Raw genomic sequence first — 52,147 nt, 5'->3', positions numbered from 1 at the left:
GGGCACTTCCCTTCTCTGAGCCCAGTTTGACGCTTTGTTAAACAGAGGTAATAGTGGAACCTTCCACAGAGAGTGGTGGTGAGGGTTAGAGGTTACATGTGAGGCAAAGGGATGGCAGACCAGGGCTAGGACCCTTCGCTGGATCTGATCCCTGGTGACCCAGGGAGGGGTCCCGGCACTGCCCCCACCTTCCAACCTTGGAGCGCACCAAGTCAGTAACTCTGAGCCTCTTGCCTTGCGTGCCAGATGCTGCACGTGGCTGGGAGGAGGAGATGGAGGGGAAGAGGCCGGGAAGCCTGGGGCCCAGGGGAGCACCCCGCACGCCAGACTCCCTCACGCAAGGGGTTTGGGTTTGACACGCGAAAGGAAGACATCCACCAGGCCTCCCCCCTTTCCCTTCCCCCTAAGTACATCCAGGGAGGGTTAGCAACCAGCCTCTGCCACAAACCCAGCCTCTGCTTGCCACGGCCCTTCAGTCCGTCTGTCCATCTGCCTTCTCAATGGGCCAGCTGGCCACCCGCCTCTCCCTTATCTGCGTCTCGGCTGTCACTGTGCCCGTCTGCCTGCCTGTCGGTCATCAGGCTCCTCGTGGGTCAGGCTGGCTGTCCGTCTGTCTGTCGGTCTTCCTCTCTGTTTCGCCACCAAGTCTGTCTGTCCGTCGTCCCAGTGGTCAGACCGGCCTCCCATCTCTCTCCTCCCCCTGTGGGTTTGTCTGTTCCTTAACGGTCTTTGTGGTCGGGCCCGCAGCCCATCTGTCTTTCAGCGCCTGTGCTTGCCCCCTGTCCACCTGCCAAGGGGTCACTCCTGCCTTCCTCTCTGCCTGCCCTTCCGTCAGCCTTGTTCTTCCCACCCCTCCCTTCTCTCCACGTGCGGAGACGGCGTCACTCATCACCAAAACCCACCTCCGTCTGCCGTGGACCAGGGCTGGCTGGCCCCCGGTGAAGCAGAGCAGACAGGCCAGCCAGCCCAGGGCCCCTCCACCCCAGCCCTCCAGCTCCAGGGGCCCCACCCCCAGCCTCCGCAGCACAGCCGCTCCCTACTTTTGGTTCCCACACCCTCTCCCAGCCCTGGAACGTTATAGAAAGATTTAGCCGAAGGTATTTAGGGAAGACTAGGTTCAAATTAATGGTGAAAATAAGGTTTTATGATTCCATTTCAGTTTTATTCCTCGACCGATTTTCTCCATTAGCATTGAGCATCAATTGTGGAGGGCTGTTCTCTGCAGTGTGTATGGTAATGCAGGTTAATGTCTGAGTTCGAAGAGCTCAATTAGCAAATTCATGGACAAGGGGGTCTGTTCGCACTTCTCTTGTGAAGCCCGATGATTCATTAGCCACAGGGAGAAACTCTGGGTTTCAGGTCCGCATACAAAACGCTGGCGGCCGTTCTCCCGTCCGTGCGGCATACCTGGCTCTGTGCTGGTGCTCAGGGAGCCCCTGGGTCTCTGTTCCCTGCACCTGCCGTAGTGCTTGGCACAGAATAGGGCCTCGATATTTGACACTCAGCATAGGGAATATGGCAGGCGTTCTAAACCGTGAAAAAATCAATGAATCGCCTTGTCCCCAGGGCCAGGCACAGAGCCTAGAACAGAGGATGTTTAATGTTTGGTAAAGAAATCGACACACCCCTGAGCTCCTGGACCTAACATGGGCTTGCCACACAGTCAATGCCGGATGAGCATTTGTTGCCTGGCTGATTGCTTACAAACAGAAAATGGATGAGTGGATGAAGGTGGTCTTCAACAACAAGGCTGCCTAGATCCCCAGATCCCACTCTGAGGGTGACTGGAAGAAACAGGATCCCAGGGTCCTAGTTTGGAGGGTCTAGGGCTGGAGAAGACATGCAGAGCTGTTGCCCCCGCCTTAGGGCCTGACTTGAATAGGTGGGGCAGGCATTTCCAGGTTTGTAGCTTTGGGATATGCTGGGCTGGGCACCGTGATTGAGTAGAAGTGCTGTAGGTGGGACCCCCACCCCCATCCTCTGCTAGCTTCCCAGCCCTGAGTCTCAGGAAGAAAGCTGAACAGCGAGGGGGAGCCCCTTCCCCTAGTGCCTCATTGGAGACTCATCTCTTGATGATGCCGGGCTGGGCAGTTACTCCTGTTTTACAAATGTGGAAACTGAAGCCCAGGGAGGTGAAGCACTCTGTCCAAAGTCACACAGCAAGTTAGTGGCTGAGCCAGGGTTTGAGCACAGGCTTTCTGTGTCCTTTTCTTTACTTCTTACTGCTGCCCAGCCCCATTCTTTGTCCCCTCTGGGCCTCTCCCACTAGAATATCAATTCCAGGGGGGCAGAGATCTTTTCTATGTTCAGTAATGCTTCCCCAGTGCCTGGAACCGGGCTGGCAAATTATATCAAATGCACAAGGAGGCCTAACTGAATAGGGAGTGAATGAACGGATGGATGAGAGAACCCCATGCTCAGCCGTGAGGGTAAGAGCTTGACGATATTCATAGCATCTTCCTCCTATGAGGTTCCTACTGTACGTGTCAGGCACTGGCTCTGGAAGATTGTCGCAGTGTCCCCATCAGCCCTGTGGGGAGGGCATTAACCCTGTTCCTACTCTCAGTTCAGGAACCTGAGTTTAGAGACCTGACCCAGGTCATACTGGCTTCCCTGGTGGCTCAGGCGGTAAAGCATCCACCTACAAGGTAGAAGTCCCAGGTCCGATCCCTGGTTGGTAAGATCCCTTGGAGAAGGGAATGGCTACCCATTCTAGTATTCTTGCCTGGAGAACGCTATGGCCAGAGGAGCCTGGCGGTCTACAGTCCACGGGGTTGCAAAAAGTCGGACACGACTGAGCAGCCCACTAAGCAGGCACACACCAGCGCACACAGTTCGTGAGCGGTGGAGTCAGCGTCGGGATTCCAGCCCAGTTCATCCTGTTTCCGAGTCCCGAGCCCAAACCTCTTGGGCACCTGCCCTGTGCACCTCTTGCTTGAGGTTGAGCCCACCCAACTACCCACCACTTAAGGCTCCATTTAAGGCCCCTTGACCGAGGGTGCCCCAACCCCAGGGAAGCTTCAAGGCTGTCTCCTAGCGGTGGAAGCCAGGTTCTGACGGGGAGACCAAGAAAGTCTGGGCAGCCCCGCAGAGCGAGGCTGGGCCCTGGGCTGCTCCCTGCCCACTCTGCCCCCCGGGGGTCTCAGCAGTGTCAGCAGAGTCCCCTCAGTGAGAGGAGGTTGACATTTCCCGCACAGCCCACCATGGGCCGCCTGTCCCTCCCAGGAAGGGGCTCTGGAGGGAGGGGTGTGGCATGCAAAGCAGACATGACAGCTGGACCTGGGAGATGGGCCCTGGGTGCCCTCCTTTTCCATGTGCTTGACGGAGAAAACAGACGTGGCTCCAGCCCCAGGCTAAGGACCTGCAGGAGCAGCTGCTGGATTTAGGGAAGGCCCATGCATGCCAGGAACCACACATTATCCTTAATCCTTATAGCTGTGCTCAAAGAAACCCGTGGAATAGGCCCATTTTACAGTTAGGGAAACTGAGTCTCAGAGATGGGAAACCGTTTGCCTGAGATCCACATAAATGGGGCGGTGAATGCAAGACCCCAAATTCTGTTCTACCCCAGAGTCCTCACACTTAAACTCCACTCTCAAGGGCCTCAGTTGAAAAATGTAGATCACGTGAACATGGCCACTGCTCTCTGGGAACTTCCTTCTATTGTTAAACGAGGCAGGAGAAAAAGCCAGTCCCACCAGCTGGGAAGCTAGAACACACAGATTCAACCCTGCTGCCACAGACTCCCTCGCTGTGTGACCTCAGGCAAGTCACTTACCCTCTCTGATCCCTAGCTGTGACATCCTCAAAGTGGAGATTTTTGTAAATTTTTTTTTTTTAATCTATTTGGCCATGCCCAGTCTTAGTTGCCGCACATGGGATCTAGTTCCCTGATCAGGGATTGATCCCAGGCCTCCTGTGTTGGGAGTGAGGAGTGTTAGCCATTGAACCACCAGGGAAGTCCCCCAGATGGAGATTTTTCTGCACCCTTGTCTGAGAGGGATCGTGCTGCCTGTCTGATCCCTGGAGGGCCCTTCCACTTGGCTCTCTGATTTCCTGGGCTAAAGAAGACTTTTCATACTGAGAAGAAAGAGGTGGCCTGGGGGAGTGAGTGTCGGGGAAAACAAACAGCATAGCTTGTAAGAAGACCCCAAAGTGGGGAAGGCGGCAGAATCGGTCCAACCTTCACCAGCGATCTGACTAGCAGGGAGAAGTGGCTCGCCCAAGGTCACACGGCACATTAGCATCCATGAAAGGATTCCCAGCCCGGCACCTTCCCCAGTGCGGCTGCCACCACGGTAAAAATGTTCAAAGACATTTAAAAGCTTTACCTTTGGCCCTTAATATTTTTTTGTTTTGTTTTGTTTTTAAAAAATCTTTATTCCTTTTTCTTTGAAGAGAATGCACATTAGGGTTCTTGGAAACTTTTTTTTTTTTTTGTCCTTTTAAACAAAAAATAAGCAAACCTCAGTCTAGAAAAGACCCTGAAGACAGAGATGGCATCTCAGCTTCCTCCTGTTCCCCCCTCCCCCCATCCCAGAGACCCGGTGGCTGTCTCCCCGAGTCCCTGGTGGCTGGCACCGTCATGGAAAAAGGCCCGGCGGGGGGACTTGCCGGACCAGCTGCTGCATAAACAGCCAGCGACTTCAGACAGACTGGAAAATCAGGCGCCACTTCAAAGGCTCAATGACAGGCGGCCCGGCAGTGGGAGCACGGAGGTGGCCTCCCCTGACGCCCAGCCAGGCAGGGGAGGCTGGACCCGCTGCTGTGTTCTCACCGAGAAGCAGCCGACAGAAGGACAGGCACCTCCTCGCCCCACTGGCAACGAAGTTCTTACAATATTTGTCAACCCGGCGGCGGGCTCCAGGTCGGGGAGGATCATCCTGCTTGGGGAGGGGGGATGGGGTGGGCGACAGCATGGAGCTCTGGCCCTGGGGTCCAGGACGGGGGTGGGGGCTGAGCCCTCCCAGGGCCAAGGGTCACCTGCCAGCTGGGGAGGGTAGGGGTGGGGCTGGGAGCCCAGCTGAGATGGAGGAGGAAGAGCCCAGCCCCCTCACCCAGCCCCCTCTGGGTGCCGAGCAGGTGAGACCACTCAGCTCCTCTCCTGCTCTACAGGGGAGGGCAGGGTGGCCTCCCTGTCCCAGAGAAGCAGCAGGGAGCCCTCCTAGAAAGGGTGGGATGGAACAGAAGCGGTGGACGTGTGTGCATGTGTGTGGGTGCGGCCAGAAGCCTGTCCTCAGCACCACCTCTTTCACACTCACACCTTGCTGGGCGTACTCCCCTGTGGGTCATCCCCTCTCAGGCCCCTAACCACCTCCCCCCTCACTTGTCCTTGTCACCCCCTCCTCCACATCTGCCCTTCAGGGAGATGTTGAAAATGAGACAACCCTGGTTCCAGACCCAATTCAGCAGCCCCAGGGTGCGTGACCTCAGATAAGGGACCCTGCTTGCCTGAGCCTCAGTTTTGCTGTCTGTAAAATGGGACACATTGCTCCACCTTCATGGAGCGGTGGAGGTGTGTGAGGCGCTGAGCTTGTTCAGGGTGCACATAAGCCCCTCAACACACACAGGCCCTTCCCCTCCAACCCACAGTCTCTTCACGCCTCTGCTTCTCCAAATGTAAAATGGGGATCACGCTGTCTTTCTCCAAGGCTGATGGTATGTTTAAGCAGGGCCTGTGGTTTCATCATCCCGGGGCCATGTTCCTCACCATCCTGTTTCAACGCCTGGCACATAAAGTTGTTCGTAGTGAATAGGGGAGAGGCATTAGAATTCCATGTTTAACAGTTGGCACTAAACTGAAGTGTGTAGCAAATAGCGACTGCAGCGACTTAGCAGCAGCAGCAGCATATAGATATACACCAATGAAAGTGTTAGTCATGCCCAACTCTTTGCAACCCCATGGACTGTACCCCTCCAGGTTCCTCTGTCCATGGAATTCTCCAGGCAAGAATACTGGAGTGGGGAACCATTCCTTTCTCCAGGGAATCTTCCCATCCCAATCCAGGGATCAAACCTGGGTCTCCTGAGTTGCAGGCAATTCTTTACCATCTGAGCCACCAGGGAAGCCCACAGCCCATGAAACTACCACTCAAATAAAAACGTAGGTCATTCCCAGCATCCCTGAATGTCCTCTCTTCTAGTCAATACCTACCCCCACCACCAGAAACAATCAACCACTATTCTAAACACAGCTGAAGTTTTAACCTAGAAAAGCTACAGATTTTTTTTTCTCTGATGTTTCATTTACTTTGTTTTTCTTTTCTCTTTCAATTGGAGTATAATTGCTTTACAATGCTGTGTTAGTTTCTGCTGAACAACAAAGTGAATCAGCCTTATGTATACATGTATCCCCTCTCTCTTGAACCTCTCTCCCATCTATCCCTGATCCCACCCCTCTAGCTCATCACAGAGCTCCAGAAGCTGAGGATTTAGACCGCAGGGAGGAGAATGAATTGGAGCGTGAGGGAGGGGACCAGGGGACACGTACCTGGGCAAAGATCTAGTGGAGCCTGCGTTTGGGATGGGGTACCAAGAAAATGCTGGCTGTCGGAGAAAGCCCTTGAGCCAGAGGTCTCAGGGGACCCCTCGTCCAGGAGCCTCACTGCCCAGGGGAGAGGCAGGAAGCGTGCCCAGTGGCGTGTAGTCACGCGCATCTGGGGCTCTGGGCTGGGCTGGCCCAGCAGGGCCAGAAATATGGGCAGCTGCCGCCCCTGAGCCTTTGATGTGACAGAGATGGAGACACACACACGCCCGACAATTAATTAATTGTGACTTTCACCATGCAGCGGCCGCTTCCTATTGATCTACGCCCGTCTGGAGTGAGGGAGACAATTAGGAGGGAGCACAGCGGCGGCAGCTAATTACCCACAGAATGAAAACCGTGCCTTTCAATTTATTAAACTTTTATCACAAAAATAACCTGGCCACCCTTGCCTGCTGAGAAGCCAAGAGGGGTGCTCTGGAGTGGCACCCCCAGTTAGCCCTCCGCAGAGGCTGAAAGCCCTAGGAAGTCACAACCACCTCTTTGCTACAGAAGACCCAGCACCCACCTGGGCTCTGAGAAACCCAGCCTGGAGATAGGGGAACCAGAACCAACCCCCTTGAGGTTTAGGTTCTGAGTAAAGCCAGGCAGCAGAGCGAATGAAACCAGGCAGAGGGCTTTCAGGAATCCAGAAGCTTAGTGGAAGGCAGGAGCATTCCAGACGAGCAGCGAAAGCTCTCCGAAGTCACACGGCCCCAACCCCTCGGGAGACAGAGGGTCCTGGCGGGTGAGCAGGCCACTACTTTTCTAGATTGAAAAGTCAGAGTGAGACGAGACAGAAGAGGCCACGTTACCTTTAACGCATCCAGCTCATCCCGCTGGTGCGTGCAGCCGGAGTGTTTGGGCACTCTATCCGGACACATTCTCGGGGGGTGGGGGAGGCTGGGGGGGGGGAGACTCTCCTTTTTGCCATTTTTGCTTCCCTTCAAGGGGAGATTATCTCAACAACATGCTAAAAGAAACTCCCTATTCTGGAAGGAAGGCGGTTGGTGAGATCAGGCAGGCACAGACAGTAGTAATGTAAGATGTAAAGTAATCAGAGACGGACTTCCCTGGTGGTCCAATGGGTAAGAATTTGACTGCAACATAGGTTCGACCCCTGGTCCAGGAAGATCCCACATGCCGTGAGGCAACTAGGCCCGTGGGTCACAGCTGCTGAAGTCCGCTTGTCCTGGAGCAGGGGTCCCCACCCGGCCCATGGTCTGTTAGGAGCTGGGCTGCCCAGCAGAAGATGAGCAGTTTTCTCCCATGAAACCGGTCCTGAAAAGGCTGAGGACGACTGCCATAGAGTCCATGCTCTGCAACAAGAGAAGCCAATGCAACGAGAAGCCCGAGCACCGCAGCTACGGAGCAGCCCCACTCGCTGCAGCAGAGACAGCCTGCGCGCAGCAGCGCTCAATGCAGCCGCAAAGAAACACTGAACAGGCGATGCCCGGATGTGAGAGTTGCACCATAAAGAAGGCTGAGCATCGAAGAATCAGTGCTTTCAAATCGTAGTGCTTAGAGAAGACTCTTGAGAGTCCGTTGGACGACAAGGAGATCAAACCAGTCAATCCTAAAGGAAATCAACCCTGAACATTCACTGGAAGGACTGATGCTGAAGCTGAAGCTCCAATACTTTGGCCACCTGATGCGAACAGCCAACTTACTGGACAAGACCCTGATCCTGGGAAAGATTGAGAGCAGGAGGAAAAGGGTGTGACAGAGGATGAGATGCTTAGATAGTGTCACCAACTCAATGGGCATGAATTTGAGCAAAGTCCAGGAGTTAGTGGAGGACAGAGGAACCTGATATGCTGCAGTGCATGGGGTTGCAAAGAGTCGGACACAACTTTGTGACTAAACAACAACAATAAATAAATATATAAATACAATTCTGAAAAATCAGTTCAGTTGCTCAGTCATGTCCAACTCTGCAACCCCATGGACTGCAGCACGCCAGGCTTCCCTGTCCATTACCAACTCCCGGAGCTTGCTCAAACTCAAGTCCATATTTTAAAAAATAATCAGAGACTTAAGCAAGGGAAAGATGGAGGGTTGGGCAGAAGAGAACACTGGAGGGCAGAGATGGTTTTTCTGGAGTGGGAGGCATTCAAGGTGAGCCTTGGGGAGCGCATGGATCTGTGCTAAGGAGACGGTGCAGAAGGGCTGCCGGGCAGAGGAGCCGCAACAGCAAAGGCACGGAGCCGAGTGGGCAGCAGAATGGCCCGAGGGTTGCGAGCTGGCTGGGGGCCTGGCTCCTGGATCACTGGGAACTGGGGGCCCTGGCAAAGATCTCGGAGAGGCTCCCAAGGTGGTGGCAGTGGTAGGGTCTCATGAAAGCAGGGACCCTGAAGTGTATTTGTACACCTATGCTCATGACAACATTTATCACACTAAATAGCCAGAAGATGGAAGTTCCATCAACAGACGAGCGGATAAATAAAATGTGCATTATACACACAATGAAATAGCATTCAGATTTATCAAGAAAGGAAATCCTGACACATGTGAAAACACGGAGGAATTTGGAGGATGTTTCGTGCTAAGTGAAATCAGCCAGTCACGAAAGAATAAATACTGTATGATGCCGTTTACATGAGGCACTTAACATAGTCAGATTCACAGAGACAGGACATAGAGTATGGTTGCCAAGGGCTGGAGGGAGGGGGGGAGAGAGTAACTGTTTAATGGGCACAGGCTTTCAGAGTTCTGGACACAGACGGCGGCAATGGCTGCACAACAATGTAACTGTATTTAATGTCACTGAATCGCGCAGTTTAAAAGGGTCACAATGGTTAAAGAATTTTTGTTATGTATATGTTGCCATAATTTAAAAAAGAAGAGTGGAGAACACGTTTGAGTCAGTTCTAATGAGGTTGATGAACCCAGAACCTATTATCCAGAGTGAAGTAACTCAGAAAGAGAAAGATAAATATCGTATTCTAACCCATATATCCAGAATCTAGAAAAATGGTACTAAAGAATTTATTTACAGGGCAGCAGTGGAGAAACAGACATAGAGAATAGCCTTATGGACATGGGGAGGGGGGAGGAGAGGGTGGGATGTATGGGAAGAGTAACAGGAAACTTAATACCGCATATAAAATAGACAGCCAATGAGAATTTGCTGCGTGGCTCAGGAAACTCAAACAGGGGCTCTGTATCAACCTAGAGGGGTGGGGTGGAGAGGGAGATGGGAGGGAGGGTCAAAAGGGAGGGGATACATGCATACCTATGGCTGATTCATGTTGAGGTTTGACAGAAAACAGCAAAACTCTGTAAAGCAAGTATCCGTCAATTTAAAAAATAAAATAAATATTGAAAAAGAAGAGTGGAGTCTCAAAAGTGGAAAGAGTTGGGAAAAGTGGTCAAGACAGAGGAAGCAGTGAGACCCGAAACGGGCTGTGGTGAAAGGCAGGCACAGCTGCCAGGCCACCCTCAGCCGCTTCTTAGCTGTGTGTTCTGAGCCTCCTTTTTCTTATTTGCGAGACACAGACAACGCTAGTTATTTCTGTCCTCTGGCAGGGTTGTTGCAAGGGCCAAACGCGGTCATAATAACAGCTCTTCACTGAGCAATTACTGCATTCCAGGCACTGAGTAAGCACTTTACATGTATTAACTTGTTGAGTTCTCATAACAACCCTGTAAAAGTATGTTTTTATTGTCCCCATTTTACAGATGAGAAAACCAGAATGCCTGATTCACCTTACACAGCAGATGGAAGTAGAACTGGGACTCAGACTGGAGTTGTGATGAGAGCCCAGAGTATCCAGAGGGAGCTACAGAGGCCTGCCCCCTTTCCCACCCCTACCCCCCACCCCGTGCATTTCCTCCCCCTCCCCCTCCCATTCCTCCTTTCCTCTCCTCCTCCAAGGAAGTGTCCCAAGATTCCTGCACTGGTATGACTCGTTTTACCCTTTGGGAACTCCCACCTCCGGTTTCTATACTTCTTGGCACCTGATAAACCTACTTTGGGAGTTATTTCCACGCCTGCCTCCCCACAACAGAATTCAAGCTCTCCAAAGGTGAATCTGGTTAATTCTCATTTTAGAAACCCTGCAGCCCAGCCTAGACTACACAGAGCTGATGAAAGTCTGAGCAGTGCTGGAGCGTTCAGACGGAGGACAGGACCCTGGACAGCTCAGTGGGGATAAGCGGACAGCGGTGTGGCCTGAAGGGTTCTTTGAGGGTGCTGTCACTAATGACAGCCTGAAAATGAAGAGGAGGAAGGTGATTCAGACCACGAGGCCAGCCACAATATTAACATCATATCACTCTGTGGCAGACCCACCCCTGTGCGGTATGGGCCAGGACAAGGCAGGTATGCTAGAGGAACAACCCACACTGCAGCATCTCGACAGCACCGAGGTTTACCCATTGCTCCTGCAAAGCTTGTCCTGGTCCAGTTGACTCTCCAGGACAGGTGTCCTCCGTGCAGACCCTCAGTGAGCCAGGCCACTTGGACTCGGTGGCTCCAAGCATCGCAGCACAAGGACTCCACAACAGCGGCAGTGGGACGAGAGCGTGTTAGAGGACTTGCACCAGCAACGTCCCTTCTGCTCACGTGTCATTGCACCAAACTTGTCCCAGATCCCACCAACTGCTTGTATGAGGTCCGTTCAGCTCAGTCGTTCAGTCGTGTCCGAGACTTTGCAACCCCATGGATGCAGCACGCCAGGGCTCCCTGTCCATCACTGACTCCCGGAGGTTACCCAAACTCATGCCCATTGAGTTGGTGATGCCATCCAGCCATCTCATCCTCTGTTGTCCCCTTCTCCTCCCACCTTCAATCATTCGCAGCATCAGGGTCTTTTCCAGTGAGTCAGTTCTTCGCATCAGATGGCCAAAGTATTGGAGTTTCAGCTTCAACATCAGTCCTTCCAATGAATATTCAGGACTGATCTCCTTTAGGATGGACTGGTTGGATCTCTTTGCAGTCCAAGGGCCTCTCAAGAGTCTTCTCCAACACCACAGTGCAAAAGCATCAATTCTTCGGTGCTCAGCTTTCTTCATAGTCCAACTCTCACATCCATATGACTACTGGAAACACCACAGCCTTGACTAGATGGACCTTTGTTGGCAAAGTAATGTCTCTGTATTTTAATATGCTGTCTAGGTTGGTCATAGCTTTTCTTCCAAGGAGTAAGCGTCTTTTAATTTCTGGCTGCAGTCACCATCTGCAGTGATTTTGGAGCCCAAAAAAATAAAGTCTAACACTGTTTCCACTGTTTCCCCATCTATTTGCCTTGAAATGATGGGACCAGATGCCATGATCTTCGTTTTCTGGATGTTGAGCTTTAAGCCAACTTTTTCACTCTCCTCTTTCACTTTCATCAAGAGGCTCTTTAGTTCTTCACTTTTTGCCATAAGGGTGGTGTCATCCGCATATCTGAGGTTACTGATATTTCTCCCGGCAATCTTGGGGAAGTGCAATTCCACATGTACAGAAGCTCTTAAGTATCTCAGCGATATGTGACAAGCATTTCACATGTCACACCTCATATAACCCTCACGATGATTCCTGAGCACACACAACCCTGGGACAGTCAGTAGAGCCGAACCCAAGGCCTTGGACTCTGGAGTAAGATCTGAGTTCAGATCCTAGTTCTACTGCCAAACAAGTGATGTCCTGGCTCTACAGGTGGTGAGCTCCCTATCACACGAGGTATACAAGCAGAAGCTGAATAACCACCTTGATCATCACCATAATTGCACATTAATGTGAGATGTCTCCCAGAAGATACCAACATTTTATTTAATTTAAAATTATGTTTTATGGAAATAAAATGTATATACAGTGAAATACACATAATTTAAATGTGCTATTTGGTGAGTTTTGACAAACATGTACACCTGTGCCCCGACACCCCAGTGTAGACATAAAACATTTCCATCACTCAGAAAATTTCCTCTTGGTCCCTCCCTGCTCCCCTGCAGAATCTCTTTGAAGGACGAGGCTTAATTCTGAGAGAGGGCTTAACAAAGGTGGGGTCTCACCAGAGCCTGGATGAGGATGAGTTGGGTCGAGTGCCTGGGGCGTGTTTAAGGTGATGCTCACCCTCAGGAGCAGTTCTGCTCACACGGGTCTTGAGTGAATGCCTCCTTAAATTTAATCCCACGGGGCCCTCACTGTCCTTACCCTAGTCCAGGTCCAGATTTTCAAGCAAGGCAGGGGCAATATTATGCTGGCCAAAAAGTTATCAAGATAGTTTTGAAAAACCCAAACGAACTTTTTGGCCAACCAAATAAGATAGCTGGAAACAGAAGGGAAGGGCCATTCTTGAAGCCTTTCAAGCTACATGTCACAAGGCTGACTGCACCCCCTGAAAGGTAGACCAGGCACCCAGGAGCTCCCCGAGGGGTTGTGGCCTTGACTCGGGAGCACGTGGCCCACATGGATCGTGATGCTTTCTAATAAGAGTTCCCACTTGCTGAACAGCCAAGTGCCAGGCCCAGGTAGAGGCTTTATGTCTATCCAGCTCTCCGTAAGAGACTGAAAAGTGTGTCTTTGTATCCCCATCTTTCAGTGAGAAAACTGGGGTTCAGAAAGGTGGAAGTGACTTGCCCAGGGTCACATGAGCAAGGACCAGTGGGTTAGGGTTAGGGTTAGGCCAGAGCCTGTTTCTCCCTCTGCCTCCTCACAGAGCTCCAGACGCAAGGACTCAGGCGTGCAGGGGAGCCCCAAAGGCAAGGCCCCCACTCCTATGTTGACCCCTCCGATCTCCATAAACTTGAGAGGCCAGGCCCCCCAGCAGCTGGGGGCAGCATCACCTGGTGTCTGTCCCTGCTTAGCAGCTGGGCGCCCCCAGCTCTGACAGCCTTTCCCTGGAGCCCAAGGGGTGGTTTGCAAACTACCGATGTATTTGCATACTCCTTAGGAAAAGCCTGCTCTTTTCCCACCTGCAGCAAACTCCAGGCTGATTACTTTCTCCCCATGTTGGAGAGTTAATTACTCTCCCCCGTAGCCCGGGTGTTTATTTGTAATCAGCAGAGGGCTGGAGAGAGAGGGAGGGAACCGGCTGAAGCAGCTGTCATTTGCCCAGATTCTGAAGCTGCCCCGCGGGGGCAAAAATGAGGAGGCGCTCCTCACAGCAGACCCGCGCCCAGATCCTGGCTCAGCCCACAGGCTTGATCCCCCTGTTCAGGGAAAGGAGACGGGAGCTTGGACCTGAGGTGCGGGAGTGGACAGCTGTGAGCTCCTGTGAGCGGCTGGTAGGGCAGAGGCAAAAGCTCAGAACATCGCCATGAAGAAAGCAGCGCCTGGACCACAGGAGCAGGGCATTGTCTACCCCAGACACCTTCCAGGACTGCCTTAGGGTGAGGCTGGGGCACAGAATCCCACCCCCAGAGACTGGAGACTGAAGCAGCTCTGCTGGGAAAGTGAAAGTTGCTCATTCGTGTGTCTGACTCTTTGCAACCCCATGGACTATACAGTCCATGGGATTCTCCAGTCCAGAATACTGGAGTGGGTAGCCATTCCCTTCTCAGGGGATTTTCCCAACCCAGGGATCAAACTCAGATCTCCCGCATTGCAGGCAGATTCTTTACCAGCTGAGCCACCAGGGAAGCTCTGCTGGGTGACACCGGAAACTGACTGCCCCCTCCGAACCGCCGTCCGCCCATTGGTTCACTGGCGCTGACAACAGTAGCCTCGCTGGTGCCCTGGTGGGCAGTCACATGAGCCAGGCAGGGGCTGTGAAAAACACCCATCTCTACTCAGAGGTAAGAGATACTCCTGAAATTCCCAGGTTGGAAATAATCTCAGCTCAGGGGAGATTTAGTGATCTTCCCTCCCTCTCACCCTGGCCCAACCCAACAAACCTGGACTTTCCTCCTTTGTCCTACTCTGATCAAGGTGTCTAGAGACCCTTCAGCACCTGATCCCCACGTGTTGGAAGCAGAAGACAGGCGCAGCCCACGTGTCAAGACTGGACAGATGCCCAGTTGCTGTCAGAGCTCCAGAAAGGTGCTGGACTGCTTGCCTCAGCTCATCCGAGGCACCTATGAAAACCGCTGAATCTCCGGGCCCCACCCCAGAAATTCTGTTCAGGACGTAGGAGTGCAACTTGAGTAATGGTCTCCTTAACCAGCTCCTCAATGGGACTCTGACCCAGGGAACTACTATTTTGGTTCAACTCCACCCTCTTTTTTTTTTTTTTTTTAACAAATAGGGAAACTGAGGCCCAGAGGGGTCATCTGTCCATGGACACCCACAGAGCTGGGAGTCCCCTGCCTCCAGCCCATAGTGACCTCTCCTGATGAAAATCTAAGGCAGGAAGAGATGTGGTAATGAAGTGGGGGGGGGGGGGTCAGAGTGAGGGAACCTGACTGGGGTTCTTGGCTCGCCCACAGGAGCAGGGGTCTTGGAGACCCTAGATGGAGATGAAGGCTCCTCTTCCCCTTTGCCCTGGGAGGCAGAGAGGTGCACACCTTCAGCCCACCCCTTCCTACCAAGACAGGCTTCCTCGTGAGCCAGGGAGTGGAGGGAGAACAGCCACTCAGAGGCTTTGTGGCCCCTGGAGGCTGCCAGATGAAGTACAGGATGAATATATATATATTTAATATAAGTATACCCTATGCATAGTGTTGCTTATCTGAAATTCCAATTGAACAGGCCATCCTGTATTTTTATTTGTTAAATCTGGCAATACTTTGGCCACCTGATGCGAAGAGCTGACTGCTTGGAAAAGACCCTGATGCGGGGAAAAATTGAGGGCAAGAGGAGAAGGGGGTGACAGAGGATGAGATGGTTGGATGGCATCATTGACTCAATGGACATGAGTTTGAGCAAACTGCAGGAGATAGTGAAGGATAGGGAAGCCTGGCCAGCTGCAGTCCCTGGGGTCGCAAAGAGTCAGACACAACTGAGCGATTGAACAACAAACAAAATCTGGCAACCCTAGACCTACGAGTCACTGCCTCTCTGAGCCTTAGTTTCTTCATCTTGAAAAATGAGCCAATACACTACCCTGTAAGGATACTGTGTAAGTTAAGCAAGATGATATATGAAAAATACTTGGCACAGGGAAGGCAAATTTGTGAAGCTGGCAAATCTTGCCTTCAGAGTCCCCATACCCAACATTTTCATCTCCACCATTCCTCTCTCCCTTCCAGAGTTCCTGTTTTGGATCTGCAGGATTCCAGTGAACATCTTCAGAAAGCTACCTGATGCGGTGGAAATTACCACCTTCTGGCTGTGTGACCTTGGGGGAGTTGCTTACCCTCTCTGAGCTTCATCTGTTAAAGGGTCTTATCATAGTATTACCTCCTTAGGGTTGCAATGATGAAATTAGTATATAAAACACTAGTATTAAGTCTAGCAGCAGGGCTCACTAATTAGAGCCCATTAACACCTTGCAAATGCCCTAAGACACACCTTTAATTTTATCGTTTAACAGAACATCCTTTATCCCCAGGGGAAGAATGAGTAAAGGTGGAACTGCAGGCCCAGTGATAGGAAAGCGAGGGAGATCGTTTCCGCATGGTGACTAGGGGTGAGGATCTAAAGGTGGGGTGGGGAGGAGGCTTTACCCGGGCCCCTCTGCTTGCATCTGTGTGAACTTCTTGGAAGGTCGCATTAACCAGGCCTTCTGGGTACCACATTCCCTGGATGTGGGATCGAGACATCCCTCAGGACCCAGACGCGGCCTCCACCAGGCAGAGGTGTGTCCTCCTGGCTGGCACTATCTGTTTTCCAAACTCACCCCTAATCCTCCTAATCTTTTTACGTCTCACCTGCCTGCATGCCTGGTGGCTTCCATTAGCGCCTTTCCAGCCGGATCTGCAATCTCCGCGTTGGGAACATCTCCAAGAGCAGCTCCACCTGGCTCCCAGCAGGCTTGGCTTCTCCCTCCTGGGCAGCCAGGATGCTGGTCTCCAGCTGCAGCCAGCAGTTAGGGGAGCTTGTCTGCTTTTTCCCTTTTTTTCCCGTATTTTTCTTACTCTTCCCCACAAAATTATTTTTGCTGTGTTTGGTCTTCTTTTTACTTCCCCCCACCAAACTTCTCAGCTGGTCTCCCTGCATGGGCAGCCCTAAGTAGCAGGTGGGAATTTTGCTAAGTGCCTGCCATGCACCAGATTCAAACAACACTGACCAGAAGCCTCATCCCAGTCCGAGGGGTCAATGTCATCCCCAAACACGGGCATTCTTTCCTGCAAGAGCACACGCAGCAGAAAGGGGGGAGATGCTGAATTTGAATCTGCGCTGCCTCCATCTCCACAACAAATTATTTGTCGTTTTGCGATCCCCTCCGTTTTTCATAAAACAGTCCCCCGAAGCTCTTTTATCTGCAGAGAAAGGCAAAGAATAAAGTCCAGGCGGTTTCTGACAGTTCCCTCCCCAATTCCCAAACACTCCCCGCACTGAAGAAAGAAACCCTGATCTTACGGGTGGAGGGAAGGAGAATGGAAGGAGAGATTCTGAAGGCCCCCAGAGGAGGGGAAGGATTCGCAAGAAAGACAAGATTAAGACAATCTCCATAATAAAGAGCCGGCCAGGAGAAGGAGAAAAAGTGGATCGGGTAGCGAGTCTGGAGGTTTGTGTTTTTGATGGAGGGAGGTGCGGGGTAGCAGATGAGAGTGAAGGGGTGTCCGTGTCAACGCATGTCCCCGTCTTGGGGTTCAGACAGTAACGTGGGGATTTGAACATATCCGTTCACAGGATAGCACAGGGAGGAGGATTGTACGAGAATGTTCTTGGTTTTTTTCATCATAACCAAAAATTTCCATGAAAAGGAGCGGGGCTACACGAAATGGGCTGCACGCATACCACGGAGTACTACTCAGCGATAAAACCGAGCTGGCATGCAGCAAAAGCGAGGCTGAATCTCACAAGCACGTGAAATGAGAGAAGCCAGACACAAAAGACACCGAGCGATTCTATTTACGTGAAGTTCAAGAACAGGTAGAAGCAACCCGCGGTGAGAGAGGTCAAATCCCTGGGCTCTTTGCAGGTAGAAGGGAATACAGTCGTCCCTTGGTATCTGCAGGGGATTGGTTCCAGGACACCCCTGTATCCCCTTGGAGACCCAAATCCAAGGATGCTCAAGTCTCTTCTATAAAATGGCGTAGCATTTGCATATAACCTACACACATCCTCCTGTATACTTTTAATCCTTTCTAGATTACTTATAATACCTAATACAATGTAAATGCTATGTAAATAATTGTAAATACAATGCAAATGGTAGTGAATAGCTGCCTGCGTGTGGCAAACTCAGGTTTTGCTTTTGGGGGAACTTGCTGGAATTCTTTTTCAAATATTTTTGATCCATGGTTGGTGGGCTCTGTGGATGCAGACATTGAGGGCCAATGGTACAAAAAGAGGCACGAGGCAAGTTGCTGGGGTGATGGAAATGTTCTGTGTTTTGACCTGGGTGTGGTAAAGGGTGTCTTCATTTACATAAAAAGCCATTGAACAGGGGCATTTAAGGTTTGTGCATTTTACTGTGTGTAAATAACACCTCTGTGTTTTTTAAATGCAATACAAGAACTTTAGAGTTAAATTATATACACATTTGGCTATCTGCATTTTGCCTAATAAAATTCAGAGAGAAAGAACTAAAGTGAAAGTGAACTCGCCCAGTCGTGTCCGACTCTTTGCAACCCCGTGGACTGTAGCCCACCAGGCTCCTCCGCCCATGGGATTCTCCAGGCAAGAGTACTGGAGTGAGTTGCCATTTCCTTCTCCAAGAAAAAACTAAAGATACCCATTAAAATACAGCAGGGGTTGCTGTCCATCCTTGCTGCTTCAGACCCTCAAGGAGCCTATTCTGTAGCGTGTACCTGCGGGCCCCGACCCCCCACCTCCAACGCCCCCACCCCTAATCCCCCACCCCTCCCCCAACCTCCCACCACCATCTGCCTCAGATCCAGAGCCTCTTGTGGTCTAAACACCTCACCACTAAGTACAGCTCCAATCTTTAAAGATTTAATTTTTTTAAAAGGGGGTATACATTAGCCAACTTATACTCCACTGAAGGACTAGAAACCTGTTCTAATGTCAATGCTAAAAGTGACCACATAGAACTATCCTGAAACAGTAATAATGGTCTTCAACATGGTGCTTTCCTAAGAATTTTTTCCCAAGGTGATATTGGCCACTGACGATTATTGCTTCATATGCTGATTTTGGAATGCAGCCCTTGAGTGGGAGGTGACGACTCCACCAGGAAGAATCTGAGTAATTTAAAAATTATTTCTCTGATTACCCCCAGACCCTCGACCGCTCTCTGGGATGGGGCTCCTGGATCCCGACCTCACAAGCATGACAAGGGATTTCCTCTCATCCCTCCACTCCCGCTTCCCCTCCAGGACCCTGAGCTCTGGAGAAAATGAAAAAGACACCCTCCTCTTCTGATTGAAGGTGTCCCGGCTGTGACATTCATAGGGCTACTGCTGACCCATTACTTTTCACACTAATGATATGTGCATTACTATCGATGTCTTTCATTTCTTGGGAAGTGTTTATACTCTTGCAACAGTCTGATAAGTGAAATCCTCCAACGCTAGGAAATAAGGCGAACAGATAACTGGTGTCCTTTCAAAGTCAAATTAGAGTCATGTCTAACAAGCCCTCCTAAGGGTCACCTGACACTCCAGGGGAATGTCACTTTGCTTGACTTATTATTTACTATTGATTAGGGCCCAGGCTCTGTAAAGATAGCTGGTAGCTGGTAGAAAACTGATAAGTTGCCAATTATTTTTGTCTGGTAGAGATGCAAATGATTTCTTTCCAGTAGAGTAGGTAACACCAACATGATGATTTTATTGCCCTAAAGAGCATTAACCAGTTTTGTAACTACCTTAGCAACCTATGAATATTCCAGAATTCTTGGGGGTTTTTTTTGTTGTTGTTGTTATTTTCACTGAATCTCTCTCACCCTAATGAGGTATATATAATTTTTTTTTCTCACATCTTTCATTGAACAAGCTTTGTTCCTTCGTTTATAAACTGCGAAAGAAAACACATGCTCCCTATGTATTTCTTTTTAAAAAATATTTATGTATTTATTTGGCTGCATTGGGCCTTAGTTGCAGCCCTTGGGATCTTTGATCTCAGTTGCAGCAGGTGGGATCTAGTTCCCTGACCGCCATGGAACCCAGGCCCCCTGCATGGGGAGCGCAGGGTCTCGGCCACTGCACTGCCAGGGGAGCCCCTCACTGTATATTTCTACGTGAATTGTGCATTTAATATTTTGAAAGTTGTACTCTGAGAAGCCTTTCATAGTATTTGTTTTTTCCTCATGCCAACTCTGTCATTTGCTATATGATCTTGGGAAAGTCTTTCTAGTTCTGATCTTCAGTTTCTTCATCTGTAAAATGGGAGCAATCCGGCCGACCGTTCTGGCTCTGACGCAGTATTTCTAACGCCTCTTGCAGGGAAGCAAGATTGACACAATGCAATCAAAGAAGACGATGCTGGAAGGGATGTTACAGACCAACCTCCCTGCTTTCTCCCTCATCTTCTCCCTCTTCTTGAGAAAGGGAGGTTCAGAGAGGTTAGGCAACTTGCCCAAGGTCACACAGATATTATTTATAATGATGACTTATTTTAATGTAGTATTTGACAGCATAAACTTCCTTGTGTGTGTGCATGCATGCTAAGTCACTTCGGTCATGTCCAACTCATTGCGACCCTATGGACTGCAGCCTGCCAGTCTCCACTGTCCTTGGGATTCTTCAGGCAAGAATACTGGAGTGGGTTGCCATGCCCAACTCAAGGGGATCTTCCTGATCCAGGGATCAAACCCTCACCTCTTGTGTCTCCTACGTTGGTTGGTGGGTTCTTTACCACTAGCACCACCTGGGAAACCCAAACTTCCTTATGTATTCATATAATCCCTTGGCAACCCCCCAAAGGGACTGTATCATCCCTATTTTACAGGTAAAGAAACTTGAAGTCCAGAGAAGTGATGCGGCTTACGCAAGCTCAGAGAGAGGCACTAGCTCCCCTGAACCCCTGAATCCTGAGGAGCCCGAAAGGGGCTGGCGGTAGGAGCTCTGGGCCCCCACCCTTAAGCCAGAGCATCCCCACCTGTACTTGTTGAGTGACATCATCTCTCACACAAGATTGCAAGGAAAAGGGAGTCCCAAAGGCTTGGAAACCCTGGTCCTAGACTGTCTTCACCTGCCCAGGTGCAACAACCCTCCCCCTCCTCCTCCTCCTCGCCCTCTCCCCCTCCCTCTGGAAAAGGAAAGAAAGCAACGGACAATGACAAAGCACGGCCGTGGGAAGAAGCAGAAAGATGCGGCAGCCAGCCCAGGCCTGAACACGCTGGCCTCCGCTCTGGGGGAGACAGAAGCACGATCTAAAGAAAGGCGCTCTTGGGCCGGCAGCGACAAAGGGAGCTAGGCTGACAGGCAGCGAGCCCCCCGTCGGTGACCGCGAGCAAGCCTGGGCGATTCCTCCAGATGGTGACAGCAGTTCTCTGGATGGGCGTTTATTACTGATTTTTATTTTTTGATTTTTAAATGTTGATGGAAGCTGATTATTAAGTGTCCCGCGTTTTGTATGTGTATTACATCACTAAACCTTTATACTGTTCAGCAAAGTAGAATCTGTTGCTTCCGGCTTATGAACGACAACCAAAAAAATGACTGAGACCCCAGGAAGCTAAGTACAGTTCCAGGGACATGCAGCGAGGAAGTGGGAGTCTAGAAAGCTGATGACCCAGCCTCTCACCATTGCGTCACTCTCCTTGTTTCCCTGTGCTTTTCTGTATTTCCAAGCTTTTGGCAACAAACACGGGCTGCTTCCGTGATCGTGAAAAAGTCTTACAAGTCACTGATTTGAGAGAAGGTTCCTTCTACCCTGCTGCTCTGTGCCTCCAGGAGTCCACTGCCCCGCCCAGGAACCCCTCCTCCGCCCCCATCCCGGCAGCCTCCCGCCTCGCTGTCCCTGCGCTTGCGCCAGCTGTGGCTGGGGTAGGATGTCCCATGTTCCAGTTTTGCTGAGGTCTGCTCAAAATGTCCCTTGCTGGCCTCTGGCCCCCAGGGTGGTTCCGGGGAAGGAGAAGAAGTGGGAAGGGATGTGAAACTTGGCCCCAGGCCAGCACCGCCCTGCTGGGTGTCCCACGGGGTCCCTGCGTGAAGGACCAGAGTATCCAGTGCGTTGAAGATTGGACGCAGGTGAGGCCACCACTGGGTGGGGAAGGCGTCTGTGACATTTAATGAGCCAGGGGAGGTGGCCCAGGAGACTGGACCGGGCAGGGAGGGAGGGAGAGTGCTGCTAGCTGGTTCTGTGCCAGGACAGGGCTGGAGGGCAGTGATCTAGGACCCAGAACAAGTAAATGGGGGGACCTTAACTCCAGAGGCTTGGAGGGAGTGGGGGAGGTAGCCACAGAGCCACCAGCTCTAACCAGAATTCCTGGATCCTGGCCCCCCACCAAAACACAAGAGGCTGGGAAAAGGCTGGGGTGTCAGAGCCCAACAGAGGGGTCCCTCAGAGGGGGCCAGCAGGGGACAGTCAGCTGTCTGTCCTCCAGTGGGTGCTAAGAGGACCACGTGTGTGGGGGAGGGAGCAGAGGGGTGCCTCAGGTGTTGGTGAATTCCGGTGTGGATGTACACCTCTGCCATCTGGGCAAGAGAGTGTTCATTAAACAGGGAGCGGGCGCTAAACAGATATTTATTCAAAGGAACCGATCCCCTGTAGGGAGTATACAACTGTGTCCAGGTAAGTGAGGGAGGGAGTGTGTCCGTCGGCCTGTCCAGGGGTGTGTGGTGGGCTTTTACGTTTGCTTATTGTGTTGTATAGGTGTGTGAAGGCTGAAAGCTGTGCTCGTGTGTCTGTGTAACCCTATGGGTATGTTTGGTTGTGTGTGTTTCAATCTGTGTGAGTCTGTGGTTCTGTGTGTATGCTGGGGGGTCCTTGGAGCTGGGTGGAGGGTGGACTTCAAAGGCCCTGGGTGGGGTATGAGTGCAACGGTCAGGGACATATACAGATGTCACGGTGGGGGGGCGGGGCGCGGTTCAAGGTGTGAGTTGGGTGTGCACGAGTGTGTGACGTCCAGCCCGCCCAGGCCCTGCCCTTGTCTCCACAGTGGGACCATGGAAGCCCCCTGGGGCTGGCTGGTGATCAGCGTGCTGGCCATCTCCCTGGCCTCCTCTGTGACCCAGGACGTGTGCCGAGCCCCGGACGGGATTAACGGGAGCGCAGGAATACCTGGCCGACCCGGACGGCCGGGCCTCAAGGGGGAGCAAGGGGAGCCGGGTAAGCCCTCCCACAGGACCCCAGTCCCGCATTCCTGGGCCGGGGCTGGCCTTCTGGAGGTGGTGGCTCAGGGTGGCGGTGAGAAACAGAGGAGTCCCCCTGGGCCCCCACATGAAGCCCCTCCAGTCTGTGCTTGGTCCCAGGGCCTAGCCTTCTCCCAAGGTCATGTACACAGGCCTCCAGGGCCTCTCTGAATCCCCCTTAACTGCCACATCCTCTTTCTTTGGCCTTGCTGTCCCCCTCTGGAGAGTAGGCCACTTCAAGCAAGGCCTACGAAAGGTCCTAAAGCTGTGCCCAGCCTCGGTCTTTGTTCAATCACCAGAAAGACGAATGCCCTAGTCTCTAGATTTGAGAGCCCTTGTCTTGCTGTGTGACCTCGAGTGAGTTACTCACCCTCTCTGAGCCTCAGTTGCCTCATCTGTAAAAGGGAGAAAGACCCCACCTAGCATGTGGAGAGGAATCAATCCATAACAACTGTCCTTTTTGCCTCCAGCTTCCCTGCACGTCTCTCCCTGCTTCCCCCTTCCCAGCCCCCTCAAGCTTCAGAAACTCTCATATTCTAGAAAAAAGGCCAAGGGTGAAGGAAAAGGGAGGAGGGCAAGACCAGAGCTGGAAAAGATGGTCTCATGTAATCACCCCGAGGCTCCCAGTCCATAGACCACCGGAAAGATCTGCCCAGGCATTTGCAGATCTGCACCCGGGCATCCTACAGGCAGTCCCTGAATCGGAAGAAGTCGGGGTCAATGGCCTGGCGGGGGACTGGGAGTGCCCAGCTGTGGGCAGGAGTGCAGTGAAGCCAGGGGACTGCCTTTTCCCAGAACCTGATCCTTCCCCAAGTGTCTGTTCAATTTCTCTTCATTTTGTAGACAAACAAGCTGGGGCTCAGAGAGGTCGAGACACTTGTCCAAGGTCACACAGAACCAGTCGGAATCAATCAGGCCCAGACACTCCCCTACCCTCTTATCCCACAGCTATTCGGGCCCCCAGCCACCTCCCTGAGGTCTGGAGGCTACCAGACTCTCGCTCCCAACCTGACCTTTCTCCCTACAGGGGCCCCTACCATCCAGACGGGCATCCGCGGCCTTAAAGGAGACCAGGGCGACCCTGGACCCCCTGGAAGTCCAGGCAGAATGGGCTACCCAGGACCCTCTGGTCCCATGGGGCCCCCTGGCCTCCCGGGGCTGAAGGGCACCAAAGGCACCCCCGGAAACATCAAGGACCAGCCGCGGCCAGCCTTCTCGGCCGTGAGACCGAACCCTCTGACGAGAGACAACGTGGTCGTCTTCGGAGAGGTCATCACCAACCAGGAGAATGTGTACCAGAGCAACACGGGCAGGTTCCGCTGCTCTGTCCCAGGCTACTACTATTTCACCTTCCAGGTGGTGTCCCAGTGGGACATCTGCCTGTCCATTAGGTCCTCTCGGAGGGACCAGATCCAGCCCTTGGGCTTCTGTGACTTCAACAGCAAGGGACTCTTGCAGGTGGTGTCTGGGAGCACGGTACTGCATCTCCAGCGGGGAGACCAGGTCTGGATTGAAAAAGATGTCAGTAAGGGCCGCATTTACCACGGCCAAGAGGCCGATAGCATCTTCAGCGGCTTCCTCATCTTCCCATCTGCTTGAGCAGGGAAGACTCCCCCGCCCCCCAGTCCCCACCGTGGCGTCTGCATCCTGGCCCACTCACTCCACCTCTCTGGCCATCTCTGCTCTGCCCCATCAAGCGGGGGTTCTGCTGCTTTAGCTGCCTGAACGGAGATCATGTCTTGGAACTCTTCCTGGAATAAATATCTGAATCCACATCTGCTGAGCCTGAAGTTCACTGGTTACCTCGGGCATTGGGAGGGAGGCTGAAGAATGACAACAGTTATTTAAGTGCTTACAAGGCAGGCCCATATTTAGCATTTTACAGCATGTATTTAGGAGGTCCTGGGAGCCTCATCAGCCTGGGCTCAAATCCTGGGCCACCATTTGCTTAAATCCAGTTATGTTCATTTTACGTTACTTTGGTGAATCTATTTCCTGATCTGCAAAGTGGGAATACTGATGGCACACACCTCAATGCATTGTTGAAGTGAAGTGAAGTGAAGTCGCTCAGTCATGTCCGACTCTGCGACCCCACGGACTGCAGCCTACCAGACTCCTCCATCCGTGGGATTTTCCAGGCAAGAGTACTGGAGTGGGGTGCCATCTCCTTCTCCAGGGGATCTTTCCAACCCTGAGATCGAACCCAGGTCTCCAGCATTGCGGGCAGATGCTTTACCGTCTAAGCCACCAGGGAAGTGTTGTTGGGAAGATTAAATGACTTGATACATGAAAACTGCAGAGGAGTTCTTGGTGCATTAATAAGGGGCTTCCCAGGTGGCTCAGACTGTAAAGAATGTGCCTGCAATGTGGGAGACCTGGGTTCAATCCCTGGGTTGGGAAGATCCCCTGGAGGAGGGCATGGCAGCCCACTCCAGTATTCTTGCCTGGAGCATCTCATGGACAGAGGAGCCTGGCGGGCTACAGTCCATGGGGTCGCAAAGAGTCAGACATGACTGAGCGACTGAGCCCACACACATACATTTTAGCCTTAATTGTATTTTGTTTAGTCTTTACAGTTGAACTCTGAGTGGGTATTATGATTGACCCCATTTTACAGATAATGAAACTGAGTAAGTGTTAATGAAAATTTAAAGCCCAAGGTTAGCATGTAAGGCGGGGAAGGACATGGCAACCTGCTCCAGTATTCTTGCCTGGAGAATCCTGTGGACAGAGGAGCCTGGTGGGCTGCTGTCCATGGGGTCACACAGCGTCAGACACAACTGAAGTGACTTAGCTTGCATGCATGAATTGGAGAAGGAAATGGCAACCCACTCCAGTGTTCTTGCCTGGAGAATCCCAGGGATGGAGAAGCCTGGTGGGCTGCCATCTGTGAGGTCGCACAGTCAGACACAACTGAAGCAGCTTAGCAGCAGCAGCAGCATGTAAGGGGAGAGGGCGGGTTGACCCCAGGTCCTGCTGATGCCCAAACATGCGCGTTTACCTGCTCCCCTCGCCAGCCTCCACAGGCACACGCCTGACACATGGCTTCCAAGGCTGAACCAGAAAGGCAGGGGCTCAGAGACAGGGAGCACTTGAGCCAAGGGCATCCAAAAGTCCTCTCTGCCAGGTGTCCTGAGTCCAGCTCTGGACTTCTACCCCAGCAGGCGTGGAGGCTGGGCATGCATCCCGTTTGCACTGGGGCCTTGGAGGGTCTGGAATGTTCTTGGCCCATTCCCAGAGCCCCACTTGGCCTGTCCGGGTGCTGCTGAGAAGCAAAAGCCCCACTGTGTCCTCTGTGCGTGAGAAGGATAAGGAGACCAGAAGTTCAGTCCTGGACATGCCCTGCGCTTTTCTCCAAAAGAAGCCAGCTTTACCTCTGTGCTGCTCATACTCACGTGTAAACACATCACACACTCACACACACTTCCTGAGACGCACGTGGACCCACATTCCTGGACCGAGACTCATTCACTCCTCACCCACACACCCACTCCCTGAGACTTGCAGGGCACACTCCTGCACACACTACTTATGCCTTCAAACCCGCAGACACACTAAGGGATACACAGGGCCATACCCGCACACCCCGCCGCTGACTCTCCGGGCACCCCCTTCGACCATCAGTAGTGCTCTCACTCACACGTGTCCCAGACACAGCCCTGACACACAGGTGCACACTCACGCCTCACCCTCCCACGTGCGCGCACCTTGGAAACACCCTCGTTCTCTCGAGCGTTGACCTTGGAGTCCTCACGCACCCACAGCCCACCGACCCCACCGCCTTCCCCACACACTTGGGACTCTCTGGGGGGCTGTCTGGCCCCATCAACAGTCTTGGGGGATCATGAAGAAGAGAGTGGGGCTGCAGAGACTCTTCAGCTCCCCTCTGGCCTCCACTCTGCCCTGGTTTCCCCCCGAGCCTGGGACACACACACGCATTGACTGGGAAGCAAAACAGATCTGTGAGCCCCTACTGTGTGCTGGACATCTCATAACCATCAATGCATTTAATCCTAACAAAACAAATGAGGAACCTGAGGCTCAGAGGACAGAGGCATCTACCCAAGGCCCAGTGGCAGAAAGTGGCAGGGCCTGGATTTGAACTCTGCCTCACCCCAGACAGGAGGGCTTCTCTCATCGCAACGGGGTTCACAGACACCATCGGGGTGGAAGTCCCATAAGAAGCTGGAGACTTGGTTGTAAAAATGGTGGGTGCAGGGGGGTACACCAATGCCTTGTACCCTAAATTCCATCCACAGCCACTCCTCTTTGCTGAGGCAGATCATGGCCCCTCCAAGAGGAGGGGACCCAGCAGAGTCCAGCTGGCCAGGCGGGCAGGGCGAGGGAGGGCCGCGCACGGGCAGAGGCTGCCACCTGCTGGACAAGCTGGACCAGGCGCAGAGGAGGTGAGGGCTGAAGACAGGCAGGGGCCCTGGATGCCCTCTGGCGGGTCCCCCAAGCCCTCACGATGCTGCGGCCTTCCTTTCTGCTCTCCCCAGCCCTCCACCCTCCTGAGAATTCCAGGGCCAAGTGCCCTCACATTCTCGCTCTTGCTGCACACTCTGCAGCCCAGAGCCACAGGGTGGAGGGCCAGCTGGGGAGACAGGCCCTGAATGAGGCAGGGGTGGCCTTCCGAACTCAGCTCATTACTCGCACAGGGCTAGGCACGGCGTGTGCATTAGCCCTGCCCTGCATGGAAGCTCCTGGAAACCCCACTTACAGAGCAGAAATCGACACTTGGGGAAGTCAAACCACTCACTTAAATGAATGGCAGGCACAGGGTCAGGGCTGGAACACTCTACTGCCCATTACCTCCTCCTTCCCCGAAATTTCTCATGAGAAGGGGATAATGGACCTCTCTCAGCTCTGCCAGCCTGGCCCCGACTGGCAACCCCTAGCCAGCCATGATAGGCTCTGAGAGCAGAGGTGGGGTGCTGGGGATGGAGGTGAGGAAGGTGGAGCTGGCAGGGAAGGTAGGTTCACCCGGGGCCCCAGCAGAGGAAGAAATGCCAACACACAAAGCCTGGGCCTCCCCTCCCCCACCCCACCCCAATATACAGATGGGAAGACTGAGGCCTAGAGCCACCAGTGCTTTGCTGAAGGCCTCCAGGCAAGGGAGCAGCAGGGCTGAAAGGAGACCCCAGAGGAGTCTGTCTGCCACAGCAGGCTGCCTTCTATCAAAGCTCGCCCCCTCTGAGTGCACCCTCAAGTAGGGCAAATGGGAGGGGGCATATGGAAAGTCGGGCTTCCCAGGAGGCCCTTGTGGTAAAGAACCTACCCGCCAATGCAAGAAACATAAGGGACGTGGGTTCAATCCCTGGGTCGGGAAGGCACGGCAACCCACTCCAGTATTCTTGCCTGGAGAATCCTCGTGGCTAGAGGAGCCTGGTGGGCTAGAGTCATGGGGTCGCAGAGTCGGACACAACTGAAGTGACTTAGCACGCACAGTGTGGACATTTCTAAGATAAAACCTGCCATTTGACAAGTGCATACAAGACTTGTTTCTGGGGACAGCTATGAAGCGGTCAGGGCAAGGGTTTGGACCCAAGAAACCACTCACTTGTGCAGCTTTGGACAAGGGTTTCACTTTCCTCAGCCTCAGTTTCCTCATCTGTAAAGAGGAGGGTTATAGCTTGCTCCTGTGAATCTCGTGAAATAGCTGTCTCAGACACAGTAAACGGCAGCCAACAGGGATGGGCATTCGCTGGGCTGAACTTGACTCTAGAAGCCTGCCCAGGCAGCTGAGGTTCATACACACACTGACACACACACACACACACACACACACACCCTTCACCAGATCCAAGGAAGTGATCATTTCCTCATTTCAGACACTCAAGACCCAGGGGGCACACAGGGGTATCACTGGTCAGCCTAGCTCAGCACCCAGGATAAAGTGCTAAGTCAGGAAAAATTATGGGAAAGGGGATGTGGTTTTGGGGGGAGGTGGAGAGGGAGCTGCCCAGTCTGCTCCGGGTCCTCCTGGCTGGGTCCACTCTGACACAGCATCCTCCAGCCTTGGAGAGGGGAAGCCAGTCCGAGGACCTCTCCGTGACCAGACCGGACACCTCCCACCTGTCCAGGTGAGGGCAGATGGCAGCATTTCCCCACTGCCACCTCCTGACACGTGCCCTCAGGGACAGCCTGACTTGGAACGGGAAGGAAGATCCCTGTTTCTGCTGAGCCAGGGGCCTGAGCTTGAAGCAGGGGCCCCACTCCCCATCCATCGGGTGGCCCCCAGAGGAGAGGGGCCAGGGAAGGGGAGTCGGCCCCCGAGGGCTGAGAATTATGGCCCCCTGGGGAGAGAGAGGGTGAGGAGGGTGGGCCAGAGGCCAGCTCAGCTTTCTCCCCATCCAGCTCCTTCCCCAGGTGGACATGGGGCCCGGCGCCTGGCCCCTCCTGGTATTAAACCTGCTGCTGCTGCTGGCACGGACACTCGGGGGCCAGACGGGCACACACTGCTATGGGATCCCCGGGATGCCGGGCCTGCCCGGGGCCCCCGGGAAGGATGGGTATGACGGACTGCCAGGGCCCAAGGGTGAACCAGGTGAGTCTGCTGGCCTGGCAGGGAGAGGCCACCTGGGGCCTGAGGGCAGGGCTTGGACTGTCCATCCGGGACCAACTCAGGGAAGGTGGACAGCGGCTTGGTGGTGAGGAGGGTGGTCCCTTTGCCCACACCCGCTCCCATGGCCGAGTTTTAACCCTTGTGGCAGGTCTGCCCCCTCTCCCCTCAGAGCCCAGGCCTCAAGTCTCCCTATTTCACCTCTTGGCCCCTCAGATTTCCCATCTGATATCAAGGAGAGACCTAGAGTGCCTGTCTGAGAAGGTGGTGGGGAGGGTCCCAGGAGATAATCCAGGCGAAATCTTTGGCAAGCTTCTAAAACACTTCGCTATTGTTCTATTCCAACACTTCCGCAACTTGCCCTCTAACGTGGTCCCCAGTGACTATAGCCCAGATGGCCAGGGTTCAAGTCCCAGCCCCACTGCTTCCCCACCCCCTACCTGCTGTGTGTACTTGCCCAACTTATGTAGCCTCCCAGTGCCTCAGTTTCCTCATCTGTAAAATGGGGAGATGGCAGCAGTTGTTGCACAGGGGTGCTGTGACGATTAATGAGATTAAATAGAAAACAGCATGTGGTAGGTATCCATAAGTGCAGACTCCGGTCATTGCTGCTCTTGTCATCCCTGTCTTTATCAGGGGCGTGTGCTCCCCTCCCTCCCTAGGGCTCTGGGTAGTTGGAAGGGTGGGGAGTGAGGAGTCAGGGTCGCAGTCACAGAACCATCTGCCAGAGATTCGCAGGCAAGCCCCAGCATGAGTGAAGAGGGCTGAGGACCTGAATGGGCGCTGGGTACTGGGTGAGAGCTGGAGTCTGGGGGCACCTAGTCTGGTGGTGGGCACACATCTGGGGGGGGAGTGTGTCCAGAGTGGGTGTGAAGGAGGCTGGGGCGGGGCTGGGCAGAGGTGACGGAGGTGGCAGAGGCGTTGGGTGAGGGAGACCAGTGGAGGAGGATGTCCTCAGGAATTTCCCACTGTCACTTGCCCTCCTAGAAAGAGAGTGGAATTATACCAACATTCCAGAAGAAATCCTCCAATTCAGCCTGAGTCAAAGGAAGCCCCCAGATCTGCCATTTTTCCAGGACCCTGAACTTCACCACTGCCTTTGGCTATCTCACTGCCCAGGGTGGTTGATGGGCACCAAGCTCCTAATTTGTGCCAGACACAGGTTCCAAGTGCTCTCCACAGATTCATCTTTAGGGGTAGAAAAAACTAACTCTATTTTACAAATGAGAAAGCTGAGACCAAAATCCTTTGAAGATGTGGTTTACCCCCTTTTTACAAATGCCGAAGCTGAGGTTCTGGGAGATTGAGCCACTGGCCCGAAGTCACACACTGGGATCCTGTTGGACTCCCGAGGCCACAGCCTCCCGCCACTACCATCCACTGCCTCCCAGGCTGCCCTCCCCACGGGCGTGTCCACCCCAACTGCCTGAAGAAAGAGGCACAGGCTTGCTCAGCGTTGCTGATGGCCACCCCCGAGACCTGACATTTCAGAGCACTACCCATGAGGTGCCCAGCACACCCGTGCTCCCACCCCGCTCTGCTAGCCACCCCGGGGGGATCCCTTCCATTATGCCTTTATCTCACCTGGGCGAATGGAGGCTCTGGGAGGGGAGGTCACCTGCCCAGGATCGCACAGCCTGAAGCCCAGGTCTGCTGGGTTCTGATTCTCTTCTAACCTGGGATCCAAGTGGCTCACCAGTTGCAGAGAATTCTGTTACAGTGTGTTTCCACCAACACCCACCGTAAAGGCAGTCAGAAGGGGAAACAGCCACGACGGCCAGCAGGGGTGGTCAGAGAGGGCTTCCTGGAAGAGGAGACTGGAGTCAGGCCCTGAAAGATGAGTATGGTTTGGACAAGGGGAGAAGAAGCTCACAGAAGCTCTGATAACCAGGGCGGCAACAAGCATCAGACACTTGGACTGGGACTCAGCCAGACTTGATTTTTTGAGTCCTGACCCCACCTCCTACCAGTGGCATGGCCTTGGGCAGGTCTCTGGCCTCAGTTTCCCCATCCGTAACTTGAAGGAAATTGAGCTGAGCCAGCTGTCAGAGGGGCTGAATTGGGCTGAGAGGGGGTCGAGGGGTTGGAGAGAGGCAGCCTGGAATTCTCCCTCTGGTGGACCCCATGTGCTAAGCTGGCCTGAGTGGTTCCAGCTCAGACATAGAAAGCAGTTTTGTGGAGCTCTGAATCTTATCAAATACTGAGGACCCTCTTTAAGAAAAATAGTACAAAATTACGGATACATTTGATGCAGGGGGGAGGGTGTTTACACAAACCTCCATATACTACAAAACTGTGTTAGAACCGCACACACAAACAGTGCGTGTAAAAGAGGAGCTGTGGTCAGTGTCTCAATTTTGATTTCATTCTTCAGTTCTGCAAGACTGGGGAAAACTGGGTAAAGAATACATAAGACTTCCTCATCCTTTTTTTTTTTTTTTTGGCAACTTCTTGTGAATTTGTCATTATTTCAACATAAAAAGTTGAAAAACTTATATAAAATTACCCAAAGGACCATGACGGGGTCAGTGCAAGTTAATGGGGCCTAAAGTTTAAGTTTTAGGAGCTTTCCAGAAAATCTGCCTCTGACCCATCTTCGTAGACTTCTCGGTGAGGAGGTATCTGAGGCTAAGTGGTGTCTGTGGGCTAACAGTCATGGCCTCTGGCACAGTCTCTGAGATCCAGCCCGGCTCTGACACCTCCTGAGCCTCCTGGTCCTACCCTCTCCATCACAAATGTGGGGACCGAGGCTGAGAGTTAGGACCAAGCCTTAGCCAAGGTTAGAGGGCAAGACCAAGGGGAGGCAGGATTTGAACCAAGGTCTCCCTCCCCTCCTACTCTCTGCACAGTGCTCCCAGGTGGATAGGCCGCCATCTCAGGGAAGGAGAGTCCAGGGACAAAACCCTGGTGGGTGGCCCCTGGAGGACCGTCGGGTCCCTCTTCCCATCGCCTGCCCCTTCACTGCCTTCCCACCTGCTCTCTCCCCAGGAATCCCAGCTACCCCTGGGACCCGAGGACCCAAGGGCCAGAAGGGAGACCCCGGCATGCCTGGCTATCCTGGGAAAAACGGTCCCATGGGGACCCCAGGGATTCCGGGGGCTCCCGGCACCGTGGGCCCCCCCGGGGAGCCGGGTGTGGAGGGCAGGTACAAGCAGAAGCACCAGTCGGTGTTCTCGGTCACACGGCAGACTGGCCAGTTCCCGGAGGCCAACGGCCTGGTCAAGTTCAACGAGGTCATCACCAACCCACAGGGGCACTTCGACAAGGATACGGGCAAATTCACCTGCCAAGTCCCGGGCTTCTACTACTTCGTCTTCCACACGTCGCACACGTCCAACCTGTGCGTGCTGCTCTACCGCAACGGCTTCAAGGTGGCCACCTTCTGCGACCACATGACCAGCAGCAAGCAGGTCAGCTCGGGCGGCGTGCTGCTGCGGCTGCAGGAAGGCCAGCAGGTGTGGCTGGCGGTCAACGACTACAACGGCATGGTGGGCACAGAAGGCTCTGACAGCATCTTCTCCGGCTTCCTGCTCTTCCCTGACTAGGGTGGGCAGGTCTGCGCTGGGCCCCCGGGGGCCGCCCCGTCTCCCGCAGCTTCCCCGCTGTGCAGCATCGACGCTCAGGCCCCTCTTGCCACCAATGGACGCCGCCTCCTCCAGGAAGCCCACCCTACCCTCCTGTCCTGAGTTCTCTCCCTCCTCCTCTGGTTAGTGCTCTCCAAGTCTGGGAAGAGGCAGGAGGCACATAAATAAATAACTAAATCAACAGCTATGCACGGCTCTGAATCCTCACTGCCGATTCCCTAAAAAGCGATTCCCTTCATCTCCCACTTCGCGCCTGTCACAGCCATCTGTGGCCTCCAGATTCAGGCATCAGTAAAGCTTGGTGCCAAGGCTGAGATGCTTGGCACCATTCGGCCATTTGGGAGAGAGCTGCTGAAATGTGACCGAAAGGCCGCAAGGGGTCCCCAAGGGGGTGTCTGCTGTCACTTGCTCATGTGAGAGGCACTGCTGTCTTAAAGATATCCATGCTCACAGGTGAACGGGAATGTGTTTGAATTCCCATCCTATGCTGATCCCTGTTGAATTTCTGGAGCACCCATCACAAGAGGGGTTTGGGGCTCAGGTGGGCGCAGCGCAGACGCAGACACGATGTGCTATGAATTTGTGCTGAATTAATGAATGCACTGGGGTGAATGCATGAATGAATAGTGCGTAAATGAGTGACTGAAAGCAGGGCGAGTGAATGAGTCAAGAAAATCGTAACAGCTAACATTTATTGAACACTTACTGTGCACCAGGTGTGATGCTAACCCGCCTATTAAATCATTTAACATTCATAACTATGCTCTGGGTGGGCATGGATGGGTGAGGGAGGATCTGACTCTTGGAGTCTGATTTCCCCCCAAATAACTGAGACTCTGGGGGCCCCCAGGAGATTATCCAAAACCATGGCTTCCCATAAGCCATCTGGGCTTCACTGTGAGATTCCTAAGGGTGGGCCCAGCTGGGTCATCTTGTTGGAGAACCAGGAAGCTGGGTGTGAACTGCCGCACTTTCACTGTGCCGACCGCAAGGGGTTGACAGCTCAGGTTCAAAGAGATAAAAAGTGTAACTTTGCTGCCCAGATTGTGGCTCTGGCCTCAGAGCCCAATGAGACATGAGACTCACCCAGGCCAGGGAGAGCCGCCACAGCCCGGCTGGGGTCTCAGCTTGGTTCTGCAAGGCCCTGTGGGGCTCACAGAGGTTCAAGGTGAGCCTTAACAGTGGAGGCTAGAGCCCAGCTTTCCACCCACCTCCATCCACTTTGCCTCTTTGCTCCTGAAAGCTGCTGTCTCATACCTCCAGAGCTTTACCCATGGTGTTCCTTCATTCTGGAGAGCTCCTGCCCCACTCACACAATCCACTTAGATAATACACATTCAGCTGTCAGGAATCAACACAAGGATCACCTCCTCCATGAAGCCTTCTCTGATTCTTCCCTTCGTGTCCCCACAGCATCCTCCACCGACTTGGACCACAGACGCATGACTTGTTAGAGCCCAGGTTTCCGAATCTGCATGTGCAGCAAAATTACTTGCGGATTTATTTACAAAACAAAAAGCAGATCTCTGGACTCAGACCTGTTATAGAAGTTTGAGAAGACTACTATTTCCAGCAAGCTCCAGGCTGTCTTTCATCTCAGGAGTGAGTCACAGAAGAGCTCTTGGAACCAGACGAACCTGCATCAACCTGTTTCACCAATCAACCTATTCTGAAAACCTGAAAGCTACTCAAGGTTGATTCAAGGGCCACAGAGACTCCAGAGGCAGTAGCAGCAGTGTTGAGTTCCCGTGGAGGGCAGTGGAGGCTCGCACCCCAGGGTCAGGACGGGCTAGGTGCAGGTTCTCATCATAGCGTGGGGACCCAGTTCAGCCCCTGCTAGCCCCCTGAGATCTCTCTCACCCTCCTCTGCATCGGAAAAATGGCTGAGGCTAGTAAGCCGGTGATGAAGAAAGCTTCACAATCTGTTCCTTCGGAGAGGAGTAAGAGAGAAAAAGAACAATTCCGTAAACTGTTTATCGGTGACTTGAGCTCTGAGACCACAGAAGAAAGTCTGTGGAACTATTACCAGCAGTGGGGATATCTTACAGACTGTGTGTTAATAAGGGACCCTGCCAGCCAAAAATCAAGAAGATTTGGTTTCATCACATTCTCTTCCATGGCTGAGCTGGATGCCGCCATGGCGGCCAGACCTCATTTCATTGATGGGAAGATGGTTACGCCCAAACGCGCTGTCCCAAGAGAAGACCATGGAAAGCGGGGGGCTCTCGTCACTGTGAAGAAGCTGTTTGTCGGCGGAATCACAGAAGACACAGAGGAACGTCATCTTAGAGATTACTTTGAGAAGTACGGAAAAATCAGCGCCATTGAGATAGTTACTGATGGACAGTCTGGCAAGAAAAGAGGCTTCGGATTTATTACTTTTGAGGACCATGATCCCGTGGATAAGATCGTGTTGCAGAAAAATCATACCATCGATGGTCATCGTGCAGAAGTAAGAAAGGCCTTGTCTAGACAAGAGAGGCAAGAAGGCCAACATTTCAGAAGTCGAGGAGGAGGCGATGTTGGTTTGGGGTATTTTCATGGTGTTGGTGGAAATGTGGGAGCAGGACGAGGAAGGAACTTCAGAGGAGGAGCCAGTGGGTATGGAAGAGGGTGTCAGCTTGGGGATGGCTCTCACGGGTACGGAGGAAGAGCTGGAGGTGGCAGCTGGGGGCTCAGGCCTGGTTACGGGGGAGGACGGGGAGGATGCGGTGGTGGAGGGTCTGCAGACGGCTACCAAGATGAGGGCTTCAGAGCCCGTTGTGACGGCTATGGAGGAGGAAGTCACACAAGTCGCAATGTCAGCGATTCAGGCAATCAGAAGCAGAAACCTTCTAGGTACGATTTACTGAAGAGTGGAAAGCTGAGAGAGAGCAGGAACACGGGCGGGTCGTATACTGGAGGAAACCACGGTCCAGGAGGCAGTAGTGGACGTGGGGGCTGTGGAGAGACAAGGCGCTGGGGGCCTTCTCAGTGGCCGTGGGCTTGACTGTGTACAGAGGAGGGAATTACCGCCCGGAGGGAAGGGAGGGGCTGCGGATGATCAAGGTAACAGTGCTAAGGGAGCGCTCACCTCAGCCACGCACAGATGCGCAGCGGCACGGCAGAAGACCCCCGAGCTAGTACCGAAGCCACTTTGTGAGTGGGCTCAGCCATGTACGAGCGCTATCTTCCTGTGGAGGAAAGACTTAAAGAAAATGCTTCTGAGCTGGTTTTTTAGCTTTTGAAATGTTCTGCCTTTCCAGCGGTCTCTGGAAGAGTGCAGAATCATCCCTTCTTTGATAATGTCCCATTTCCAAGATTCGGTTGACACGGGAAACCTTTTTCAAGATTTTTCTCGAAGTTTTGAAAAACTGTTAGCCAGAATCAAGGGAGACTAAGACTAATATCATTCTTCTTAAGAAACGTATTTCATGTGTAGAGTTAAGAAGCTGTTGTACATTTAAGATTTAATAAAATAATTCTAAAAGTAAAACAGTAGTGGCTTGTCCTCTTTGAACGTTTTGCATTTTTACCTTTTAAATTTCTTCCTGTTTTAGGATATCAAAATTTGAACTGTGCAGTGTAATGATATGATTTACATATATTATGAAATGATTACCAAAAATTTTTTTTCTTGTGATGATGAATATTCTTAGGGCTTACTCCCTTAACAACTTTTGTAATATCCTACAGCTGTGCTAATTTTGGTCCCCTTGTTCATTATAGCTTTAAAAATGTTGAATAACATGTCATGAACTTATTGGTCATTTGTACATATTTTTTGGATAAATGTCTATTCAGTTCCTTGGTCCATACCACAATTTGGTATTTGCTGTTGTGGTGTATAAGTTTTTGTTATACATTACATGGTTTGTGTTTATCTTATAACTGGAAGCTTGTACCTTTCGACAACCTTTATTCTGTATTTCCTTCCACCGGTTCTCTGCCCTTGGGAACCACAAACATGATTTTTTTTTTTTCTGAGCTTAATCTTTTTCTTTTTTTGGATTTCACAAATAAATATGGTCATACCAAAAGACAGGTTTGGGGAGGACAGAGATGTGGGTGGGCAGGCGGTTTGCCAGGCGAATTGAACAGATATCGTCCTCCAGTTGGCTTTTATGCACTTATTTCCCTATAAGTCTGCCTCCCTGCTGGACCATGAGCGTCCTAGAGGGCAGGTCCATTTGATACACACCTGGCTCATGCATAGGAGGGCATGGGAAACGGGCCAGATGAGAAAGAAAGAGAGAAGAAGACACACACACAAATAACAGAGGCCAGAGCCCAGGAACCCAGGCTGCTCCACAGGGTCTGAGAGCCTCTGGCAGGGACAAGGCAGAGGTCATGGGGCCAGTCCACTCACAGTGAGCCTCCAGCAGCCACTCAGCGGTCTGCCCGGCAGTGCCTCAAGTGATACATCTTTCTTCTCGTTTCTCTTTTGTTTAAAAAATCAATACACCGTTCATGTAGGCCACGGAGTCAGATCAGAGACCTGTACTTTGGAAGCGACCATTTTGGTGCCGTTTCTATTTTCCATAATTGTTTTCTTGTTGCTCTCTCTTTGTCAGGAGGGACCGGCCTTTGAAAAACACCAGCTTGTCTGCTGGGCTTAGGGGAGCTGGTGAGGGCTTTCAAGGGCACAGGCAAGGGTGGGAGAGGAGCTGGAATGAGGCATCCCAGGGGGCAGGGGGCCTCTTTTAAGACCACGGGGTGTGGGGGGCTCTTAGGCTTCTTTTCCATCAATCCCTCTCTACCAGGGAGGAAAGTGAGTGACTTTTGTCTAAAGATTGATTTATCTATTGGCTGTGCCAGGTCCTCTTTGCTGTGTGCAGTTTTCTCTAGTTACAGCGAGGGGGCAGCTCTCTAGTTGCAGCGAGGGGGGCTGCTCTCTAGTTGCAGCGAGGGGGCATTGCAACAGCTTCTCTTGGGCTCCAGGGCAGTGGGCTTCAGTAGTTCTGACACATGGGTTTAGTTACCCTGCAGCACATGGGACCTTAGTTCCCAGAGCAGAGGCTGAACCCACGTCCCCTGCATCAGAAGGCAGGTTCTTAACCACTGCACCATCAGGGAAGGCCCGAAGTCAAAGACCAGCTGGGCTTCCCAGGTGGTACTGGTGGTAAAGAATCTGCCTGCCAATGCAGGAGGCATGAGATGCAGGTTCCATCCCTGAATCAGAACGATCCCCTGGAGCAGGGCAAGGCAACCCACTCCAGTATTCTTGGGCTTCCCTGGTGGCTTAGACAGTGAAGAATCTGTCTGCAATGCGGGAGACCTGGGTTCAAGCTCTGGGTTGGGAAGATCCCCTGGAGGAGGCCATGGCAACCCACTCCAGTATTCTTGCCTGGAGAATCCCCATGGACAGAGGAGCCTGGTGGGCTGCAGTCCATGGGGTCACAAAGAGTCTGACACAACTGAAGCAACTTAGCAGGTACGCATACATGAGACCAGCTGGCTCTCACTCAGGGGCCAAGGGTCTCCCTAGCTCCTGACTTCCAATCCAGGCATGGCTTTTGTGCATACAGGCTCCAAGATTTCTGTCTTCTCTTCAGAGAAATGATACTACTCTCAACTTTGCATTGGTGCCTACCAAGGGCTGGGTGCTCAGCTAAGCCTTGGACATGCAGGGCTACCTCACTGGCCCCCTACAACCACTCCAGGAGGTAGATGCCCAGGTCCCTGGTTCATATGGGGGGAAGCTGCCTGAGGCCACATAGCTAGAAAGAGGTAGGCCTGGGATTCAAACTTGCAGGGGGCCAATTCCAACCCTCCTGGCCCCAAACCATGCTGCTTCCTATTCTAGGCTCCTTCTGTGTCTACCTCAAGTTCAAGTTCACTTTTCCCATTGTCACCAGCCACCAAATTACTGGAGGGTCTATATTTGGTTGGGCCCAGAGGCCCTTGGGTTTTATCAAATGAGTCTCTCACCCACTACAGCAAATACTTCGTTTCCATCAAGCAGCATCCACAAGCGAAATGATTTTCTACCTCCAAGCACCGATGTCGAGAGAGCCCTCCCAACCTATGGCAGCTCCTGGAACTTGCTGGGCAAGCATCCCTGAGAGGGGCCTCATGTTACCTTGGATGCAGCCTCAGTGAGAGGGCTTGCATCTCAGCACCAGGGATGCCTGGCTCTGAGTCCTGATCTGCCACGAGGATGAGGCACGGGTTCCAGTAGCCACTGCTTGTGACATTCTTCACAGAAGCAGTGAAACCATTGTGCCCCTTAACGTTTAATACCAGGGCTTCCCTGATAGCTCAGTTGGTAAAGAATCTGCCTGCAACGCAAGAGATCCCAGTTCGATTCCTGGGTCAGGAAGATCCACTGGAGAAAGAATAAGCTTCCCACTCTAGTATTCTTGGGCTTCTCTTGTGGCTCAGCTGGTAAAGAATCCACCTGCAATGCAGGAGACCTGGGTTTGATTCCTGGGTTGGGAAGATCCCCTGCAGAAGGGAAAGGCTACCCACTCCAGTATTCTGGCCTGGAGAATTCCATGGACTCTTTAGGCCATGGGGTTTCAAAAAGTTGGAGAGTCCCTTGGACTGCAAGGAGATCCAACCATTTCATCCTAAAGGAAATCAGTCCTGAATATTCATTGGAAGGACTGATGCTGAAGCTGAAACTCCAATACTTTGGCCACCTGATGCAAAGAGCTGACTCATTTGAAAAGACTGATGCTGGGAAAGATTGATGCTGGGAAAGATTGAAGGCGGGAGCAGAAGGGGATGACAGAGAATGAGATGGTTGGATGGCATCACCAACTCAATGGACATGAGTTTGAATAAACTCCAGGAGTTGGTAATGGACAGGGAGACCTGTCATGCTGCAGTCCATGGGATCACAAAGAGTCGGACATGACCAAGTGATTGAACTGAACTGATGTTTAATACCAGTCTCCCCTGGTAGAAGAGACATTCCTTGGGGGCCAGACCCAGGGCTGATTTGCTTGTGGCTCCATCTCCAGTATACGTAGAGGCTCATGATAAATATTTGTTGAATGATAACTTTCTCCCCTCTGGGCCTCAGTTTCCTCATATACAACATGAACAGCAATGGCTGGGGTGACCTCCAAGTCCTGCTCTCCTGGAATCCTATGATGCCAGGATCAACAAGCAACAGGATCAGGTCCACTGGAAGAAGAGGAAGGGATATAAATAAATAATTACCACACTTACAATTCACTTTTCATTATTAGATTACTTTCCGAGAACAAAAAAAGAGCAGGGCTGTAGAAGAGAAGCAAAGCAGAAGAGATGAGCCCAGAAAGGGGGCGCCTGGGACACAGCTTGATACTAACGATTAACCCTGCACTGCGCTTTACAGCTGACCCACCTCTTTCTCCTCCACTGTCCCGTCTGAGCTCCGCAGCACCCTGTGCAACCTGGAAAGCAAGTGCGATTGTGGTCCCATCTCACAGCAGAGGAAACTGGGGCTCCCTAGGGTTCGCTGGTGGCTCGGGGGTAAAGAACCTGCCTGCCAATGCAGGAGATGCAGGTTGGATCCTTGGGCCTTGCCTGGGAAATTCCATGGACAGAGGATCCTGGTGGGCTACAGTCCATGGGGTCACAAAGAGTCAGACACGACTTAGCAACTAAACAACAACAACAAAAAAAAACTCATTTTCTTTGGAATCCTAATTCTGTAAATACAGCCACTAAAATCCTCCTGCAATGCAGGAGATGAGGGTTCGACCCCTGGGTCGGGAAGATCTCCTGGAAAAGGAAATGGCAACCCACTCCAGTATTCTTGCCTGGAGAATCGCATGAACAGAGGAGCCTGGTGGGCTACAGTCCATGGGGTTGCAAAGAGTCAGACAGGACTGAAGCAACTAAACAGCAACAGATGTTTAGCTGCTAAGTGGCAGAGCCAGAATCTGAATCAGGGTTTCTGACTGCAAACGCAGCCCTCGGGCAGCAGGCTGGCCACATCTCCATTTCTTGGAGGAACACCACAGTTCCTGCAGGAGTTCATGAGGTCAGGGGCCGTGGCAGGTGCTCCCCCCAACCACTGTGGACATTCCCCTGGAACACCCTAGTCCCCCCAACAGCTGCTGAGCTGGCGAAACCAAACTGGCCACCCACCCATCCTATTTACAGTAAACCCCTCCCGATTGCAGAAATGGGACCTGAAACTGCCTGACGACAGCAGAAAGCATGAGAGTGGGGTCAACAAGGAAGGAGGCTGGCCTGCCAGGCCCGCGGAGAGTGCCGTCAGGGAGAGGCCCCTCTCATCTCTGAGGAATGAGACTTCCACTTTGGACGGAGAGCAGGAGGCTCCCGGCACCCGGTCCCACTCTGCCCAGCCCAGCAGCCTCAGAGGACACAGGCTCCCAGGTGAGGACGGGGCCTAGCAATAGGGGGACAGGCTGGCAGGACCAGTATGCCGGAGGGTGGTGCTTCCTGCATACAGGGCCCCACATCCTCTGTCTCTGAGCCACTTGGAGGGTTGGACTCTGAGGGTTCCTGCACCCCATCCCAGACCTCAGGAATCAATTCCTCTGGGAGGTCAGCTCAAGAGTCTGCTGCTACCTGGGGCCCCGGGTAATGGGGAGGCATCAGAGTAAAGGCTCTGGGGTCACCGAGACTGGAGCTGAGCCCCGCTTCTGCGTCTCAGGAGCTGGTGATCTGGCCCAAGTGACATAACCCCTCTCACCCTGGATCCTCTCGGGGAATAACAGAACCCTTCAGGGGTGCTGTGAGCCCTAAAGGAGATCAGCTCAGCCTCTGCTTAGCACACTGCCTGGCTCAGGGTATGTCAGAGGCAGAGGTGAAACCAGAACCCAGAATCCCCTCTGCCCACCCAGCCTTTCTCTGACACCTGCCTTCTCCTATTTCCTCGCAGTCTGGTGAGAGAGCTCCGCTAGCCTCTTTCAAGGAGGAGGTGGGATGATGGCAGGTGGAGTTGCGATGAGTTATTAGTTAGCGTTGACACAACTCAACTCTGCTTGTGCAGGAGGGTGTGCGGTCGGTCAGGCACCGTGCTAGAGACCGAGATCCTTCTAGGCTCCATCTCATGTAATCCTCTGGCAGCCCTGTCAGGTGGAAAAGAACTTTGCCAAAGGCTCAGGGAGGTTAAGGTACTTTCCTGAAGTCATGTGGCAAGGTAGCAGCAGAAGGGGAGTTCAAGGTCCAACTGGCCTGACTCCAAGTCAGGGGGAAAGGGGCTGTTGGAGCTGGAGGAGATGGATGATGCCAGGAAAGATGTGAGGGGTGAGGCTGATGGTGGTGATGGATGCTGAAGGCAGAGGGTGGTCAGACCTGCTGAGGGTTAAGTCTTGGCCCAAGTCTAAGATTCAATGGCCCCTGAAATAGGCCAGAACCCAGATCACCCCATTTCCCCACCCCACCTCCAGCTTCCCCAAGAGACCTGAGTCTCATCATCAACCGCTACCCCTACCCCACCACCCTAGCAGCCAACCAGATCTCCCCCTACTCCTGCGCCGCCTGCATCTGACAGACCCCCTCCCTGAGCCCAGCCTCCCAAAGGGACCAAATTCTTTCTTTAGTTTTCCAAGCATCTTCTGCGGTGTCTTGAAACTTGGGGATTCCCAGATGATGCTGATAATTTTAAAATAGCTAATATTCATTAAGCATCTACAATACGCCAGGCTATTGTGAGCCCTAACTCATCTGTCCTCCCACCGACCCCGTCAGTCACTGCTTAGCATGCTGCCTGGTTCAGGGCATGTCAGAGGCTGAGGTGAAATCAGGACCCCGGACCCCCTCCGTCCACCCAGCAATTTCTCTGACGCCTGCCTTCTCTTATTTCCTTGCAGTCTGATGAGAAAGCTCAGCAGAGATTAGGCAGAAGTCAGGATTATCCCCATTTTACAGAAGGAGAAACTGGGTCCAGAGAGAAGCCACTTGCCTAAGGCCCATAGCTAAGAAGGAGCAGAAGCCTGGTTTGGACCCTCTTGGGAGCAGTGTTCCTCTCCTTGTGACCCTCCAGGCCTCTCACCTTTGGTGACACCCCCAACAACAGCAGCACTAATGATAATGATAATAACAGCCATCACGGAACACTGGCCCCGCCTCCAGCACTGCACAGGCCATGCTGTAGCTCCTTGTTTCAGGCCGTTTGGCTCCAAAGCCTGTGTTTTAACCCCCAGGTAGAGAGGCCTCTGGGCTTTCTCAGTGGCTGAGCAGCAAAGAATCTGCCTACAATGCAAGAGCCACAAGAAATGCGGGTTCGATCTCTTGGTCGGGAGGATCCCCTGGAGGAGGGCATGGCAGCCCACTCCAGTATTCCTGCCTGGAGAATCCCATGGACAGAGGAGCCTGGTGGGCTACGGTCCACGGGGTCGCAAAGAGTCAGACAGGACTAAGCAACTGAGCGTGCGTGCAGAAAGGCCTCTTAATGAAACACCCCATGGGGTTTAAACCCAGTGGAAGTGGGTTTGAATCCCAGCCACGTATGGCTGTGTGACCTTGATCAAGGTTCCCAGTCTCTCCACTGCCCAGTTTCTTCATCTGTGAAATCAAAAAGCAGGGGTGCTTTCTCAGGGGGCTGCTGTAAGGAGCAAATTAAATGAAAGAATGACCTGTAAAGCATTTGGCACAGAGCCTGGCACCTGCTAAGTGCCCAATGCATTGATTATTAAGGTTGTCAAAATGTCGTTTGTAAAACCTCTGGCAAGATAAATAGAATGTCAGCCTCTCTTGGGAGCATGACAGAGCCCAAGCTGGTCACTCGTGGCCCTGGTCACGTCCATCTTTGCAGTCCCTCTTTGCCTGGTACCCAGCACAGCTTCCAGCCTCACTCAGGAGTCTGAGCCATGAACTGATCAGGACCAGACCAAGGGGGCTGGGGCTGATTTTCTGAGCACACAAGCCCAAATCAGCAGGTTTTTCTGGTCTCAGGAAGGCCTCCAAGTGCCAAATTCTGTGTTGGCACAGGCACTGTTAGGCAAAGAAGACCACAGCCTGACCACAGCCCTGCCATTAACCAACTCACTGGGCAATTTAGAAAGGGTTGTTTCCTAATGTTTACATATCAGTGTCCTCATCTGCAAGATGGGAAAATAATCACAACCCACTTCTCCAGAGTGCTGTGAGGATCAGACAACAGCAGCTATAGGTCTGAACTAGAGCCCCCAAACCCCGTGACTCTTTCCCAGCCATGGCCTTGCCTGGGTCCTCATGGTTATCCTGGGAGATGGGCTGGGACCACTCTGCTCGCCTGTCTAAGAGCAGGAGAGTGCCCAGCTTTTGTGGGCTGAGGGGTAATGAGGGAAGGCTTCCTGGAAGAGAAAGGCTTTGACAGGAGCCATGAAAGATGGGGAGAAATTGGATATGGGCAAAGGTGGAATGGGCTGCCTCAGAAGGTAATGAGCTTCCCATCACTGAGATGGTACAAGCGCTGGATGGGAAAAGGCCTGGGCAGAGATGCTGTTGAGGAGACTTAACAATAACCTGAGGGTTCCTCAAGAAGTTAAACACAGGATTACCATAAGACCTAGTAATTCCACTAAGGATATACCCAAGAATTAAAAATAAGTATTCAGACAAATTCTTGTATGTGAATGCTCACGGCAGTGCTATTCACAATGAGCAAAAGGTGGAAACTTCCCAAATGCCCATCGATAATAAGTGGATTAACAAGATGTAATATGTCCATACAGTGGAATATTATTCAGCCATTAAGAAGGAATGAGATACTGATCCGTGCTACAATGTAGATGAACCTCAGAAACATTATGCTAAATGAAATGTCAGACACAAAATGCTACATAGCATATACAATTCTACTTCTATGAAATATCCAGAACAGGTAAATCCATAGAGTCAGAAAGCAGAGGAGTGGGTTGCCAGGGACTGAAGCGGGGAGGGGGATTTGGAGGTAACTGACTAGCGAGTACAGACTGTTATTTGAGGGTTCTTGAATTGATGGAAATACTTTGGAAATAGACAGAGGAGAGGGTTATACAATGCTGTGGATGTGCTGAAATGCTCACTTTAAAAGGTTAAATTTTTGTTACAAGAATATCAACTCCGTTTTTAAGAAGGAAGAAGCTAAAGGTTGGACGAGATGAGTTTTAAGGTCCCTTCTGTCCTGAGAAGTGATGCCATGGGCATTGGCCACGCTGACAAGCTCAAGATGCCCCGGGGTTTCTGTCTCATTCCCCAGGATTCTCACCAGGGCCCAGAGCCTTTGGAGGGACCTGAGAATATTCTGCCGGAAGAGGTGGCCTGCTATGCTGGCAAGGTCACTGGCTTCAGCGCCACACAAGCCTGGGTTCAGCCCTGGCTGCAGTCCTTCCTGTGTGACCCTGAGCAAGTGACTTGACCTCTCTGAACCTCAGTTTCCTCTTCAGTGTAGAAACATTGGTTCTTCCGTGCAGGGGTGCTCTGAGGATATAACTGGAAGAAGCACAGGCTGCCCGAATTCAGAAACTCTAATGACTGAGAACCCTTGGACCGAAATATCAAACCACAGCAATCAAGACCCTGACCTCCCTGTCGGTTCTCAACACTCCAGACACTGTGTGGCCTCTGGGCCTTTGCCTTCTGTCTTTTCCTCCTGGAACATTCCTGCCCCAGCCCTGTCTGATCCTTTGGGTCTCAGCCTAAACATCACTTCTCAGAGATGCCTCCCTTGTCTAGAAAAAGTTTCTGGCAGGAGAACGCCCCTCACAAAACCAGCCCTCGGGGCCCCCTTTCATTTCATTTCAGCCAGAGCGCTCCCCACAGCATATGACCAGTTCCATTGACTTGCGTGTTGACCTGTGTCTAACTCCATGAAGGCCGGGACCAAATCTGTCTTGCTCATCACGGCATCCCCAGCACCCAGAACAGGGTCTGGTGGATGAGACACTCAGGGAACAGGAGCAAGTGAAGGAATGAATGGCCAAGACCAATCACATCGTCTTGTCCCCCAACAGGGAGCAGCTGAGACAGGGCCGCGATGAAGATCCCTCGGGGCAGCGTGCTGGTGCTGCTGCTCCTGAATCTGCTCCGTGTCTCTTGGGCCCAGAGCAACTGCATCGGGCCGTCCATCCCTGGCATCCCGGGCATTCCCGGGAAACCAGGCCCCGATGGCAAGCCTGGGACTCCAGGGACGAAGGGAGAGAAAGGTACTGTGGACACTGGGAATGCACGAGAGTCACTCCCCAAGGCCCCATCAGCCACCTCCCAAGTCAGCGGCCCTCCTTAGAGAGCACAAAACACTTGCAAAGCCATCAGCTTGCTGAGCCCTTCACAGTAACCTTGCAAGGAAGGGATTCTGATTCCCACTTTACAGGTGGGAAAACTGATGTCCAGAAAGGCTACTGACTTGCCCAGGGGAGCCCAGTAAATGTTGAAAGTGAAGTGTTAGTCTCAGTCGTGTCCCGACTCTGCGATCCTATGGACTGTAGCCCACCAGGCTCCTCTGTCCATGGAATTTTCCAGGCAAGAATAACGGAGTGGGTTACCATCTCCTTCTCCAGGGGATCTTCCCCACCCAGGGACTGAACCCTGGTCTCCCGCATTGCAGGCAGGTTTTTTTTACTGTCTGAGCCACTGGGGAGGCCCAGTCAATGTTGAGGCTGAGGCCAAACCTTGGCTGTCTTACCACTAAATCCACGGTGGCCACAGAGTCCTGGGTGCCTCCAGGGTAGGCGGCTTCAGCCCTCGGCACTGCTCTTTCCTCACCTGTAAGATGAGGATGGTGCTCTTTTGCAGAGTTGTCAGTGGGTTTAATGAAGCTGCCTGCCCCTCCAACCCCCCGTGTGATGTATGTAATTCACACATCCATTTAACCACAGCCAGCTGCTCTCATCACACAATTTCAGCAAATCCTCACGAGCCCGCAAAATACATCATCCCCATTTTCCAGATGATAAAGCTGAGCCTTGGGCAATGTGAGTCAGTCAAGGGGACACGACTGAGAACGGCAGAGGGGATGTGGGAAACTCGCCTGCCTGGCCCTGAGCCCGCATTCACAGCAACCAGACTCTGCCGCTCTCCTGGAAGAGAAGGCTTTATATCTTGTGCCAAACCAAGGAGGGGTTTGGAGTGGTGGAGTGAGAAAGGTTCGAATGCCCACTTCTAGGTTCAGCAAGACACCACTCCCCACCCTGACGGCCCTTGGCCCCCATTATCACCAAGCACATCCCAAATGTGGAAAGCGGGGCTTTCTGGAAGGAGGCTTGCAGGCCTGCCCATCCTCGTGTTCACAGACGGGACGCAGAGGCCCAGAGGGAAGCAGGGGCCTGTCTGAGGCTACCCAGTCAGGCTCCCTGCCTCCCAGCCCAGCTCCTTCCAGTCCCCATTCATCTCTGGCCCCCTCATTTATCTCATCTCTGCTTTTCCAGGGCTTCCAGGGCAAGTTAGCCACCTCAACGAGAATGGCCAGAAGGGGGACCCAGGGTTTCCTGGGATGCCAGGAAAAGTCGGCCCCAAGGGCCCCATTGGGCCCAAGGGTGTCCCAGGGCCTCCCGGAGCCCGCGGCCCCAAGGGTGAATCGGGAGACTACAGGGCCACGCAGAAAATTGCCTTCTCGGCCTCACGCACCATCAACCACCACCTGAGACCTGGCCAGCCCATCCGCTTTGACCACATTATCACCAACACCAACGATAACTACCAGGCTCGGAGCGGCAAGTTCACGTGCAAGGTGCCCGGGCTCTACTTCTTCACCTACCATGCCAGCTCCCGAGGGCAGCTGTGTGTGGACCTCATGCGGGGCCAGGCAGAGCCCCAGAAAGTGGTCACCTTCTGCGACTATGTCCAGAACACCTTCCAGGTCACTACGGGCAGCATTGTGCTCAAGCTAGAGAAGGAGGAGACCGTTTTCCTGCAGGCCACCGAAAAGAATGCCCTGGTGGGCATCGAAGGCGCCAACAGCATCTTCTCCGGGTTCCTGCTCTTCCCTGATGCAGAGGTGTAATCTGTGGGGCCGATTCACCCCCGCCCCCACCAGCCAAGCTCTCTTTCTCCCCAACACCACCCCCCATATCCCAGCCAAAGCGCACAGGAGGGCTCCACGGGCATGCTGAATGGATGAGTTAATAAAGTTTCCCAGCCCAAGGGACAGTGGTCTAATTCAACTCTGTGTCCCCACAAGTAGTACATAGTAGGTGCTTGGAAATGTTGCTTGAATGCTGGTTGAATGATGGAACAATAAATGACCTCTGAAATGACTCTGAATGATTGAATAATAAATGGCCTCTGAAAGCAGAGTGAGTGGAAGTTGCTCAGTCGTGTCCAACTCTTTGCGACCCCATGGACCATACAGTCCATGGAGTTCTCTAGGCCAGAATACTGGAGTGGGTAGCCTTTCCCTTCTCCAGCGGATCTTCCCGACCCAGGGATCGAACCAGGGTCTCTGGCATTGCAGGCAGATTCTTTACCAACTGAGCTATCAGGGAAGTCCGAACTTCCCTTTCTGAGAGCAGAAGCTCTATCTAATTGGTGGTGACTGGAGGGCCAGGCTTTGTGTCCAGCTCTGTGCCAGCCACACAATGGGAGATGGGGAGGGAACACCATCTGCGGAGCACCTATGTGCTCCAAACACTGGACTAGACCCTTTCTTCCTTCTCTCATTAATCCCCACACTCATCCTTGAAAACAGGCTAAATCATGCCCAATTCACAGAGGAGAAAACTGAGGACTTGCAGGGGTGAAGGGATTGCTCTCAATCCCACAGATGAGCTGGGAGGCAGGTCTGTCCACTGATGACCTGAGAGCTCTTTCGAGACAAGACATCTAGGACCCTAGAGGGGCTTTCTGCATGTAACGCTACATGCCTCCACCCAAAGAGCCAAAGAGCCGTTCCGTAGTCTTACCTGACCTTGGGATCACAATCCTTCCCCTTCTGATTCTCCTCACATGCTCTCCCTCCCACTATCTTCCCAGCCTGACTCAGGCTCAGCCATCCAGTTAGAACACGTAACATTCAATGGCTCCTCTGCTCAGTAACATTCGATGGCTCCCCACGGCCAACTGGACATAATGCCTGCCCATGGGCCTGGCATTCAAGCCTCTCTATGAATTGACCCTCTAGTCCCAATCTCGCCTCTCCTGGATAAAGAATATCTTCACTCCAGACCAGCTGGGCCCTTCCTAACCTCTAGGCAAGATGCAAGCTCTCCTGCCTCAGTGATCTTACGTTCCCCTTTCACTCCACCTATCTAACCATCCTTTTAAACCTCATTCAAGTCACACCTTCTCCCTAAGAGTGGACCATTTCAGCTCTCACAGCCCCTACTCGTCGGACCTCTCTAATCCCAGTCCTCAGTTTTTCAGGTCTGAGCACACACTGCCTTCATCTAGCCTTTACTCATGCTCACCCCATCTCCTGGGCTAAGCTGTGAGCCCCTTACCCTGCTCATCGCTGAACCCCTCCCAGCCCTGCGCCTGCTCTCTGCAACCCCTCATACTAGCCCCACCCACCAAGACTCTCAACCTATCCTGTCCAGAGGCAGGAGGGATTTAAGGCACTTCAGCTCAGTTAGGTTCAGTTCAGTTCAGTTCAGTTCAGTCACTCAGTCCTGTCTGACTCTTAACAGCTCCATGGACTGCAGCACTCTAGGCCTCCCTGTCCATCACCAGCTCCCGGAGCTTGCTCAAACTTGTGTCCATTGAGTTGGTGATGCCATCCAACAATCTCATCCTCTGTCGTCCCCTTCTCCTCCCGCCCTCAATCTTTCCTAGCATCGGGGTCTTTTCCAATGAGTTAGCTCTTTGCATCAGGTGGCCAAAGTATTGGAGTTTCAGCTTCAGCATCAGTCCTTCCAATGAATATTCAGGACTGATTTCCTTTAGGATGGACTAGTTGCATCTCCTTGCAGTCCAAGGGACTCTCAAGAGTCTTCTCCAACATCACAGTTCAAAAGCATCAATTCTTCAGTGCTCAGCTTTCTTTCATACATGACTTTCTCACATCCATACATGACTACTGGAAAAACCATAGCTTTGACTAGACGGACCTTTGTTGGCAAAGTAATGTCTCTGCTTTTGAATATGCTGTCTAGGTTGGTCAGAGCTTTTCTTCCAAAGAGTAACTGTCTTTTAATTTCATGGCTGCAGTCACCATCTGCAGTGATTTTGGAGCCCCCAAAAATAAAGTCTGTCACTGTTTCCACTGTTTCCCCATCTATTTCCCATGAAGTGATGAAACTGGATGTCATGATCTTAGTTTTCTGAACATTGAGCTTTAAGCCAACGTTTTCATTCTCCTCTTTCACTTTCATCAAGAGGCTCTTTAGTTCTTCTTCACTTTCTGCCATAAAGGTAGTGTCATCTGCATATCTGAGGTTATTGATATTTCTCCCGGCAATCTTGATTCCAGCTTGTGCTTCCTCCAGCCCAGCGTTTCTCATGATGTACTCTGTGTATAAGTTAAATAAGCAGGGTGACAATATACAGCCTTGACGGACTCCTTTTCCTATTTGGAACCAGTCTGTTGTTCCATGTCCAGTTCTAATTGTTGCTTCCTGACCTGCATACAGATTTCTCAAGAGGCAGGTCAAGTGGTCTGGTATTCCCATCTCTTGAAGAATTTTCCACAGTTTATTGTGATCCACACAGTCAAAGGCGTTGGCATAGTCAATAAAGCAGAAATAGATGATTTTCTGGAACTCTCTTGCTTTTTTGATAATCCAACAGATGTTGGCAATTTGATCTCTGGTTCCTCTGCCTTTTCTAAAGCCAGCTTGAACACCTGGAGGTTCACAGTTCACATACTGTTGAAGCCTGGCATGGAGAATTTTAAGCATTACTTTACTAGCATGTGAGATGAATGCAATTGTGCGGTAGTTTGAGCATTCTTTGGCATTGCCTTTGGGATTGGAATGAAAACTGACCACTTCCAGTCCTGTGACCACTGCTGACTTTTACAAATTTGCTGGCATATTGAGTGCAGCACTTTCACAGCATCATCTTTTAGGATTTGAAATAGCTCAACTGGAATTCCATCACCTCCACTAGTTTCATTTGTAGAGATGCTTCCTAAGGCCCACTTGACTTCACATTCCAGAATGTCTGGCTCTATGTTAGTAATCATACCATTATGATTATCTGGGTCGTGAAGTTTTTTGTACAGTTTTTCTGTGTATTCTTGCTGCTTCTTAATAGCTTCTGCTTCTGTTAGATCCATACCATTTCTGTCCTTTATTGAGCCCATCTTTACATGAAATGTTCCCTTGGTATCTCTAATTTTCTTGAAGAGATATCTAGTCTTTCCCATTCTATGGTTTTCCTCTATTTCTTTGCACTGATCACTGCAGAAGGCTTTCTTATCTCTCCATGCTACTCTTTGGAACTCTGCATTCAGATGGGTATATCTTCTCTTTTCTCCTTTGCTTTTTGCTTCTCTTCTTTTCAGAGCTATTTATAAGGCCTCCTCAGATAGCCATTTTGCTTTTTTGCATTTCTTTTTCTTGGGGATGGTCTTGATCCCTGTCTCCCATACAATGTCATGAACCTCTGTCCATAGCTCATCAGGCACTATGTCTATCAGATCTAATCCCTTGAATTTATCTGTCACTTCCACTGTATAATTGTAAGGGATTTGATTTAGGTCATAGCTGAATGGTCTAGTGGTTTTCCCTACTTTCTTCAATTTAAGTATGAATTTGGCAAAAAGGAGTTCATGATCTGAGCCACAGTCAGCTCCCAGTCTTATTTTTGCTGACTGTATGGAGCTTCCCCATCTTTGGCAGCAAAGGATATAATCAGTCTGATTTCGGTGTTGATCATCTGGTGATGTCCATGTGTAGAGTCTTCTCTTGTGTTGTTGGAAAAGGGTGTTTGGTATGACCAGTGCATTCTCTTGGTAAAACTCTATTAGCCTTTGCTCTGCTTCATTCTGTACTCCCAGGCCAAATTTGCCTGTTATTCCAGGTGTTTCTTGGCTTCATTCTTCTGCATTCCTTTTCTGTAAAGAACCCAATAGGAATTACTTTAGGTTTGAGGGCTATACAATCTCTACTGTACTTCTCAACTCTGCCCTGTAGTGTGAAAACAGCCCACAGACAAGATAAAAACAAGTGAGCGTGACTCTGTTCCAATCAGTCATTAAGGACGCTGGGATTAGAATTTTACCTAATATTCATGTCACAAAATATTTTTCTCCTGATTGTTGTTTTCAGCCATTTAGAAATATAAAACCATTCTTAGCTAGCAAGCCACACCATCTCTGGGCTGGACTTGCCATTCTGCTTTAGACCCAACTGTGGTTCTAGGCCTGGAAAGAGAAGAGCAGGAACTTGGATGCAGAATTGCCTGATTCCCAAGCCAGTCCACATTCCATTAGGTTAGGTTCCTGCTAGGTTCCAA

At 52.1% G+C, this 52,147-nt stretch overlaps 3 protein-coding genes and 1 pseudogene across 7 annotated transcripts; all 4 read left to right on the top strand.

Moving 5' to 3' along the window:
• The first annotated feature begins 21,235 nt into the window (after positions 1 to 21,235).
• On the top strand, positions 21,236 to 24,534 carry C1QA (complement C1q A chain). 4 transcript variants are annotated; one of them, XM_069579083.1, is made up of 4 exons: positions 21,444 to 21,655; positions 22,162 to 22,199; positions 22,567 to 22,736; positions 23,787 to 24,534. In XM_069579083.1, exons 1-4 carry the CDS (start codon positions 21,494 to 21,496, stop codon positions 24,356 to 24,358), a joined length of 942 nt encoding a protein of 313 aa, XP_069435184.1. In that variant the 5' UTR covers positions 21,444 to 21,493; the 3' UTR covers positions 24,359 to 24,534. The 4 variants fall into 4 exon arrangements, with proteins under 4 accessions (XP_069435185.1, XP_069435184.1, XP_069435186.1 ...); XM_069579085.1 differs by having other exon boundaries at positions 21,648 to 21,812; XM_069579086.1 differs by having other exon boundaries at positions 21,648 to 21,812; positions 22,130 to 22,199.
• Positions 24,535 to 28,054: 3,520 nt separating this feature from the next.
• C1QC (complement C1q C chain) lies at positions 28,055 to 33,092 on the top strand. 2 transcript variants are annotated; one of them, XM_069579081.1, is made up of 3 exons: positions 28,055 to 28,842; positions 29,117 to 29,306; positions 32,310 to 33,092. In XM_069579081.1, the coding sequence occupies exons 2-3, from the start codon at positions 29,135 to 29,137 to the stop codon at positions 32,864 to 32,866; spliced, it is 729 nt and encodes a 242-aa protein (XP_069435182.1). In that variant the 5' UTR covers positions 28,055 to 28,842; positions 29,117 to 29,134; the 3' UTR covers positions 32,867 to 33,092. The 2 variants fall into 2 exon arrangements, with proteins under 2 accessions (XP_069435182.1, XP_069435183.1); XM_069579082.1 differs by lacking the exon at positions 29,117 to 29,306 and having other exon boundaries at positions 28,678 to 28,842.
• Positions 33,093 to 34,703: 1,611 nt separating this feature from the next.
• LOC138434414 (heterogeneous nuclear ribonucleoproteins A2/B1 pseudogene) lies at positions 34,704 to 36,877 on the top strand (annotated as a pseudogene).
• A 3,144-nt stretch (positions 36,878 to 40,021) lies between these two features.
• Positions 40,022 to 48,048, top strand: C1QB (complement C1q B chain). The gene is made up of 3 exons (XM_069579080.1): positions 40,022 to 41,221; positions 45,769 to 45,960; positions 47,182 to 48,048. Exons 2-3 carry the CDS (start codon positions 45,792 to 45,794, stop codon positions 47,754 to 47,756), a joined length of 744 nt encoding a protein of 247 aa, XP_069435181.1. The 5' UTR covers positions 40,022 to 41,221; positions 45,769 to 45,791; the 3' UTR covers positions 47,757 to 48,048.
• Positions 48,049 to 52,147: the final 4,099 nt, after the last annotated feature.

The sequence above is a fragment of the Ovis canadensis genome, chromosome 2 (assembly GCF_042477335.2).
Source record: "Ovis canadensis isolate MfBH-ARS-UI-01 breed Bighorn chromosome 2, ARS-UI_OviCan_v2, whole genome shotgun sequence".
NCBI classification, from domain to species: domain Eukaryota; kingdom Metazoa; phylum Chordata; class Mammalia; order Artiodactyla; family Bovidae; genus Ovis; species Ovis canadensis.
This window is presented reverse-complemented; position numbering and strand designations above follow the sequence as displayed.

Excerpts from the sequence above, each read along its gene's own strand:
- C1QA (XM_069579083.1), top strand. The coding sequence starts at position 21,494 with ATGTCCCTTGCTGGCCTCTGGCCCCCAGGGTGGTTCCGGGGAAGGAGA. Across the intron at positions 21,656-22,161 it reads GCGTTGAAGATTGGACGCAG|GAACCGATCCCCTGTAGGGA; the intron begins GTGAGGCCACCA and ends ATTTATTCAAAG. Across the intron at positions 22,200-22,566 it reads GAGTATACAACTGTGTCCAG|TGGGACCATGGAAGCCCCCT; the intron begins GTAAGTGAGGGA and ends TTGTCTCCACAG.
- C1QC (XM_069579081.1), top strand. The coding sequence starts at position 29,135 with ATGGGGCCCGGCGCCTGGCCCCTCCTGGTATTAAACCTGCTGCTGCTG. Across the intron at positions 29,307-32,309 it reads AGGGCCCAAGGGTGAACCAG|GAATCCCAGCTACCCCTGGG; the intron begins GTGAGTCTGCTG and ends CTCTCTCCCCAG.
- C1QB (XM_069579080.1), top strand. The coding sequence starts at position 45,792 with ATGAAGATCCCTCGGGGCAGCGTGCTGGTGCTGCTGCTCCTGAATCTG. Across the intron at positions 45,961-47,181 it reads AGGGACGAAGGGAGAGAAAG|GGCTTCCAGGGCAAGTTAGC; the intron begins GTACTGTGGACA and ends CTGCTTTTCCAG.